Raw genomic sequence first — 72,089 nt, 5'->3', positions numbered from 1 at the left:
AAACATTCATAGTCCATGCATGAAGAACGTGCTGGACTTAAAAGGATTTTGTTACTAAACAAAAGTTCCAAGACACATATTTACATTGTACATCACTAGCCCCAGTAGTGGGACATTGGAGCCATTCCTTGCTCTTGAAAGAACTACCTGATCTCTCTAATGCCTTGTAGGAGGATCCAAGCTGTAAATTCTGTTGCTCATACAATGAGGGGGTATATATAACCAAGGGGTGATGCTTCCCTTTTGTGACTCTTTGACTACCCTCATGAATGTTCAACTTCCTATGAATTTTCAACTTACATGACTCTTCATATTCATGTGTGTGCTTTGGAATTCCACTTTACAATACATTTGATTACAATAAACATGGTCCAAGCTAGTGATGTGGCATATGATAACTCATGACATGACTTGACATGAAACTTATGACATGGAATGGATTAATGATGTGGCAATGTCAAGTCACTATTTTTCCTAAGTGCTAGATGTGTTCTTGGATATGATTTCTCTTCTCCTCTGCATAGCTTGGTGATTTATGGTCTTCAATGATATTCAGTCTTAGAAGGTGGTTGCAAACTTGTTTCCCTTTGCTTGATCTTAATAGGACCACTCGTAATTTCAGCTACAAGTGAGGCCCTGTGAGGAAAAACTACGAAATTTTGAGAGACAAAGGGGGACTAGGAAGCAGAGAGGCATGAAGGGAAAATATGTGCAGTTTATGAAGGCAATGATTTCTAGCTAAGGGAAGGGCACTAGAGGAAGCATATGCATAGTTTTGGAGGCCAAGGGAGGCTAGGCTCTCTGCACGTTATGCAGTTCCAACAGGAAAGGGAAAATATTGAAGGTTGAAGGTGTGAAGTGCACAATTCAAGGCAGACTAGGAGGTACAACTGCGTAATTCTGGGAGTCAAGGAAGGTTGTTGAACAGTGGAATTGTGTAGAACAATAGCCCTGTAAGACCATGACTATGCACTGCATAGTTATAGGAAGGAAGGTCACATCCATGAGGGTTGAGACTACGTAGTGCAAAGCTCAATCAGGGCTCAGTGAAGTTAAGTTGCCTAGTTAGGAAGATTTTCCAAAATGGCTAAGTGCGAGAAGGGAGATGGACTCGTGATGAAATTTAACTATGATCACACACTTAGCATACTTTCACGACATGACAAGATAGATCATTGAAACAAACAAACAAATATTTCCACTCTATGTGTCTGCCTCATGACAAGATGCGATGAGTGCAACACTTAAGATAAACTTTAGGATGACTGAGACGACACTTGTGTGACAATGCTATAAACATTGTGTATGAGTGCGATATATGTTTACATGGTTAGGAAAACTCATATACACAAAGACCGACCTTCAAAACCACTAGAAAAGGCCCGCAAACATTACATAACAGTCAAACATGCCAAAAGATGAAAATAATCAAACAAGCAAAATGGGTTGAAGAACTTCAAGAAAGCTCATGAATGAGCTTGAGTGTTTGCAACAATCAAGGAAAAGACCAAGGAAGGCACCGAAATTTGAGCGCAAGCCAAAATTTTGGAGGGTGTTGCAGTAGCTAAAACATAACCACATGCAATACCATGCATGCCAAAACTAGCAAGGAAATTACACATGAAGATTGATATGTACAAAGAATCCCGCTGTAGCTGCTTGATCCCGCTCTTCCTTTCTTTCTCCTTCCTTCCTCTTACCTTCTTTCCCTTTCTTGATCCAATGCTGAGAAAAATCTTAAAAACTAATCCTAAAAAGCTTTCTGATCAATAAGGCCTCTATTTTCTTTATTTTCCTTCATTTTCCTCCTCACATGCAACTTGTGACCTTTCACCTTACTTTTCTCCTAATTTCCATTATTTTCATAAATAAAATGCCAATTAATGCCTCTTTACATTTCCAAATACTTTTCCAATTTCCTTAGCCATAATAAACTGAAGTGAACACCCACCAGGTTGTTTTTCCCACCATTCAATTTGGAATACATGTCCCATGACAATGGTATTATATTTTTTACATGGATTTTTATCCAGGGCTATTACAACATCAGATCAAGGAAGGGAAAAGGATCTCATTTGCATGGCTAAAAGTAGAGGGCCATGCACTAACTTTCTAGGATAGCCACATAGAAAACTTGAGGTTGGAGGGAGAACCTCCAGTGACTAAGTGGGAGGATTTCAAAACACTCATTAAGTCAGAATTTTATCCCATTGGGTACATGGAGGACCAATGTATCTAGTGGCATTACTTTAGGGAAAAGCCAGGCCAAAGCATACAGGAGTACACCACAAAATTTAGGAAGATGAATATAATGTTGGGTGTCTCTCCAAAGAACCCAGATGTACTCCTCAAGTATTTTGGAGGTTTGCATCGCCATCTGTGTAAGTAAGTTATGTTGTTCAAGCCCAAATCAGTGGACAAGGATTTTGTATAGGCATAATACTTGGAGAACATAGGTCTGAAAAGAGCACAATCAAGTGGATCTAAGAAGAAGGAGAAACAAGAAGCTTCTAAGGAGGGGAATAGGATGCAAAAAGGGGGAAAAGATAAAAATGCTACAACCACAACACACTAGTGCAAATATCCTAGAAACCACTGCAACCACTACAACATTGATGGCCATATAGAGGAGAAGTGTTGGAAGTTGCATCTAGAGCTAAAGATGAAGAAAATGAAGAAATATAATCAAGAAGAAGAAGATCATGGTCACTGATTTAAGCAACCAAGTTGAAAGAATCTCAGACGTGGATGAGAAGATTTTTTGTATATTAGTAAGAAGGAGGTGAATATGAGTAGCCTTGAATAACATGAAAATAAATAAATGAACAAACTCTTCCATATAAAGATATAGGTTAAGAAGATAAACATTGATGCTTTGTTTGACTCAGGATCATAACCAAATCTCATTTCAGTAGAGCTGATCAAGAATTTGGGGCTAGAAGTTCATGATCATCCAAACCCATATCCATTGGGATGGGTAAAAAGGATGCAGAATTGAAGGTAACAAAACAATGTAAAATTAGATTTTCTATCAGTGCTTATTTTATTAATGGAGTGGATCTATATGTGGTTCCCTTGATGTATGCATAGTCATGTTTGGGATTCCATACGTGTGCATACATGATGTAATATTCATGAGGAGAGATAACCAGTACCGACTCATCAAGGATGTAAAATTTTTCATCATCAACGTGCACAAAGGCTAGTCAAAAATTTCACTAGTAAGTGACAACCAAGCCAAGAAAATGATTAATTCCAGCAAGAAGTATGCTTTATTATTTTTAAGAGAAAGTCAGTTTGAAGAGGAGTCAATAAGAGGCAAGGCATCCCTAGAGGGGTGTAATAAGAAAAAAAAAATATTGGAGGAGTTGTTAGAGGCATACAAAGATGTGTTTTAAGAGCCTAAAGGGTTACCTCTTAAGAGAGAAGTGGAGCATGAGATCCAACTATTGCCAGAATCCCATTCCCAAATATTAGGTTGTACAGGCAGTGTGTTATAGAAGCAAGTGAGGTAACTTTTTTTTTTGCAGTAGTTGCTGGAACAAGGTGTCATTCGACTGAATACATCACCATGTGGGCCACCCATCATCATTATGCTAAAGAAGGATGGGACTTGGAGGATGTGTATAGATTACATGGTGTTGAAAAAAATCACACTCAAGAATAGATAACCCTTGCCTAGAATAGATGATTTGTTGGATCAGTTGTAGTAAGAAAAATACTTCACCAAGTTGGAATTGAAGTCTGGATATTACCAGGTTCGATTCAAAGAAGAAGATACATGGAAGATCACCTTTAAAACCATGCAAGGTTTGTATGAGTGGTTAATTATGCCATTTTTCCTATGTAATGCACCAACTACATTTATGAGATTAATGAATCATGTACTGCACCCTTGTATAGATTCATTTGTTATTGTCTATTTGGATGATATAATGGTATATAGTTCTACTTGGAAGGAGAGTATGCCACATTTGACGTAGGTGTTGGAAACATTGAAGAAGAACCAACTATTAGCAAATCTCAAGAAGTGTGAGTTTGTGCAACAATAATTGCTGGTGTATATGGGGTATGTGATCGGTGGAGGAGAACTGAAGATAGATCCTTCCAATGTGGAGGACATCATGAAATGGATAGTGCCTACTAATGTTTATAAGGTCAGGATTTTCATTGGGGAACATAGTACTTGAGGAAATTCATATCCTTTTTTCAGTAGTAGCAACACCACTCCATGCCATAACAACAAGTGGAAAGAGTTTTCAGTGGGGAAAAGTCCAACTGAAGGATTTTGAGGAGCTAAAGAAGAAGATATGGCAAACACTAGTTCTGGAATTACAAAACTTGCAACAACCATTTGAAGTGGAGATAGATGCAAGTGGGTATGCTATGGGATTGATGCAGGGAGGAAGATCTAAATGTTACCATTTTGATCACCAAATGTTACAGTACTTGTAGGCCAAAGTAAGATACAATAGACCAGACATTACAAGTGGATGGGGTTTTTACAATAGTTTCATTTGGTGATCAAGTATAAAAAGGGAAGCACAAATAAGTTGTTTGACATGATTTCAAGGCCACCCACATCAAAGATTACAACTTTGGGGACTCTTATACACATGGAGCCATTCGCCCATGATGCATATTGAGAGGCATATTCGGAAGATGAGGACTTCAAGGAGGTGTATCAACAATTGCAGATTCAGAGTCATGTGCACAATGGTGATAACATGGTTGAATACCATATCTAGGATGGGTTACTCTATAGGATATATATAATCTATGTGTTTCTAAAGGTGAGCGATTATAACTGATGAGAGATACTCACACCTCCAAGGTTTCGGGGCACTTTGGTGTAGGGAAGACCATGACTAACTTGTAAAGGTTAGTGTGTATTGAACCAAGATGTAAGAGCATGTAGCTAGGTTCATAAGAGGAGGCATGCCTTGTTGTATAAACAAGATTAGAAACATGAAAAAGGGTCTATATTATCCATTACCTGTACCTACTCATCCTTAGGAAAGCATTCCCATGTAATTTGTGGGAGTTTTATCAACAACCAGGAAGGGACATGACTACCTATTCATGGTAGTTGATTGGTTTAGAAAGATGTGTGTTCTGATGCCTTGTAAAAATACCATTAACGGGAAAGAGAAACAAACTTGTTCTTTGGACAGGTCTGGGTACACTTTGGGATACCAAGGAGCATCATTTCAGATAGGGATACAAGATTTCTCAGTGCATTCTGGACTACACTTTGGGAGAATATGGACATAAAGTTGAAGAGATATACAACATTCCATCCATGGACATATGGGTAAACAAAAGCAATCAACAAGACTTTGGTGTAGCTTCTAAGGGGATACAACAAGAAGCATCTGAAGACCTAGGATGAAAATTTGGTATATATACAACTTTATTACAATAGAGAAATCCACACTTCTACAAGAAAATCCCCATTTGAGACTTGTTTTGGATATTTTCCACCTTCACTTTTGGATATTGCATATGGGAAGCAAGGAGGAGTGAGGGAAGATCTTATAGGAGATGATTTGGAGGCTAAAATTTTTATAGAGAAGATCAGAAAGATCCATCTATAGGTACAAGAAACACTGCAGAAGTCATAGGAGAAGTATAAGGCCATGCATGATCAACATAAAACATAAAAATATTTCAAGGTGGGAGAAAAAGTATGGCTACAGTTGAAAAAGGAGAGACTGCAGGGGCTTCGTAATAAAATCAAGGCTCTGAGGTATGGTCCCTTTGAGATACTGGAAAAAGTGGGTGAAAATGCCTATCGACTCAGTTTACGACCATATATGCACATTTACTCAATTTTGAATGTAGATAATTTGAAACTCTATGAACCTTCCATGCTAGACCAGGAAGAGGAATAGATCCTATCTTCTGTGGAGGATTTGGCACCAAATGCTTAGGCATAGTTGAAAAAATATAGGATTTTTCAGAAGAGGTCCAGAACTACAATATAGGGGCAACATGACATTTGGAACATTGGGTTGAAGGGGCAACTTCCGCGCAAAGCTAAATGGTACACTAGAGGGAAGGTGGAGGAAAAATTTCCTCACCTCATTCAATAGAAGATTTTGGGACCAAAAGCCTCCAAAAATGGAGAGGTGTGATCCAGATTGGATAATTATATTTTTTTTCATCCATATTAATGCATTCAAAGTGGAAAAAGTGGAGGAATCAACTCAAGGGACAATTTTTACCAGCGAGACCCAGTTTGGAAAAACAAGGTCTGAAACCTTCCAGGAGTGTTTTGAGGAATCAAATGACATTTTTTGGGGGGTAAATATTTTCCACTTTTGCATTGCACCATTTCATGCCATTCGACACACAAATATCTTTCCAATGATGCAAGAAGCGCATCAATCAGAGTATGTATGCAAAAGTTATGCCACTCAAAAGTTGACACACCTATAGTTCGGAGGATGTCGTGTCAACCCCCATATTCATGGAAAATGGGCTACCAACAAGTTTTTGATGTAAAAGAGTATAGAAGAGTCTATTTTGTAACTCTAGATAAGATTTTATGCAGTCAAACTTAATGACTAGTAGGCTATCAGGCTGTGTTATAACCAAGCCACTAGGAGGAAGAGGCATTTCCATTCTTTCGAGAGAATTTTGTTCCATATCTGAGCAAAGATTGCTAGGAGAAATAGGAGGTAGAGCACGCAGGGAGGATTTTTTCACTGTAGTAGAACATGGGTCACATGCATTACTTCTTTGTACCTGCATCCTTATTTCTAGGCAATGAAAGAGAGCGAAGCAGCCTCACCTTCCAGCTGGGTTTTCTTTAGAAAGGGTTTTCCAGAGAGCATATCTTGTGTCTTATATGTGTGTGAGATATTATTTTTTCGTTCTCTACTTTTCTGCATAATTTCCATTCACCTGCATGCACTAATTACAGTTAAATTTACAAATCTTAAATTTAACAAAATCGTAAGAGTGTAGAATCTCATATTTTTAATAAAATATTATTAGATTTGTTGTGACGAACTGTCCGATGGAATATCCACGAAAGTTTATGGATCGATGTATAATATATAAAAAAGATGGAGAGTTTACTTCTAATGAGTTTGATGATTACTGTAAGGAGCATGCCATAAAATTCAATTCACCATTGCAGATACTCCACAATAGAATGACACGGTTTAAAGGGCTAATAGGTTAGTACAATAATTAGCAAGAATGATGATGGATGAGAGAAATATCCAAAAAGGTTTTAGGATGAAGCTATTCATACAATAGTCATTATTTTAAATAGATATCACTTCAGTCCAAATAATGATAAGACTCCCTATGAACTGTTGTATAGAAAACCAATAACTATAAATCACTTCAAAGTCTTTACCAACAAGTGATACATTAAAAATAATGGTGAGAATATTGGAAGTTTGATGCACGAGTAGATGAAGGAATATTTATAGGATATTCAACTAAGAGAAAGGGTTATAAATGTTATAATAATACCTTAAGAAAAATAGTTAGCAACATTGATGCAAGAGTGGATGAGACTATTCATCTCAAAGAAAGCAACCAACATATATCAACCTGAATGAATAGGCCAACATTGATGACTTGTTTGAGGAAGAAGTTAATAAAGATGCATAAATCCCCCATCCAAAATATCCCTCAAGGTATGTTCAAAAGCATCATCATTCTAATCATATTGTAGATGATTTGGATGTAGGAGTCCAAACTAGAAGAAGAGTGATGAAGCTGCCTAATCAAGCACATGCTATTATTATATCTATGATTGAACCAAAAGATTTCTCTCAAGCAACCAAGATGAAAATTGCATAAATATTATGAATGAAGAACTAGATCAAATTAAGAAAATTCTGACTTATGAATTGGTTCTAATAGCAACAAAATGCCATTGGCACAAAATGAGTCTTCAGGAATAAATTAAATAAGGATGGAAAAGTGGTTAGATGTAAGGCTATATTAGTATGCAAAGTTTATGCTCAGGTTGAAGGTTTTGATTATGTTGAAATTTTTTCTCCTAGAGCTATATTACATGCTATCATAATGTCTTTAATATTTTATAGTCACAAAAATTCCAAGGTATATCAAATGGATGTGAAATCAATTTTCTTGAATGGTGAGATTAAAGAAGAGGCTTACTTTGAGCAACCTAAAGGTTTTTGGCTCTTAGAAAATTCTGATGATGTATATAGTTTGAAAAAAATATTATATGGTCTTAAACAAGAACCCATGGCATGGTACTCTATACTAGATAAATATCTACAACAATGTGGATTCAAAGGAGGAGCAATAGATAGAAACTTGTATATCAAATATGAAAATGAAAATATTTTAATTGTTGTTGTGTATGTTGATGACATAATTTTTGGTATTGATGCAAATTTACTCAGTTAAAATTTTATAGTTCATATCCAAGCTAAATTTGAAATTTCAATGCTTATAGAACTTTCATTCTTTCTTGGTTTATAGATTGTACAATCATCAAAAGAAATATTCATCTCCAAATGAAAGTACATCAAAGAAGTGTTGAATAAATTCAGAATGGAAGAATCCTCACTTGTCAGTACTCCCATGATCACTAGATGTAATCTCAACAAAGATGATGAGTCACCTAAGGTAGTTAAAAAAATGTATAGGTCAATAATAGGAAACCTATTATATTTAACAACTATAAGACCAAACATTATGCAAGTTGTTAGTGGTGTTTCTAGATATTAGTTAACCCCCAAAGGAATTCATCTCTTAGCAACCAAAATAATATTAATATATTTAATAGCTACAATGGATTATGGGTTATGGTATCCACTATGTAATTTTTTTCATTAACTACATATAAAGATGCAAATTGGGCTGGAAATGTAGATGATAAGAAAAGCACAAATGGAGGCACTTTCTTTCTTGGAGAAAGTATAGTGGCTTGGTTGAGAAAGAAGTAAAAATATATCTCTCTTTCTACTGTTGTGGAAAATTACATTCAAGCAACATCTAGTTGCACTCAAAATTTGTGGATGAAGCGACCCCACAAGATATGAAGATAACTTATGCGGAACCTACACCCATGATTTCTGACAAAACAAGTGATATCAATATATCTAAGGATCTTGTTCTACATTAAAAATGAAAAGTATGGAAACTCAGAAGGGTTTAGACCACATATGGTTCTAAAAACAAGTGCGAACTGCTGAAATTTTTATTGACACATTCAATCGATTCTATTGTTGCATTAGGGCCATCACCAAGCATGATTATTGTTGAGAAGTTGTGGCATTATTTCGAGGAATAAATGCGTAGATATGGAAGCTCAAATTACCATCGTGTTTCAACCTCACTATTGACATTGTAAAGTAAAATCACAAGTTTTGGAGGTTAAATTTACCAATTGGAAAGACTAATTTTGAAAATTAAATGTAAATGTAAAATGAAATACAAATGACATGTAAATGTGAATGCACAAGGAGTGGAAATGAAATAAAAGTGAATGTGTAATGGAGGGAAAAGTAGTTAAAGAAATTTTCAAGAAAATGTTAAATATTCCCTCCCATGCATTAGATAATTTTTAGGGTTAGGGGTTTTCTAGGAATCACTTGTTACAAGAATAATACACCCTATAGGATGGTTTGAGCACCCCAACAAAGTGAAGGGCATACACCAACAAGAAGCAAACAAATGAGCAGTCTTAACACTTAATCAACTAAAATAGGAAGAAGAGATATTACCTGAAGGTCCTACATTTGAGGTCATTACCGTAGGGTCCAAATCCTCTGCTTCCTCTAATAATTCAAAACTTGCAACTCATTCAAGAAAAGCACATATACTAGCAGTAGTTCAAATCATGTTCATGATAAATATGTTAGATCATATAAGAATATAAGATAAAACATGAGATCATACATAAGTTAGATTAAAACATGAATTAAAGCATTAAGATCATAACATCAAGAACAAGACATAGCTGCTTTATTGATGACTGCAAAATAATGTGGAAGAATACAACTCGATTCGTCCACAGCTTCGAGAGAAACCTTCCTCCGGATCCGTCCAACCCAAGTCTCAACAATCCTCTTTCAAATGCATACACTTGGATGCCATATAAAGGAGATGGACATCACAATGAGGAAACAGGGGTTTCATATAGCTGGGAGTGTAGGAGGCACATGGATAAATCAAACTTAATGAGGAACTAATTGGATATAATGTAAATATCCTATCTTTCTCTCCTCTTAGGCCTTCCCCATGAGGTGTATTTATGTCACCTCAAAATAGTTTGTTTGTTTGTTTGTTTTTTTTTTTTGTTTTTTGTTTTTTGTTTTTTGTTTTTTGTTTTTTTGTTTTTTGTTTTTTGTTTTTTGTTTTTTGTTTTTTGTTTTTTGTTTTTTTTTTTTTTTTTCAGTTGGGATATAGTTATGTCACGAGCTCCTTTAGGTTGTAACCCATAAACCCCGCCTAAAAATGAGGGATTTTATATTTTTTAATATTTCAAATTATATATGCGGGTTGGGTATAGGTGAACCTGCATTGATAGATGGGTTGGGTATAGGTGAACCTGCATGTATACATGGGTTGGGTATAGATGAACTCGTGTATGGAATTTAAAATAATGCTTTTTAGTAAAAGGACCAAGTCTAAAGGGAAAGGGCTGCCCAAGGCCATGAATTAGAGAATCAAGTATATAAGGGTGATAAATGGTGCTATAATATTTTCCCCCTAATATATGAGGTCAAAAGGGGTACATGATGGCTGATATGTATTAAGTGTACAAAAAGAATCATGCGAGGACTTGGGAGGGGATCACCAGATTCCAACCTTCCAAACCAATGGAAGAGATCAGAAAGAAAGCTCAAGTCTGAGGTGGGCATACCCATGCTCATAGATACTAAAGCATGTCCACATGTCAAGTGTAGAGAGGATCCAAAATGTATACAAGTACAAAAGAAACTGAGAGATACATAGTTGATCATCTGATCATAGCCGTAAAAGTCATATCAAGGCCTTGTCATAATATCACATATAAAATAAATAATCAATGATGCTGAAGTAGATATCTAATCACTAAAGTCACATAACTGATCCTTAAATTACCGAGTCAAAAAGTGGAATAATGGTACAACATGCAAATTAGGTGCCAACAAATAAGATGATGCTATGATGAACTACAACATATAAGTTGGATGGGGTCACTAGCAGTAAAATGGTGGGATTGACAAGTGAACCAACAAAATGCTGATGCAACCCGAGGTTTTTACTGATTGCCATGGTACATTTCTACACTATGTGAATAAATGATCTGAAGTCAACCATGTGAGAAATCATTTGATTACCTATCATTGATGTATACCATTAACAAACACGAGACAACTCACCGATAATGATGATGAGACTCAAGGTACCCCAGTAAAATCTAACAAGTGCGAATAAATGAGTTGAAGTTGAACACTTGAGAGAATATATCAATTAGGAGACATTGATGTATTCTCACTGTTGATAGCAAAGGAGTCTGCCACTAATGACTCCAAACCCTAAGGTACTGAAAAATGAATCGAAATCTTATTCCCAGAGCAATGAGTTGGAGTCAATGGGAAAATATTTGCTGGAAGGAAGGCATTAAGGCATCCTACATCAATCCAGTGCGAGTGTAACCTACAAGCCAATAATGTGGAAGGAATTAGACGAAGAAAAATGAAGTAACCATATTGAAACACGTTTCTAGTGTACACAAGATGTGGCTAACGCAAGACAGAAACCCTCTTAACCAACCAAAAATGAAAGCTGAGAAACATGCGAGGAATCCACCAATAGGTTCAAATGGAAACCAAGGTATTGCACGAATCCCAATGTGTGATAATGTAAGTTGACATCAAACACAAGGGCAACCACTCAGTCAAAGACCCATGATACTAATCGATGTTGAGCATAAGGTCACCTATCAATGATGGAAATAGGGCCAGGGTGCAGCTCTAGGACTACTCTCAAAGCAATGTGTCGAAGTCGATAACAGTAGACTCACCAACAAGAAGTCAATGGAGACCTTCTCAACCAGCGTGAGCAAAGGACCAAATAACTGATGTGATACTGAACATAACTCTGACAGACCCGGTATTGTAGACTGAAAATGAGTCAAGAGACACCGTAGAAAGGCCGACTTAGGTTTACCTCCCTTGAACAAAAGCATGACTCAAATGTGATTGTATGGAAACATATGATAACTTTGTATATGTTTGTCATGCATGAGGAATAAACAAACTCTCCATATGATTGGAAGAGATAACTAAACGGAGGAGTATTGACTCAATAAAAATGTTATGGCTCTCCTAAGTCAAACTAAATCCCATCTCGATGGAGGAAAGACTAGTTTTGAGTGCTTTGTTCAAGGGTGACACAACTGACTCTTGCTGCCATCAATTATGGAAGTAAAGTCTCGTTCCTGTTCTTTTTGGAATATATAATTTTTTTTTGTCTTTTTCATATTTGGAAATCTTGAAAAAGAATAAAAGAATGTCTTTGGTATAGTGGAAAGAACGAGTGTCCAGATACAAATGCACTAGTTCTTGGGAGGGGAACACTCCCATGCTCAATGTTTTGGGTACGAGATCCCCCAAGGGAAGTTTTGGGGCTTAAAGCCTAGATTTTGACTAAATTCGATGTAAAGACTCCACTTTTTGTCGGCGCGGAGTGCGAGATTGGAAATGAGTCATAAGGTTGTCCGCCCTCATTTTTGTAATGTAATGTCAGCTTGAGAGTTATACCCATGGTATGTGGACCATGGGATTGTATAAATAGAGTGAGGCTCTAAGTTGTAAATCACGAAATCATAGTCATGAATGAAAGATGAAGAATTGAGTCTTAGTTGAAGTGTAGAGTTGAGTCTTTGGGTCGTAGAGTAGGAGAAGGCTCTGCAGCTGAGTGCATAGAGGCCTAGTAGTCTGTAGATGAGTGCACGAACCCTTGCAGCTAAGTGCGCAGGGTGAGTCGAGTCTGTAACCTTTGGATATAAATTGAATGTATTAGATATAAATTGCATTTCTATTGTTTATATGATGCACAAAATTATATGGATGTGTTGATAAAGTGAACATAAGATAAAGTATCTATTTACGCAAATATAACTAACTGTTATAAGAAGGTAAGTAAGATACATTGTGTAACTTGGGGAATTAGCACAGATCGCTGCTAGGGCAGTGCAAAATCTCCTAAGCCCCTGGTGAGAGCTGTGCGAAGGTGATCGTAATAGATCACGAAGGTCTCACAGGTCGGGTCACTACGTGAAGTGACTTGCATGAAGCTATTCAAAGTTGGACTAAATCAACTCCTCAGAAATCTCAAGGGTGTGGAAACTTGGCTCCAACATCTCCCCATACTTCTTCGGGTGAGACCTCAGTCCATGCTAATTACAGGGATTTTTTTGGATAATTAACTCTGAACCTGGGTCAAGCCCCCTCAAGCCAACAAATGGTTCCGTTTCTGGGACCAGAATATGCATAGAGATGTTTGATGTCGTATCATTGGAATCCAACTAAGAAGGAAATTCAAGGTTGGTTGGATAGTAGAATTCGTGAATTCGCGGCGCAGGAGAACAAGAATCCGCGACTATTAAAGGAAGAGTGGTTAGACTGTTACATGTGCATAGAGATCCATGAAATCTTCTTCCCATATTTCCCTACTGAGTTGTACAAGTGGATCACGAAGCTAGCAGATAGACAAGGAAGGTGGAAGCCTGACGGTCCTATTGTGTGGACCCCAGAGTTGGTGCGCAGATTGGAAGCATTGGAGGAAAATATCGTGCGCATTGTTGATCACTTGCTCGATCAGATTATAGGGGGATTCATCACCGAATTCACGGTAGACACTTCAGTTAGCTATAGCGAGGTGGAGCATCGCTTCCTTAAAGGACCGCGAGGTAAGTACGTAAAGTCCTTGAATACTTGGATTAAATGTTGGGTGTGGAGTATGATTATCACTATAATTTAGAGGTATCTATTTCAGCCAAATGTATACCTCAAGAATATTGTACACCCCTCCATGCAGGGGGGTGCGGGGGGCCCATCCCCCTCGGCTGGGGGGTCTGGGGGCCAGCGGTCCCCTGGCGAGGGTTTCAGGGGCAGCGCCCCCGAAGCTAAAAATAGATGTAAAATTGCCTTGTAAATGTATAGTAATTTATAGTCAATCTGGGCCGTTCATTAGGCAGATGATCTAACGGTAGAATTTATGTTTTGTTTAGGGTTTTTTCCCCTAGAAGGAAACCCCTCTCTTTGTATGAGGGTATTGTATTGAGGCTGTGATATAGATGTGTATTCTTAGAGAGAGAAACTAATAGGTGAGACTATGAGAGAAAACAAAGGATATTACAACAGATCTGCTATAGGTTGTGTCTCTTCATTTTGTTGGATAATAGAAAGGAAAGACTGGCTGTTCGAGGTGGATGTAGCCCAAACTGGGTGAACCACGTATATTTGTATCTCTATGGTTTTATGTGTTTGTGTTTTTTCCGCATATTATATGTCTTGCATTTCTATGTCATATATATAATTGTTCTAACAACTAGTATCAGAGTCGAAGGTCTATTTGGATGATAAACTCGGAGGAAAGAAGGGTTCCTCGTTCGAGTGGGAGAAATGGTGGAAGATGGTAAGTTTAGGGTCGAGAAATTTAATGGCCAAAACTTCCCACTTTGGAAGATGCAGATGGAAGATTATCTGTATCAGAAAAATCTGTACCTACCATTGAGCGGAAAAGCAAAGAAGCTGACGACTATGACAGATGCAGAACAAAACATTCTCAATAGAAAGGCACTTGGAATAGTATGGTTGTGCCTTGCAGCATCGGTCACCTTCAACATTTCAAAGGAAACAATGACAGAGGGTTTGATTCAGGCATTAGCGAAACTATATGAAAAACCCTCAGCCTCAAACAAGGTATTTCTTATGAAACAACTATTTAATATGAAGATGTCGGAAGGTGGATCTGTTGCAGACAATTTAAATGATTTTAATATAGTTACAAGTCAGTTAAGTTCTGTAGCGATAAAATTTGATGATGAAGTTAGAGCTCTGTTATTCTTGTGCTCATTGCCAGAAAGTTGGAATAGTTTAGTAATGGCCATTAGTAACTCTGTTTCTGGATCTAGTACTTTAAAGTTTGATGATGTTTTTAGTGCTATCCTTAGTGAGGAAATGCAATGGAAAAGCTCTGTTGAGACATCGGGTAATGCTTGAGTGCAGAGTCTAGGGGAAGAAGAATGGAAAGAGGAAAAAGCTCAAGATATCGCAGTAAATCAAGGAAAGGTGGATTCAAGTTCAGATCAGGGATAATGTGCTGGAAATGTGGAAAGAAAGTACACCTAAAGAAAGACTGTAGATCTTGCAAGGGAAAAGAAGGAGACGCACAACAAGAAAAAAATCATGAAGAAAATGTGACAAGTGAGGTGTTACAAGATGCTTGGTTCTTTCTTTCAAAAATATTACTGATTCCTAGGTGGTAGATTTAGGGGCCTCATTCCATGCCACACTCGATAAGAAATATTTTCATGACTATGTTCAAGGAGATTTTGGACAAGTCCATTTGAGTGATGGTAAACCCTATAAAATTGTTGGAATGGGTAAGGTTCTTGTAAAACAATAGAATGGAAACCAATGGCTACTAAAGGAGGTAAGGCATGTTCCAGATCTGAAGAAAAATCTGATTTCAAAAGGGTAGTTAGGTGGTGAAGGTTGTGTGATAACTTTCACAGATAAATCTTGGAAGGTCACTAGAGGAGCCTTGGTAATAGCAAAAGGCGAAAAGGTTGGTACATTGTATTTATGCAATGGTATTTCTAACTCTGTTAATGCTTTAACTTCCAAAGGAGTAGATGTGACATTATGGCATCATAGGCTCGGACACATGAGTGAGAAGGGGATGAATATTCTTCACTCAAGGAATTTGTTGCCGGGTTTGAAGAATGTTGATTTTGACTTCTGTGAGAATTGCATTTATGGAAAACATAAGAGAGTCAGATTTCTCAAGGTTGGGAAAGAAAAGAAGAGCGAAAAATTAGAGCTTGTGCATACAGATGTATGAGGACCTGCTCAGGTATCATCTCTTGGTGGCTCTCGTTATTATGTTACTTTTATTGATGATTCAACTAGAAAAACTTGGATTTATTGTATTTAGAATAAATATGATGTATTTGATACTTTCAAGAAATGGAAAGCTTTGGTTGAGATTGAGACAGGAAATAAATTGAAGTGTCTCAGATCAGACAATGGAGGTGAATATTGCAGCAAAGAGTTTGATAGGTACTATTTAGAGCATGGAATTCGCAGAGAGAAGATAGTTCCAAGAACACCACAAGAAAATGGTGTGTCAGAAAGGATGAACATAACAATCATTGAGCGTGCAAGGTGCATGAGATTGCATGCAGGATTGCCTTTACAATTTTGGGAAGATGCTATAGATACTACTGTTTATCTAATAAATAGAGGGCCTTCAAGTTCCTTGGATGGTGGTGTTCCAGAGGAAGCATGGAAAGGTAAAAAGGTAAACTACTATTTTTTAAAGCCTTTTGGTTGTAAGGCCTTTGTCCATATTAATAAAGAAAATAGGACAAAGATTGAGGCAAAATCAAAGAAATGTACCTTTGTTGGATATGGTGTTAATGATTTTGGATATCGCTTATATGATTATGAAAATCACAAAATCATTAGGAGCAGAGATGTAATATTCAATGAAAATGTCTTGTATAATAACCAGTTGCAGGAAAAGAAACAAGAAAAAGAAAAAAAGGAATACACAGTTCTTTATGGGATCACTGTAAAAGTAAAGGTGCCTGAAAATAATAATAATCAACAACCACAACAACAACAACCACCACAACAACGACAGGCACCCCAAACACTTGAAGGTGGTGTTAGAAGATCTACTAGGATAAGTGTACCCCCTGAACAATACTCTCCTTCATTATATTATTTATTGTTGATTGATTCTGGTGAACCCGAATGTTATGAAGAAGCAATGCAGGTTGAAAGCAAGAAGAAGTGGGAGCTAGCCATGGAAGAAGAGATGGACTCCTTAATCAATAACCAGACTTGGGACTTAGTCAAGTTGCCTGTAGGTAAAAATACATTGCAGAATAAATGGGTTTACAGGCTGAAGGAAGAAGATGGAGGAAAACAGAGGTACAAAGCTAGACTTGTGGTGAAGGGGTTTGCACAGAAGAAAGGTATTGATTTTGATGAAATATTTTCTCCTATTGTTAAAATGACTTCAATCATAACTATTTTAAGTCTAGTAGTAGTTGAAGATTTTCATCTTGAGCAGTTAGATGTAAAGACAACCTTTCTCCATGAGGATTTGGAGGAAGAGATATATATGCAGCAGCCACAAGGATATGAGTTAAAAGGGAAGGAGAAACTAGTGTGCAGGTTGAAGAAGAGCTTGTATGGCTTAAAACAGGCTCCAAGGCAGTGGTATCTAAAATTTGACAAGTTTATGTTTGAACAAGGTTATACTAGATGTCACTCTAATCATTGTGTTTATCTGAAAAAGAAAAATGATGGCAACTATATTATATTGTTATTATATGTAGATGACATGCTTGTTGCAGGGTCTAACATGCAAGAAATAAATGTGCTCAAAAGAAAATTGGCAAATTCATTTGCTATGAAGGATTTGGGCTTTGCAAAACAAATCTTTGGTATGAGAATAACTAGAGACAAGAAAAATCACAAATTAACACTATCTCAGAATGAATATATACAAAAGGTGTTGAAAATATTTAATATGCACAATGAAAAACCAGTTAGCACACCTTTTGCTAGCCATTTCAAACTTAGTAAGGAGATGTGCCCAAAGGAAAAGATCGTGCACACTGTTGATCCCTAGCTCGATCGAATTATAGGAGGATTCATCATTGAATTCGCTGTAGAAACTTCAGTTAGCTATAGTGAGGTGGAGCAATGCTTCCTCAAAGGACCACGAGGTAAGTATGTAAAGTCCCTAAATACTTGGATTAAATGTTGGGTTTGGAGCATGATTATCATCGTAATTTAGAGGTATTTGTTTCAGCTGGATGTATACCTCAGGAAGATTGTGCACCCTTCCATGTGGGGGGGACTTGTCCCCCCTGCGGGGGTTCGGGGGGGCCCATCCCCCCCGGATGGGGGGTCTGGGGGCCAGTAGTCCCCAGGAGGGGGTTTCGGGGGTAGTGCCCCCGAAGCTAAAAACATATGTAAAATTTCCTTGTAAATGTATAGTAATTTCTAGTCAATCTAGGCCGTTCATTAGGCAGATGATTTGACTGTAGAATTTATGTTTAGTTTAGGGTTTTTTCCCTAGAAGGAAACCCCTCTCTTTGTAAGAGGGTATTGTATTGAGGCTGTGATATAGATGTGTATTCTCAGAGTGAGAAACTGATAGATGAGACTGTGAGAGAAAATAGAGGATATTACAACGGAACTACTGTAGGTTGCGTCTCTTCATTTTGCTGGATAATAGAAAGGAAGGATTGGTTGTTTGAGGTGGGCGTAGCCCAAACTGGGTGAACCACGTATATCTGTGTCTCTCTGGTTGTATGTTTTTGTGTTTTTTCCGCATATTATATGTCTTGCATTTCTCTATCATATATATAATTTTTCTAACATTAAAATGGTATTGTGGAAAAAGAGGATTATGTAGTTACATTGATGCTCAAGGCTACACGAAGTGGAAAAACCTATAGGAACGAAGGAAGTAACGGACTAGAGAATATCCCTTTGATCTCACCTCCACAAGGAGACGAGGAAGAGCTCACAAAGGTATCTTTGCGAAGTGTGATCCATTTGATAAGGCAGAGAATTCCACGCATACCACCCCCACCCACACCACCACTAGCTTCACCACCATCACCTCCATCTTCGCTCGTACCACCTCCACTACCACCGCGAGTTAATATGGCAAGCGCAATAAAGTTGTCTGTGTTCAAGGGATTGGGAAATGAACATCTAGACCAATTTGGGTTCGTGGTAAAAGAATTATGGGAAGCGTATAGAGTTACAGATGATAATATCAAGAAAGAAAGATTGGTTAGTGCCTTGCAGGATCATGTGCTGACCTAGTACATTAAGCACTCAAGTGATAATCCAAATGTTGGAATTGAAGTCGAAGTCAGAGGCACAGTCGATCATTGGGTTCAAAGAGATCACAATGCTACCAGGCGAGACTCCTTAGGAGCTGGATCGGAGGATAAAGTGTATGATACACCAAAGATAATATGACTTTGACGAATGAACAACGCCGCAAATGGTTTGTAGCATTGCTAACACCGCATTTGAGGAACGCACTGTCGCAACAGAGGTTAATGACTTAGGCAGAGGCCTTGGAGATCACGACGAGGCTGCATGGCACCCAAATACAAGATCCTATCTTGGGAGTTCAACGGATCCACACGCAGTTGAAAAACTTATTCCTTGAAATGCAGAGTCTGAAACAAGACAAGATAGCTCGATTAGAAGTGCACAAAGAGGTATGGTGCGTTAAAATTCTAGGGTCAGGGTCATGATAAGGACCACTGCCTGGTGTTTTCAAATTACCTCGTGGCAGGAGGACCGATGCTGTTAAGGCCGAAAACGCAAGCAGGACCTAGTGCGATGCTTACTTTGTGGTGCGTCATTTCTCAAATAGGAGGAAAGCATGCTACAGACAAATGCCATTTGTTGCAGAAGTACACACAGAATTTGCAACAGTTGTTCTGTAATTTCTGTAGATCAATTGGAAACGATGAGTGCACTTGTAGAAGGTATGAGCTGATGATGGATAGAGCTCCCACCTATAGAGTTCAGGCTGAAAAGTGACCCTTAGACCAGAGTGCAGGGATGGTGCAAACAGGATTTCACTGGCGCAGATGAGTCTAAGGTGGAGGAGGACCTGGAAGAGGTCATAGACATTTGATATGCTATAATTACGGAGGGCCATGAGATTATGCCCACGATTGTACAAATCCAATGTGTCTATCATGTCTATATTGTACCTTATTTGATCACAAGATAGAGGATTGTCCTATGCTGATATCTAGGACATGTGACAGGGGAGCGCTACCACCTCCCCCGACTCAACCTGCAGATGATGAGGTATGAGTCGCGTGAGGAAGATCCAAATGTGAAAATTGAGCTCCGAAGTTGAATTATGACAAGAGATGATAAAGGAAAACTGCTAGAAGATAGCACTTGGGTTCGTAAAGCTCTGGCGAAAGAAGCGGATTTGGATTTGGAGAACGCTTGAGAAATCTTTATGGAAGCCAAGAAGAGTTTTGCTGATGCCTCGACTTCAGGAAGCAAAGATGTACCAGAGCCAGAGATGGACCCATCCATGCTTACGACGTTCCTGGAAACATGCATGAAGCTACTGCACGACCGTAAGGTGGTAAATGGATTACTGGAACTCATTAATAGATGCGTTGGGACCGCACCCGGAGAGTCATGTGTAGTCAGGAAGATTGGAAAGCATAAGACAAAGATGGGGAGAGAAATGAGGCTAACCGCACAGATTGGAGAATATGAGATGGACTAAGTAATTCTGGATTTAGGATTGGACATGAATGTTTTGTTGAAGCAGACATGGGGGCGCATGGGGAGGCCTATGCTGTAGTGGTCTCTTATTCAGCTGTGAATGGTGAACCAACAGAAGATAATACCCTTGGGGCGATTGCAAGGAATCACCGACACTATTAAAGGAGCGAGGGCACTAGCAGAATTTGAGGTGATAGAGATTGTTGATGACAACAATCCCTACCCCGCGCTCTTAGAAATTGATTGGGCCACTGACATGAACAGGGTGATTAATCTGAAGAAGCGCAAGATGATTTTTGAGAAGAAGTATCTGCATGTAGTTATACCCTTAGAATCTATTGAATGATCGCGCTATACAAAGCCAGTGCATGACTATGAAAGTGACGATGATTTGGACTGTGTCTACAAGATAACCTCACAAGAACAAGACCGGGTAAATCCTACCGCAGATGGACGAATTTCATGGGAGCATGAAAGCTCCTATACTTCGGATTCAGATTAGGAGATGGAGTGATGGTAGAACTGGTTACACGAGGTAACCGCGCTTAATTGTAACATGATGACAAGGTCACTACCCTGTGTATCAACAAAAGAGAGAGATCTACCGATGTATGATGGATTAGGTGAGGTAGATACTTTCTTGGACAGGTTCAAAAGGGAGGTGCTAGAGAAGCAATGTTTCCAAGCCTTGAACTGGGTACTGTGCGCTACGCCCATGAGGTGGTGGGGTACACACAGAGGATGCTTTGAAGATTGGTGTGCATGTAGAAAAATGTTGCACTCACGGTTTGGGAAACATATAGTGCGATTGGCGGATAAATACAATGGACGAGATGGTCCATGCACGCATATGTCTAGGTGGGTACAGGCATATGGTAAGCAACCTACGTGGATACACATGAACTTCGCGTTGGGAAATATGGTCAATAAGCATGTGTTGGGGGGGTGTTGTGGGGAAAAATGCCTATGCAGGATGATCCTATCCACCTAAGGCGTGATAGTGCCTTAGCAACAAACGAATGCAGCTACTTCGGTTTCTTCCTTTATGAAATATGAAAGAGAGGAGATTGGTAGACTTACCGTTATCTTTCGGTTGTCCCTCGATCTAGATCCTCTCCTCTTTGGGTGTCCACAACTACTTGCCTCCTTGCTTTTGCTCCCACGAGATCACAAGAGAACAACTACCTGTGACAAGAGAACAGCTACATGCAACAAGAGAAGGACACAACACAAAGGCAAATATAAATATTCATAAATGATTCAGGATTAGAAGTAAATCAAATACACTAATGCAAATCATACAATAAACACCAGCATATAGGAAAGAACCAAGAAGCTTTATTGATTGATAAACAAGGTTCAGGAAGAGTTACAACCCATGGGGTTCCAAACCAGCATCTCCTTCCCAACAGAATGGAATTCCTTCTTCAGCCCCTTTCAAAGCATAAACACCCAATGATCCAACCACAAACCAACAACAATTCTTTGCAATTACAATCCAGCCTCCTTAGACCTCATGAGAGAGATCTATATATAGGAGTTTTGGAGAAAGGATGAGTCAGCTTGAGGCTTGCATGGAGCTAACTAGTGTCCTCTCCCACTTCAGTTCTTGAGTCCACTTGGAGGTTCTTGCTTCCACTTGGAGATTTGGAACCTCTTACTCATCACCAGTTGAATTCCCTGATCCAAGTGTCATTTTGGAAGCTTCCTGGGCATTGACACCTTGAGAAATGAGTCTGCCACTTGTCCAGTTACACTCATCACAGGTAGCCTTCTTTGCAGTTGACATTCAGCGCAGGTAGACAGTGGAGCACTTGAAATGATCTAGAATTGCCTTGTTTTTGAGTGTTTTCAGGTGGAGAACTTTTGTAAACTGCTGTGGTTTGCTGGCCTTGTTCCTCTAGGGGTAGGAAAAACATGTTTAGGGACTTTGGATCCCTTAATTATTGACATTTCATGCTCAGTGATGCAAGGCACAAAAATGTCTATAACAGGGGGAAAATGTGTGAATGGTCCCTCAAGTTGGAATGGCAGAGTGTGGAAAGAACGAGCGCGTAGAAGGTTATCCATGCGGAAGAATTTAACGAAGTGTGTGAAGCAATGAATAAGGTATGTAATGCGCAACAAAGTGATTGGGACCTATGCGTACTAGTAGTTTTATGGGCTTATAGGACAACTTGCAAGAAACTGATGGGACAGACGCCTTCTAAGCTGGCCTATGGAGCAAACACTGTAATGCCGATGGAGTATATTATGCCTAGTCTGCACATAGCAGCGCCCACGGATATGACGGATCACGGAGCCTTGGAAGAAGGGATCACGTAGTTGGATGAAGAAGAATGCTTGGGACTTGATGAAGAGATCTAATAGGGTGATCTTAGGCTTCAAGAACTCATGAATGAAAGAGTTCGGTTAAGGGAGAAAAGTGCCATGGTGGAAGAAGAAGTCAAGAAGCTTGAGGAAGGAATAAAGAAGGACTTTCTTGATAAGAAAACCGTGGTGATAAATTAGGATGTACACGATTACGTTGATGAATTTTGGGACTACCACTAGGAGTTGATTAGTTTGATGCCTTGGATTGGACTGTATGTTATTAAGGGGATCACAAATGGTGGCGCGATGTAGTTGGTAAAATGCGCAATGCAGTTGGTGAAGTCGAATGGAAAACTCTTCCCAGGAAAATTAAACGATAGATGGTTGAAGCCATATACAGGTGGCGCGACCACCTGACTAGCCATGGGAAGCACAGTCTTAGCGCTCTAGGTAGTTGAAAGGAGGTGCGTGACTATAGAATACTCTACCCGAGAGCTACACGCTGACAAGACTATGTGCAAGAGCAAAGTGTCACAAGGTCCATGATAGAGCAAGGGTGGTTGCGCTGTTGCGCGGTTTGGCTGGAAAGTGACCATTATAGTCACTATTCACAATGTGATGCTTGGTTTGAAACCAAAGGGAGTGGGCGGAAGACATTTAAGGCAAGATTTATGGGCTATATTTGGGAAAATCTACCACAAAGGGAACATTAATGAACCAGATTTGTGGGGAACGGTCGAATTCAAATTCAAAAGGCGGTATAAATTGCAAAGGGCTACCCAGAAAACAACACTTGGCCAGCTAAGAATTGAGCTATCATGTGCATAGAGCTTTCTAAACCCATACCTATTTGATCTATTGGATTTGTGTTAAAAATTACCAGAGCAGTTGAGAGATTTCTGAAAAAGCAAGATGGAAGCGTCTGAAGAAGCCAGGGATATCGGAGAAATGATCGCTGAAGAGGCCGCATGGGACATGACCATAAGAGATGCCCTTGAGAGCATCGGGATAGTCATGGAAATCCCTAATTCACCTTGCACACCGAGACCCAAGAAAGATAAACAGGCCATGGTTCCGGTGCATGTGTGCCCTCGAAATCCGCTACAAACTAAACAGACCATGGAAGAAAAGGGGAAAGCGATTAATCTAGAAACTGATGAGGAGGAGGAAGACCTTGAAGAAATCCTTGTCAAAGAGGAGGAGGATGAAGACATGGAGGTGGAAACTGAGGGTGCGGACCCTCTAACCTAGCTGCCCACGTATGTTCCTCCATGAAAGGGAAAGGCAAAGATGCCCAAGGACCTAGATAAGAGCAAGAGCTCTCTGCAGACTCCGCTGCTACCCGATGATATTATTTTTGAAGGAGCGCACTTGGGAAGGGTGATGAGTCTCAAGTTTCAAGAATAGGATCTTGTGGACCGCGAGAAGTTCCCACACTTGGAAACTGCACAACTCATGAAGCCAAAGAAAAACACTACGGCGGGAGTCCTAGAGTTGGAGCCGCACAAATGGTTGCACAGGGTAGAGAAAGCAGGGTTGTTAAACCTGCTCTAGGTGCCGCATTACCATCGTGCCCCAGTAACTATATTTGTCATCAGGAAGCTACTATGTCTAGTGCATGATGGGTGTTTGTGGCTGAAGGAGCCCATCCCCATCACATAACACCAAATTCATAGAATTACCTGACTTCCTTGCAAAGTGGAGGACCCAACGGATATTTTGGAGGGTAAGAGCAACAACTTGGCCATTGCGGAGGCCATGAAGGCAAAATTCAAGCTAGAGAAGAAGAGAGGGTACTCAATCTCCTTATCAATAATAAGGTAGTCAAATTTGCGACCCAGATATTGGATGGCAAGGTTATGCGGAAGTGTCGTGTGGATGAGGTGCCTGCGCCGGTGGTATCACTTGCCGCGTAGTGTGCAGAGGGCATCCAGTTTAACTGGTTAGAGTACCTATGTAAGGAGTTCCTGGAGAATTTCCATGAGGCACAGGAATAGGGGAAGAACTTCCACTATGCATGGCTTCTGCTGTCCATAATGCTAGTGACATGGGAGTTGTCTGAGGAAAACCAGTTCCCCACAATTGTATGGGATCTTCTGGAGGCAACGAAGTACGCTTCGTTGTGGGCCACTAAAGAAGCGCAAAGGATCTGAGATAGTAAGATATTCTGGATGTTCATGGAGATGAACATCAGAATGGGGATTAATCACAGGTCGTGGTTATATCCCACTGTCTACAATAGCCTACAAAGCTTTGCGGAGTTCAAGGTGGACTTCCATCATGTGTACATCAGGGCATGCAAGGACCCCGTGAAGAAGTGGAATGAACTACTGTACCTGACCACAGACAACGTTATATTTACTGTGCTTGAGTCATGGCCGCCAGAGTGGCACGCTCTAGCCATATCCGCGACAAAAATAGAAAAGTATGCTGCACAACGGAAGAAGGAGGAGGAAAAACTGCAGATGAAACAGTTGGCAGAGAAGAGAAGAAAAGAGGCAGCAGTAGCAAAGGCACAGAAGGCATGGGACGCTGCGAAGGCAACAACAGAACAATAGAAAGAAGTAGCTAAGTAGCAACAGGTAGGAGAGAAGGAGTGTGAGGGCCATAAGTCACCCTCGCTTGAGGAAGAGCCTGAGACAGAGGAAGGTGGCGTAGATCCAGAAACAACATCTACATAGTTGAAGTGCCAGTGCCCAAGAGAGTAGGTGGGGTCTCGAAAGAAGTCAAAAGCTTCTAAGACTTATTTCGACCCGATCACCCTCATCGAAGGAGATCTCCATGATATAGGGGAGATGGTGTGCAATGTCACCATGGAGGCCTTCTAGCAGCTCGAGGAGGAGAATCAGATTGTGTTGGGGGCCCTCTGGGCACAGATACAAGAGTTGCAGGTATGCAATCCTCAGGCTGGTACTCTCTCGACCAGCCTTGCAGTAGGAACGACTGTAGCTGAGGAAACGCTGAGCGCCTGCATGACCAACACCATAGCGTTGCCAGAGGGGGAAATGGTTACAAAGAATGAGGCCGACAGGCCTACGGTTAGTGCGTTGAAGGGAGTAGGGATCAACATGGCTACACTCCCTTGGGAGACACTCTATGTCCTGCAAGATGGAGTGACTGCAGAACTGCGAGGTAGGGAGGGTCGTGTACTACAGGTGTTAAGCGAGCATAAAATTAATATGGAACAACTGAGCATGCAGCACAATGAGGTAGTGGCACAAAATTGAAAAATGGTGCAAGTGGTTGAGGAGGCCTGCCAGATGGTCCCTGAGTTGGCCATCCCAGTAGAGGCACCACCAAAGGTACACATCCAAAGTTTAGCAACAGGGGTATGTGAGGCATGAGAAGAGATGGCTAAGGTTCAGCTAGAGCTGAACCTTTAGATAGTAGAGCTATGGTTGAAGGCACAAACTTCAACTCCTCCATAGGTGAGGGAATAATGCGCCAGCTCCATTACACCAGGGATAGAGGAGATCAACAGTGTAGTGAAGGACTGCACCAAAATGTTGGAAGAGTAATTTGAATTCCTCACCACTTTGCAGGAGGACACGAACATACAACGCTTAGAAACAGAGGCGTGCGAGGTGCAGCAATAGTATGATGATATAAAAGGGATTGCATAGATGGTGGCCCTTACACAGAGGTTCACGTAGATGCAACAGGCCAAACCACTTAAGGAGCAGGTAGACGCAGCCTGACATAAAGAAGCGGTTTTGAAGGCACGCGTCCAACCTTGGATCGATGAGGCATTCATCATTACAGACTCGATCGAAGCCAAGGTCGCGCAGATGCAAGGAACACAGGAGCACATGCAAGGAAGTAGTTCAGATACTGTGGTCTCTGAACAACATGTGTAGGAGGTACATCAGGCAGTTTCTTAGTGCATTGTCGATCTTGCAGCAGTTTGCACAGAATTGGGAGGTCTCTGTGTGAATATCTCTGCACCGATAGAGTGACTTGAGGGTGAGTCATGATGTTTATGTTGGGGGCCTGTTGGGTACGAGATCCCCCAAGGGAAGTTTTGGGGCTTAAAGCCCATATTTTGACTAAATCCGATGCAAGGACTCTGCGTTTTGTGGGTGCGGTGCATAAGATTATAAATGAGTCATAGGGTTGTCCGCCCTCATTTTTGTAATGTAATGTCAACTTGAGACTTCTACCCATGGTCCATGGACCATGGGATTGAATAAATAAGTGAGGCTCTAAGTTGTAAATCACAGAATCATAGTCATGAATGAAAGATGAAGAATTGAGTCTTAGTTGAAATGCAGAGTTGAGTCTTTGGGTCATAGAGTAGGAGAAGGATCTGTAGCTGAGTGCGTAGAGGCCTAGTATTCCGTAGTTGAGTACGCGGATCCCTGCAGCTAAGTGTGTAGGGCGAGTCGAGTCTGTAACCTTTGGATAAGTAATAAAGAGAAGTTTTACATGATTTCTATGTATCTTCTTCCTATTTTGTGCATTGAATGTATCAGATATAAATTACATTTCTATTGTTTATATGATGCGCAAACTTATATGAATGTGTTGATAAAGTGAATATAAGATAAAGTATTTGTTTACACGAAGATAACTAATTGTTATAAGAATATAAGTAAGATACATGGTGTAACTTGGGGAATTAGCGCAGATTGCTGCTAGGGCAGCGCGAAATCTCCTCAGCCCTTGGTGATGGCTGCACGAAGGCGATTGTAACAGATCGCGAAGGTCTCATAGGTCAGGTTAGTGAGTGAAGTGACCTACGCGATGCTATTCACAGTTGGAATAAATCGACCCCTCAGACATCTCAAGGGTGCGGAAACTTGGTTCTAGCATCCCCCCATATTGCTTCAGGTGAGACCTCATCCCGTGCTCTGCGGGCTGTTGCCGGAAGGGCTAGTAGTACAGGGATTTTTTTGGCTAATTAACTTTGAACCTAGGCCAGGCCCCCTCAAGCCAACACAATGCAAGGTGACGAAAGTGGTCAATGACACTCAAAGGAATGTTCTTTCCACGGGTAAAAGGTGTCAAGTTGCAGAGGCTAAGTGATTGCAAGGTTGATATTGCTAAAAGACATGGTCAAAAAGTGGCTTATACAAGAGTCCAAGTGAAGCCAACTTAAGGCCAAAAGGTACAAATAGTCAACATGCAATGCAACAGTACAACTCATCATGTGGGAACCTCTAGGGTATAAAGCTAGAAAGATATCGAAGAATAAGGAGAATGAAGGTTCATCGCAAAAAGTCATGGTGGGACTAAAGAGGACTCCCGAGCCTACTCAATATTTACAGCATGGGAAACATATGTCAACGAGGATCTAACTAGGAAGCCCATGTAAAGGAAGGCTCTACCATCATGTCATGATTTTATAAGTTGGCGAGTGAAAATGGTTTTAAGAATCATAACACAATGGGGTTGACCCTCACAATATGGAGGCTAGAATGCATAATGCAATGGAAAAAATGATCTTCCATAACCTATATGCCAGTGATGAAAATGATACCTACCATGACGGGTCAAAAGTAATGGAATCGAAGCGATAGAAAAAATCTCAAAGGCTTCAATTTAACATGAAAGACAACCTATCCCAACACTCAAAGCCAAAAGGTTACACCATTTATAAAATTTAAAAAAATACATAAACTTTGTAAAAATGGGTTTTTTTTTTTTTTTGAATTTACAAGCTATAAATAGACCTTTTGACCCAATCAAACCTCATTTTTGTTTTAAACAATTGAGAGAAAGAGCTCTAGAGCAAAGACCAACAACCACAATCCATGCTATTTCTTGGCTAGAACAATTACCAAACGTCTAGGTAATCCTCAAATTCAATATTTCAATGAATTTTTGTACATTTCAAGCATTTTTTCAAGGATTTTACCATATGAATCTTGTTTTTGTATATTTACTCTGCGCGTTCGTTGGTTTGGCATATCGAAGTCACATATCAATATGCCCTATACGTCACTGTGTATGAAGTGAACACGTGTGTGCTCAGTTAAAAAAAATTAAATTATGAATTTTAATAGATAAAAATTTCTTGATTTGCAGGATGATTATAACATGGAAGGAAAGAGAGCACAATGCAGTAGACAATGAAGTAATGAATGACCCATTGGCACTGGATTCATTGAGAGGGTGTGGATTTTTGAAAAATTTCAAAATGCCTAGTATGAAAACCAACACAAGGTTGCTGGAGATGCTTGTGAATTACCGGGAAGAGGATGCTCTTATGATTGATCAAATGCCCTTGCGAATTGAAGTAGAAGATATCTAATTCATCACTAAACTTTCCCCGAGAGGAGAGCCAGTTAACTTACAAGGGAAGGCCCAAGGAAACCTCAACGTAGATGATTATATTTGCATATATTTCCCTCAGAAAAATGAGAAGTTAGGGACATAGATACAAAGAAATAATGTGGAGAGTCTAGCCCTCATAATTCTCCTTTTTACCATTGTGAGGGTAACAGGTTCAACTTCATTGCACCAAGCATCACGTGTTACAATGATCCTAGCAGTTGATTGCCTCACCACAGTCTTTGATTGGTGTAAAAACCTCCTAATCAATTTGAAAAGCAACTCTCTTCTATCAAAAAGAGTAATGCCAAACATTTTGGGTATGGTACCATCCTTTGCACTTTCTTCTTTGAGAGGCTACCAAGGCTTCAACCCAAAGTACTCTCTACCATCAGCAGCCTAAGTCCGTGGGCTGGCTCGATGAAGAGATTGGGGGTGGCGAGGTCCCTAGAACAACATTTGATGATGAGTTTTTCCTTTGGTGGGAACAACAAGTCATTTTCATCGAGGACTACCCTTATTCAGGTATGAACTTCATAGCGGATCCAGATCTAGTGCTTCCACCTGATGCTGCATGGGGTGCCATTGATAAAATTATTTTTAAGTTTTTAAAGTTATTTGATTTTTTTTTGGATTTCAAATATTATGAATTTAAATTCTTTTTTATGAGACAAAAATTCTTACATAATTATTTGATCATGATACAGATGTGGGACCAGTAAGACTTGAGGGTCTACCCAGGCATAGGCATCATGGAAGAGACATGGAGAGTGCCGCAACTGAGACTGAGAGACTCCTTCATACTATATAGAGGAAATTGGAGAGGTTGACTCACTAGGTACATATGGAAGTGATAGAGGATCTACCAAAGGCTATCCAGAGGCGCATGGTAGGAGTGCCACGAGATTGGGTGCGGATCTTCCGACGGGTGGCTACTACCATGGTCTTCTTTCGAGATGCACATCCGGGGCTAGACCCATAGATATAGATTAGAGATGTCTAGATTTTTGATAGACATGATTGGTCTTAAACCCTAATTTGATAGGACATTTTGTCTCGATTGTGTATAATATTTTGAACATAAAACTTCTATCTATATACAGACAGTTTCATGATGTGATGATCATATATACAGATGTTGTTTGATTATTTTTTATTTTTAATGTGATGAATGATTAATATGCCAATCCAATGCTTGATTAGATATGGAACCACCAAATGAGTTTTCTGATTTTTGTATATGAATAAATATGACAAAATTAAATGATCTCTGTAATAAACGCACTCTCAAAAATTGGTGTTATAAATAAGGATCTCTCACGTGATAGATGTTGTTTAACTGAGAAACCACCAGTTGTGAATCCAAGCATACTACTAATGAATCAATACCAAGAGATATTGCTTCAGATAGTATGTTAACCACAACAATATATTCAACAACACTATCTGAAGGAGGGATGAAACATATGCCTCTTGAAACCTACAATTGACTAGATGGATAGTAAATCACCTAGGCTGCCGAAGCCAAATCCCGGGTATGTCAACTAGCACCATCGATGAACCCTAGATATACCAGATCATCCATCGATACTTGCCAAAGTAGATAAAAATATTGATATCACTAAGAAACCTATATTAGACAGATATGCACAAATATATACAATATCTACAACCAAGGAAATGCTAGGCAGAAGCCTAGGTATAATAATTTTTAAGATAGAGCCCATTTTTGGGCTCCAACAACTCGTTTCCGTCAAAATCAACCAATTCATAAGCTCCCCTTTTTAAGACCTTTTTAACGATAAAAGGATCGTACTACATGGATTTAAACTTACTTACCCCCAAGGCATCTTTGTATTGGTCATATACCAGGACAAGGTCACCTTCAGAGAAAACCCTATGATGTACAACCTTATTATATTGGACTTTCACTCTCTTTTTATGAGCTTCGTTAATTGTGACAACATCTTGATGCTGCTCATCAAGATGTTCCAAATAAACGAGGAATTCTTCAAGATTATAAGTGTTTGGAAGAAGTTATACAACTAATTTAAGAGAAGGAATTTCACATTCCACAGGGAAGATCGATTCCAAACCATAAACTAGTTGAAAAGGAGTGAAACCCATAGTGGTCTTAACCAACATCCAGTATGCCCAAAGCGTAGGATATAACATGATATTCCAATTGGATTGAGCCTTATTAATTGTCCTTTGTAGGATAAATTTCAGGGATTTATTCACGGCTTCCATCTGACCATTGGCCTATGTATAGTAAGGAGATGAATGCTCCTGCCAAAAACCCAACTTGAGAGGCAATTCAACCATCATCTTGTTCTGGAAAAGACTACCATGGTTAGTGACAATCCCCTTTGGAATACTGAAGTAAGAAATGAATTGGTTGAAAAGAAACGAGGATGCTATTTCACCATCATTCACAACAATGGGCATAACTTTTGCCCACTTAGTAAAGTAGTCCACTGCTACAATAATATAATTATGAACCTTTGCCAAAGGTTGGTTACAAGTTGTAAAATAAATGCCCACTTTGTGAACGGACCGATGGTAATAACAGGAAAGAGTGGAGCTAGATGGGAGAGCATTTTTTGAGTATAAAACTGATAAGGATGACATTTTTTGACTGCTTCAACACAATCTTTGAAAATTGAAGGCCAAAAATACCCTGCACACAAGATTTTTTGGGCTGCAGCAAGTCCAGATAGATTACCACCACAAGCTCCACTGTGGCAATCATTCAACACTGACTCAACTTCATCTAAGGTTAAGCAATGTTTAAGGATTGAATCAACCTTGTGACAATATAAAGTGTCACCGATAATAACATAACTTTTTGCTAAATGACGTAATTTTCTTCGCTCATCCTTTGAAAAAGTGAGAGGAAACTTCAAAGTATGAAGATATATTATAATATCTCCATACCAAGGATCTTGTGAAGAAATAAGAAAAAGATGCTCATCAGGGAATGATTCCTCATAAACTATTTCTTCTTCACAAGGAAACTCTAAGATTAATTTTGCAAATACTAATGATTTCTTATATTTGGCTGACAAGAACCGGAGATTGAATCCTTGTAAATAAAAATTCATCTGTTATATTTTCTCCCAATCACTCACCTACTGAGAACAAAATGAAATGGTTTGACAACTACCAAGACAAAAGTTTTTCTAAGCAGAATATAGTGTCTAAGTCATTGGAAAACATAAACAACTGCCAAAGGTAATTTATCTATAGGAGAATATCATAATTGAGGACATACCAAGCATCGACTTCCTGAACTAGAACCATACCGATGGTTGATTTTTCCGTAGTGAGATATAAGAGGAAATCCCTATTATAATCAGGTGGACTCAGTAATGGAGTAGAGATCAATGCTTTTTTCAAAGCATCGAACGAGTGTTGAGCGAAATCATCCCATAGAAATGGAAATCCTTTCTTCAACAATCGCATAAATCCCTTTATAATCTCAGCGTAATTGATGATAAATATCCTCAAGAAATTGGATTTTCCTTGGAGACTTTGAAGTTGACGGATGGTAGACCTGTGAGATTACTGAAGTATTGCCTCAATCTTGAAATGATATACATGAATCCCTTCAGTAGATACTATGAATCCCAATAATCAACCGGATGTGACAGTGAAAACGCATTTATTCAGATTCAACCAGATTTTATAAAAATGACATCGTTCAAAAACTAATCGAAGATGATGAGGATGATCAATTATCTTTCAAGAACGAGCAAGTAGGTCATCCATATAAGCCTCGATGTTATGTTTTATATCATGGAAATCGTAGGACATGACCCACTGAAAAGTAGCTCCAACATTTTTAAGGCCAAAAGGAATCTTTTTGTATGCAAAATTACCCTAGGGGCAAATAAAGGATGTCTTATGCTGATATTTAGGATAGATAGTATTTTGATTATAACTTTAGAAACCATCCATGAAGGAGAAAATCTCATTTCCGACACTTTCATCGATAATATGATCAATAAACAATGTGGGGAAATTATCTCTATGACAAGCCTTATTTAAATCCCCAAAGTCTATACATACGCATATCCTTCCTTGTTTTCTATCAACCAGGACTAGATTTGAGATGCACTCAGTCAACGAAACGAGATATATGAAAACCAACTTAAGCAGCTTCTCAACCTCGGCTTCGATAGCTGCTGCTTTCCTAGGGTTTACTCGCTGAAGATTTTTCCGTACAGGGTTTACATTCACGTAAGCCTTGATCTCATGCTGGACTATTGATGTATCAATTCCAGGAATTTCCTCATAAGACCAAGAAAACACATCACAGAACTCTTTAAAAATATTGGTATAGATTTGAATTTCTTCAGGGGAGCATTCAGATCCAATGAAGAAATTCTTGATTATATTGGGATTCCTCGAGATGTTCACTAGAATAGTTTCCGAAATGATAGACATGTTACCTTCGGCGAAAACCTATGTTGGAGCCAGAGGGTTTAAAACTGTTTGAACATCACCAATCGACGAAGGACTACACAAACTTGTTTCAACTACATGCAAGTTTGGGAGAAAATATGATAGACGATTTAAATCATCCCATGGTCTATCTATACCTGTTATTTCTTCTAGGATTGCTTCCTTAGATTGTAAAACAATATCAAGGCAGTCCATAGAAGAAGTAGAGTCAATATTCCAAGCTGTAGTCACATCTCCATCCAAATCCTCCCGTGAAGGAGGAGTAGGGTTGGAATCTACACTGTTAACTATAAATTGATAAGAAATTTCAGCTGTAGACATAGGATATGCCATTCCACCCACTTTCCTTGCTTCTAATGTGGTGGTAGAAGAGGGCAAGGGACAAGGATCTGAAAAATAATGAGTTATGAAAAACTCTCTTTGAGAATGGGCCTTGGACGATGAAATGACATTTATTCGAGCAATAGGAGAAGGAAGATCAAAAGTACCCATCAATGAGGAATACATTTTGACTCCTAAATTCTCAATAGGTTTCTTGGGATTATTTACTAAGGGAAAAAAGGCATTAGAGGATGCGTTTGATTCTTTAAGAGAATACTCCGTCTGATCAATATTAACAATTCTCCCTTCATGGGTAAGGCATAGGATGCGAAATAGTGATCATACAATGACTCCCATTTCATAAATCCAATTTCGTCCCAATATAATATTATAATCCAAATTTGCATCAACTATATCCACCTTGATATTGACCATGTTTCCCCCAACACAAATGGGAAAGGCTGGAATAATTCCATGCGACCTATGAGAATGGCCATCAAATTCAGTCAAGAGAGTATGTGAAGGAACAAATTGAGGATATCCGATAGCTTTCCAACATGCAATAGACATGTCACATGTGGAATCTCCCTCATCAACTATAATTGGAAAGATATTAATCTTTCGATATGTAGATTTAATTTGGAAAGCCATGTGATGAGGTAGTCTCTTCTTAATATTTGACATGTCAAATGTAATAATAAGAGAGTTTTTCGGATCTATGGCTCTGATCATAGTGAGAAACACACTTCTTTGTGATGGGCACGACTGGAGTACCTATAACGCAAACATGGTACAAGGGCTTTGAGCCAGATCTTCAACAATGGAGTAGTTTTGGGCAACCCTAGCATTAGGGTTAATCATCAAATGTTTTGCAGAGCCTTTTGACATCTAAGGTATAGAATCAACTGCGGGCCTATCACTATGGAGTGGCTTTGGAACATCAGGAGTGGCCTTAGCCTTAGAGGATTCTGGTTCACCATAATCATGTGATCTTATAGTAACATCAACATGAGAACTCTTCATATATACATTTGATGGATTTTCCCCTTCCTAGTTGCTTCATGTGGGGTTTCCAGTATTAGCATTCACGCCAACAAATATTTGCTGCCCTTGGGGAAAAGGGTTAGTGTTGTAGGGAAAAGTATCTGATTCGGATGACCCTATCCCACTCTAAGGGTGATAGTACCTCAGAAACAACTGTAAAGAAAACTACTTAAGGTTTACTTCTTTATGAAAGCAAAAGAGAGTGGAGAAATGCACTAACCGTAGCCTTGCGCTTAGTGTCGAATCCAAACTCTTCTCTTTGCTGCTTGCTCCCAGCTCTTTGCTCTTTTGCTGGCCTAGCTACAATGAGATCCTGCAAAATGAAAAAGAAGGAAACTACAAGAGGCATGCAATCATAACTGATTCACGGATTAGCATAAATCAAATATACAATTATCACAATACATCAGTGAAACAAGTGCATATAGAAGAACCTCAATAGCTTTTATTAATGAAGAAGTAAAGTTCTGAGAGAGTTACAACCATTGAAGGCCCAAATCCAGCAACACCTCCCAGCAGAAAGAATTTCTCCTCTTCACCTCCCTCAAGCAATCACCCAATAGCTCTATAGTGAAACCAACAGCATATCATTACTTTGCACAAAATTCCAGCCTCCTGAGCTCATGGGAGAGAGCTCAATATATAGATGAATTGAGAAAGGATGAGTCAGCTTGCAACTGATGTGTAGCTGCCTTGTGTCCTCTCTCTCTTCAGTTGATCTTCAGTTCTTGAGTCCACTTGGAGAACCTTGCTTCCACTTGGAGAAACAGAGCCTCTGACTCATCACAAGGCGAAATCCCTGATCCAAGTGTCATTTTTTGGAGCAATGACTCAGTGTGCCACTTGTCCCATCTCGCTCAGTGCAGGTGGCCTTTGTTCTACCTGCTTTGCAACGCAGGTACACCATGGAGGAGTTGAGTTTCAGCGCAGAAGCCTAGTGGAGCACCTGCTTTGATTTCAGGATTGCTTGTTTTTGAGTGTTTTCAGGTGGAGAACTGATCTGAGAGCTGTTGGTTTGCTGACCTTGTTCCTCTAGGGGTAGGAACATCATGTTTAGGGACTTTGGATCCCTTGGATTATTGACAATTCATGCCTGATGCTGTAAGGCACAAAATTGTCTATAACAGATGCCCCCTAAAGTATGAGGTCGTTTATCGGGTGAAATGCTTTATTAGGAGGATCCGAAGTTCATTCAATCTGCTGAGAAGTGTCCTGTAATAAGATACAATACAATACATTATTTTTCATACATTTTCATGATCTAGCTGAGGCGGGCATTCCCATGCTCAGCTTTATAAATACATTTTGGTACATAGAACAGACGATCGTCTGATGGTAGACTGATAATTCTCTGCTGAAATTATCATCCTTTGAGAAGGATGATCATCTGCTGCAATGATGTACATATCAAATGTCTTTATATCCTGAATATATATCGCAGCCCGGATGGATGAAACTAGATCCGGGGTCTTCAATCTCTTCCGATCTTCACTCAATGTACAAGTCGATCCATGTGAGAATTTCTTGAAGTCGAACATGGAAAGACATCGCTTGATTACCGGTCAATGATGTAAACCGTTAACAAGCACGAGAGGAATCACCGATAAGGATGATGACCCTCAAGGTACGGCAGTACAATTCACATGGTGGGAATAAAGGACTTGGCGTCGACCACCATGCAAAATCTTCTGGTCGAAGGTCATTGATGTATACCTGTCGCCGGAAGTGAGAAACTTGCCATTGAGGCATGCAAGCTTCAAAGTACTGAAGGGGTTGTTCCTAGATCAACTCCTTGGATAATGAGTTGATGTCGACAAGGAGCGATCCGTCAAAGGAGGGCCTTAATGAATCCCACATCAGTGACACGGAATGGAGCTAGTGATTGTGATGAGGTGAAAAAAAAATGTGATGTATGGTTCAGGGTGGCGGTCATGAAATGGATGAAGGACAATGTATGGCAGTGGATGGGACACGGTTGACTCTTTGCAGAACAACATCTCTTGAACATATAACGACATTGATGTGATGGATTGGTAGCATTACCCCAAATGTGGATGGTGTGGCGAGGACCATGGTGATGAGACCGGTGAATGAAACAACCCAACCCGATGTGATACGGAGGACAAAGTGTCATGTTCAAGAGCGACTTGCTACCATTAAAGCTGTGAGGTTCTCCCAATTTTTCCCCAGTCATTGCTGACCAGTACCTCTTTATTTTTGTCAAGCTTGAGGAGGATAACATATGCTTGTTCTATAACCTGCCCTTCGGGCAAGCCCATCGCTATGTTTTAACGAGCCTAGCGATAGGGAAACTCGTTCTCGTCTAAAGACAAGTTTGTCGCTATTTAATGAATTTAACGAGTCTAACGACAAGGATAACTCAGCCCTTTTCATTTTTAGAGAGTCTGAAAAGGTACATAAAGTCAACTCCAGAATTCCTTTTTCATCATCTAATCCCTTAAGTCCGAAAAAGTATAAAACAATACAGAAGGGATGAATTTTTGATTTCTTTAACGAGCCGAACAAAACAAGCGCTCGATCTTTTTGTGCAATAATCCCTCAGGTCCAAAAAGATTAAAATCTAGAGGAGGGATAGCTCTTCCGGTTGCTTTAACGAGCTGGAAGGCCAAAACTCGGCAAACTTTTCATATTTTACGAGTCAGTGAAAAGAGCTCAAAGAAGACTCGTCTTTTGAGGAACGAGTGATAAACAGGGATAGCAGCAGATTCCAGGTACATGTTGGAATTTTCCAATCACGGCAGTGTCACAAGGATGGCTAAGTGAAATCACTCTTCGCAGCTGTTCCTCAAAATGGGTAAACAAACATATGGAGATGAATGATTGGCCAAATGAATGGATGGAGGTGAGACTGCAAGAACACGACCAAGGGCTTTAATATGGCTGTCAAAGGTTACATTTACCAAGGTTATTTACTGGTTCATTTTTTCTGGGTGAGCTTGAACTCTAGGGGAAGATTGCTCACAACTTATGTTTATTTTTTAACGAGCATGAACTATTGCTAAAACTGCTCGATCTTGCGTTTATTCTTTAACGAGCATGAACTGTGTGCTAAAACTGCTCGATTTTATGCATGCCCCCAACATCATAATGACACATGTCAAAGGAGGGTGCCCCCCAAGCTTCATTGCATTCAACTTTGGTGGTTGGAATTAAGGTTTACCTTTGAATTTTGAAAAGGGGATTTGTTTCATTTTTTAATGAGGTTGAAACAATAAGAACCATCCTCGCTGCTCCTTGTTTCATTTTTTAACGAGGTTGACACGAGATGAGAACCGTCCTCGGGGCCTACTGTATTTACAGTATTTCCATTAGGGCGACGATCCATGCTGACAAAATATTTAGGAATCTTCTGAATCCGTTGGATATAGAAGATTTCATATTGTAGGTTTCCACTGTGGCTACTTCCGCCAGATTACTTGCCGGCGGTAGGGCAAAAGTACCCATTAAGGCAGGGTCTTTTAGGAGACCTACTCCGATATTTTGGAGTGATTGATTACTTTCATGGATCATTGTGTTGCTTCCCGTAACTTGAGAATTGTTGGGGAGAAATGTTTGTTGGTTGACGATTGTAACTTTTCCTTGAAAAGGAAATACAATCCTTCTGAAGTAGGTCGACACAACTGCAGCCATGGCATATATCCAAGGCCTTCCCAGTAGGATGTTGTAATCGAGGTTTCCGTCGATTACTTCCACATCAACTTCTACTGTTTTGCCCGCCAGTTCAACTTGCAAGTTACTTAAAATCCTGTATGGAGTGTATGATCGTCCATCAAATGCTTTTAACGTCGTTAACGATTTCGACAAGGGTGGTGAGCCTAAATTTTTCCAGCAACTCATCGACATAAGACATGTAGATGCCCCCTCATCAATAATTGTTCGATGAACAGTTTTGTTGAGGGCTTTCACTTTAATAAGGAAAGCTTGTTGAGCTGGTAACTTAGGGTCATATCCTTTATGATCAAAGGCCACAAGATTAGAATCCATTGGGCCAATCCCACCTATAGCTGATAATAAAGCTTGCTCTTGGGAGGTGCAATTTTGTGCTACCTCAAGTGTCGACATAGCGGACGACGATTGGGTCAGGTCCTCTATTATATTATAATCCTGTGTTATTTTTTCATGAGGATTAAAAGTAGACTTGTGTACTACTCCCTTTGGCTACTTTATCATTGGTTTAGGAACGATGGGTGGCACAACTTCGTTCAAAGTTGTTGTCGAACTACTAGGTTGTTTATCAGCCTTGTTATTCGACCGCTGTGGATTCCGGTAACCTTTATTCCTTGTCAAAGCATTATTCTGCTGCTTTGAGGTGGACAACATAAGCACTTGGGATCGGGAAGAATTTTGATTAGCAACCAGATTTTGGCTTGGATTAGGGAACGGATCAGTCAATACTGCTGGGGTTTTTGAACTCTTGAAGAGTTTCTTAACTTCAGGTATATGTGGACAATCTTTCATCCAATGATCCTCATCGCATATATGACACCCTGTCGGGGGTCTCCCTTTCCTTTTCTTTTTCTTCTTGCCCCCTGGTTGCTTCAGTTGTTTGCCCTTGTCGGTCGACATGGCATTTACTTCTGAGGCAAGAAGTTCCTCATTTGCATTTTGACTAGAAATTTTGCGTTTGCCAGTCACGCCATTACTGGCGTGAGAGTTAGTATTCGATTCAGGAGGGGGAGGAATTGAAAATTCATGTCTAGGGGCATCAGGTATTTTGTCGTAGAGCGTGCCCGACTGAGTATATACTAAGTCTAAGTATTGAGCACGAGCAATGACTTGCTCCTCTGTTACGACTCCCCCTTTGGCCACATCTTCCGTTATAGCCGGAAGTAACGACTTTATAAACCATTCAGCTAACAGCTGATCGGGAACGTAAGTTTTCACCATCCTACGACGACGTCGCCACTCATGTATATGATCAGATATGTGAGTGGCCTTTGTTTGTTTGAAGTTGGTAAGGAGTTCTGTTCCTGTTTCATACCTTATCGGTAATTGAAAATGGGTTAAGAAAGTCGTGGCTAAGGAGCTGAAATTGTCGAAAGAGGCTCTCGGCAATTCAATGTACCATTTAGCCGCTGGACCTGTCAATGTCCTCTGGAAGAGGCGAAGTCTTATCGAATCATCATTCAGGGTGTTTGATGAACACCATAGGTGGAATGTCATCACATGATTCGACGGATCTTCACTTGGATTTCCATTGAATTTAGGGATGTCTGATGGAAGCTTATGCGGAATTGCTGGCCAACAAGGGGCATAAGCAATTGGATCATTCGTCAGCCGGTTTAGATCTGGCAATTCTAGAGTTGCTACAAAGGGCAACTGTTGGCTCAGGTTAGGCGAAGCATATCCAGGGTAAGATGGTATTGCCTGAGCAATGGGTCTTTGCAGACCAGCATAATGCTGACAACTTTGACAAAGTTGATGGGTATAACCATTATAGCATGGTTGCCCATTACTTACAAAGACTTGTTGCGGAGGTCCTTGATATGATTGTTGGAATGGCGGTTGTTGAGCTTGAACCAGCTCTAGTTGTTGGACCATTTGCTGTTGACCAATACCGGATGATTGACCAAGATGAGGAGTCACAGTACTTGTTTGAGCCTGAGTCGCTCCAGATAAGGAGGCACTACCCTGAGATTGTGATTGAGCCGCTGAGCCAAGAGGTTGTTGTATTACAACAGGTAGCGCTTGTACTTGCGACGCATTCACCATAGCAGGTGTGGTGGTAATACTCGACACAGGGTGTACTGGTTGCATTGAAGATACAACTCCTGGTTGTTGGGGCAGTATTGGTACCCAACCGCTGGATGTAATTCCAGTTTGACCTGAATTTTGTTGTAAACTCCCATATGGTTGTTCTCCAGGGGGGAACAATGAAAAGGCATACTGTCCTCCATATGGTGGCAATCTAGTACTTAAAGGGTAGATTGGCCTTTGAAGACACGTTGGATTGATTTGTTGAGTTTCAACATAAGAAAAACCAGATGATAATCCGGACGAAGAAATAGGAACTAACCATGTCATCATCCCTGATGGGACTCCGGCTTGTTGTTGACAATTTGCAGGGACAGATGGTATACCAGCGAACATTTTTGGAGTAGCAGCAGGAGGCTCTGCTGCTGCTGTGTCGGACGACACAGTCCTAGATGTCGACGGTTGTTCAGACATATCTAATCTATCCAAAAGATTTCTTAGCGATTCTACAGGAACTTCCACTTGTGGTGGACTAACTTCGAAGATCAACGAGGGAAGGGTGAAGATTATTCCGCTTAAAATAAATTTTATAACGACGCTTTAGACACAACTTGCTTTTTCAGTTTTAAAGAGTCGAGAAAAAGCTAAAGATGAATCTAGTCTCTTTCGATGTTTTAACGAGCCCGAAGTGACAAATGCTTGGATGGAATTTTTCAGTTATAGAGTTTGAAAAAGGCCAAAAGAAACTGCTCTGGAGATCTAGGCAGAGGGTGTGCCAAACCTTTCGCAAAACCACAGAATACGTTTTACGGTACGGGTGGTCGATCTTCGTGAATGCTGTGTTCACTGCATTACGATCAGTAGGGCGGCCGACACGGCTTCCTATGGATAAAAGATATATGCCTATAGGGGTCTCCCAATATATACGCGACGGTACGTGGGAGCACAAGTCCGTATTAGTGCCACCGACTCTCAGGAGGAATCACCCACCTTCGTCGAGATCGACAGTCACTATGTTTAACGACGCTGGAACACGTCTCTAACTTAGACCTCTATGTGTTTGCGTTATGTTTCAAAGTGTTGTTAGGTTCATTCAATATATTTTAAGTTGATCTTTTTTAAAGTTTGCCTTTCAAGGTTCACCACGAGATGTTTGATACAAATTCCTAAATGCAGTCTAAGATGAGAAGCAAGCTTTTTCAAATCTTTTTGACTGATGAAAATCTTAACTACTGAGGGAGAAGAACGGCATATCTTTTCACACAGTTCATACAGCACAAACTAATGCACTTTCTCCTAAATCATCATGAAAACTTTTTCAAATGCAAAATGCACAATGCATGTATTTTCTTTTCCCTTTCTTAATGTTGATGTATTACAAAAAGAAAGTTGTTATTTAACTTTGATTTCGATTTAAAGCGAAAACAAACAAGCTTGTCCAAAATCAAAAGACACCTTAAGATTTACTTGTTTAATCACTGGAAATACATGAAATCAAACCATAATAACGAAAGTAAAAATACTAATCAGCTATGGACAACAAACAAGCTAACTCTTTAGACCAGCAAAAAGCCTAACACAGGTTCAGATCTAAGAGGCCAAAGCAAGACTAGTTCACTTTCGTTATGGGAAATTGTAAATGATGTAAGAAATACAAAAGAACAAGTACAATTTCGTTATATAACAGAGGTGGAATGATGGCAAGTAAGGTTGGTTTCAGAACAGGTACAAGACTGGTAACTGGCTGTAAAATCTATAGTGAAAACAGGCAAGAAAAAGGGAGGAAACCCCAAATGCACAAGACAAAATTGGGCCAACGCAGGTGCTGCATAGCCAGTCTAGCTCTCAGCGCAGGTAGCCCCTTCGGGACCTGCGTTGCAAAGCAGGTAGCCTGTGTACTACCTGCTTTGGAAAACGAAAGTTGCGTTTTCTCAGTTTCCGGGTCACAATTTTCTAAAAAATGCACAGTTTTTGCTCAAATCAGAAGCAATCAGTCAAGCACACTCAAAGGGATGACAAGGAAGGTGAAAAGCTATCACTAAGAGCTTACAAGGATCCTTGTAGATCAGCTCTTCAAATCATGAACATGCTCAGAAATGAGCTAGAGTAGCTGCCCTCTACTTCGCTTTTGATATAGTCAAAAGCTTTTCGATTTGGTACTCTTTTGTTCAGGAAATGAATAGCAAAATACCACAAAAAATCAAATAGATACGATCCCCAGTGGAGTCGCCAGTTTGTTGTAGGGAAAAGTATCCGATTCGGATGACCCTATCCCACTCTAAGGGTGATAGTACCTCAGCAACAACTGTAAAGAAAACTACTTAAGGTTTACTTATTTATGAAAGCAAAAGAGAGTGGAGAAATGCACTAATCGTAGCCTTGCGCTTAGTGTCGAATCCAAACTCTTCTCTTCGCTGCTTGCTCCCAACTCTTTGCTCTTTTGCTGGCCCAGCTACAATGAGATCCTGCAAAATGACAAAGAAGGAAACTACAAGAGGCATGCAATCATAACTGATTCACGGATTAGCATAAATCAAATATACAATTATCACAATACATCAGTGAAACAAGTGCATATAGAAGAACCTCAATAGCTTTTATTAATGAAGAAGTAAAGTTCTAAGAGAGTTACAACCATTGAAGGCCCCAATCCAGCAACACCTCCCAGCAGAAAGAATTTCTCCTCTTCACCTCCCTCAAGAAATCACCCAATAGCTCTATAGTGAAACCAACAACATATCATTACTTTGCACAAAATTCCAGCCTCCTGAGCTCATGGGAGAGAGCTCAATATATAGATGAATTGAGAAAGGATGAGTCAGCTTGCAACTGATGTGTAGCTGCCTTGTGTCCTCTCTCTCTTCAGTTGATCTTCAGTTCTTGAGTCCACTTGGAGAACCTTGCTTCCACTTGGAGAAACAGAGCCTCTGACTCATCACAAGGTGAAATCCCTGATCCAAGTGTCATTTTTTGGAGCAATGACTCAGTGTGCCACTTGTCCCATCTCACTCAGCGCAGGTGGCCTTTGTTCTACCTGCTTTGCAACGCAGGTACACCATGGAGGAGTTGAGTTTCAGCGCAGAAGCCTAGTGGAGCACCTGCTTTGATTTCAAGATTGCTTGTTTTTGAGTGTTTTCAGGTGGAGAACTGATTTGAGAGCTGTTGGTTTGCTGACCTTGTTCCTCTAGGGGTAGGAACATCATGTTTAGGGACTTTGGATCCCTTGGATTATTGACAATTCATGCCTGATGCTGTAAGGCACAAAATTGTCTATAACAGTTAGTTAGAATGGTCTGGGAGCTTGAAGAACCCTAATGTACTAACAAGCGCTGAGAATCTTGAATCTTAGGGAAAATATGAGCTAAATGGTCTCTGTTGCATTCTTTTTGGACTCTTTTTTACCCTCCCTAGTATCATTACTGGGTTTGTTCGCATTACCCTTCCCATCCTTATCTTTCTTATTACCTCATCCCTTTTTCTTCCCATCAGATTATGGATTTCCTTTGGGGTTAGAAGATTGGACAACTTTAATAGCTGAAGGTTGAGAAGGCATAGACACTGATGAAAATGCCTGAATCGAAGACGCAATTTGTAAAGACAACTGCTGCAATCGACTTAGCAGGTTAGCTGTGTTATCATCTATCGATCTGATAAACCTACCTGCATGGGGACCTGACTTTGGTTTGGCTTAATCGATATTGGATCAAGGAGCATCAGGCAAAAATATTCTCAAGAATCCCAAACTGAGAATATATAAGTTCTAATTACTGGGCTCTAAAGATAGCCTGTTCTTCAATGAATACTTTGGAGAGCGATACATCCTTTGAAATTTCTGGCTGTAAAGATTTTCAAAACCATTCAAGAAGGAATTCATTAGGAATATAGGCTTTGATGAGCCTCTTCCTTCTCCTCCATTCCTGAATATGGTTAGAAATGTGAGTTTCCTTATCTTGTTGGAAACTAGTCAATAACTTAGTTCCAACATCATATCGAACGAGCAATTGAAAATGGTTCAAAAACGTAGTATCCAATTCACCATATGAAGCAAAGGTACCCCCATTAAGCTCTATATTCCATCTAGCAACAATTCCAGTTCAGGGGTGATGAAACAATATCAACCTGATTGAATCGTCAATTAGGGAGTTAGATGAACACCATGTCATGCGGAAAGATTCAATTTTGCGGAAAAAACCGACCTCCCTAGAAGCTAAGGCTTTCTAGTGACAAACAAAACAATCAAGCACTATCTTTCCCTAAATATTCATTTAAAATAAAAGCAACCAGGTGTTTAAGGCTTACCTTTAGTCCAACGCTTGTTTGTTGTAGTCCAGCCTCTCTGATCCAGATGAGCTCCTTCTCCTTGAAGCCCGCATTCACTAACAAGCAAACGATTACATAACACCTAAATAACTCATATAATAAAACATATTCATCATAAAGACCAAGGAGTATATGAAACAAATTATATAGATCAACTTGTTGAGAAAAATGAACTTAATTGTATTAATTGGAAACAAAAGAAACCATTACAAACAGTGCCTTGGTGTTGTGCAGGTCCCTCCCAGGGTCCAACAAGAGTTCTCCTTTAGTTTGATCAGCTCACCCACTTCCAAATGAAGCTAGGAAAGGATTGGAATCTCTCCTCTCAAGCTCTATAAGGGAGTCCTAATTTCACAGCATCTACCCTTAGGAATGTTCAGCTTTCAACCTCCCCTCCCTCCGGCCCAATGGCTATATTTATAGTGCTTTGGAGGAAGTTAATCAGGTTCACCATGAATGGGATAAGCCCCTCTTTCAATGGGATAGCTCCCCTCTTCATGGGATAAGTTCCTCTTTCATTGGGATGCATGAACCATCTGGAGGCGCTCAATCCACGTCAAACCATCTTCTAGAATGCTCTAGAATCGACCACAAGTAACTTTTTTGAAGTGAAACTTGTGACTTTTGACCTTTACAGGAGTACACACCGACCCCTTTACAGACAGAGCGTACAAGTACGCAGGTTTTATGAACTTGAGGTGCGTACACGCAGGTAAGGCTAAGAGCAAACTGCGTAACCAGAGTTATATTGACTTTTAAGGACTTTCTCTCTTTCTTGGAGTTTTACATGAGGAGCAGAGGTATAAGACTTGACAAGGAGGACAATATGACTACTAACGGAGCCATACTGACTGCAAATAGTCATGGTGGCAAATTTTAGTGTAACACACCATAAATGGAATGTCATTATATGGTTAGCTGGATTCTCCCCAGACTTTGCTTTGGATTTTGGAATATCCGATGAAAGTTTCATAGGAATCGGAGGCCAAGATGGATTATATTGGATTGGATCATTCATCAATTTTGAGAGATCTGGAAAATTTAGGGTTGTTAGGAATGGTAAGCGCGAAGGAGCTTGATAATTCCATCCACTATGAGATGGATTCCAAATATTTGAAAATAATATCTTGGATTTGTAGAGGCACCAGGTTGCCAAGGATTACTTGTAGAAGAAACTAAACCATAACGAAAACCTTGTGGTCTAGAAAAATTCAGAGTTTGACCAACTCTTTCCGAAAAGTTACCATAACCATGCATATCCCCCCACAAGTGAAGTATTAAAGGAGAGGATAACCTTTGGTAAGGGTTCCATGGATTAGTGAAGGGAGAAAAATCTTGAAAGGAACTTGCAGAGAAGTAAGGCACATTCCCCTATTGACCAAAATAAAATTGATTCCCAGTTCCTAAACAACTAAAAGAATGGTTATTCCATCCTTGAAAATGATTATAACTTTGGAAGTGGTCATATACCTCATTCTAGTTCTAAAGAAGGACTAGAATGAGGTATATGACCACTTCCAAAAGGAAAACCATGAAAAGAGGCTGAACCATTAGCCATAGAAGTCATAGTTGTAGAAACAATGGATGGGATGGATAGTGTTACCAAGGGAATTGCAAGATAAGGCATCCCATAAGGGAAGGAACCAGTGTGGGAAGAAAAAGCTTGGGTGTCCCCACTCAATGATGGAATGGAGGTAGAGCCAAATATTGTAGTACTAGGAGTGATAATAGATATAGCAATAATACCTCCTCCTTAAATTGAAATAGGAGTATGCTCACTAGCAACACTCATAGTCTGATTCGTGCTACCATCAGTGGCCATCAAAGGAAAAGGACAATAAAAACTAGGGCTTTTTGACCTTTGAGTTGGGGTACCAAGGTATAATAGAACGCCAGGATAATTAGGAGGAAGAGGTGAAAAAGGAGTCACATTGGGACTCAAGAATCCCTTTAACCTCAACTTCATCATCCAACTGGAAGAGCACCCTAGAAAGGACAAGAGTATCCCTATCCAAATCATGACTTGCACTAATTCTACCTTATGAAACTATAAGCTGACTCAGAGTATCAATCTCTGATGCATTCGCTACTACTGATTGAAAATCACCAACATAATTGCTCCTACACCTTCTAGAAGAAGGCTCAACACTTGTAGGTGAGAGCCCACGAAGCCTCTTGGACCACCGAATTGGTCGATCAACCACTTTTAATTATTATGAGAACTCATAAAGACTCAAAAAATCATAAAGCTATGGAAATCTAGGAGAAAAGAGCACTCACTGAAATGTCCCTAAAGATACAATCATTCAAGTTACTTTCAGGTATTTCTGCTCTGGGTGATTATGACCAGACACCAAAATACAAGAAAGCCAAATAAAGGACCTTCAAAAGATAGTTTGGCAAAGATACAACCCAAGCCTAGTAGTGAAGATAACAAAAACAGTTACACTAACCTCCAATCAAAATCCTTTGCCAGTGCAAGTACCCAAGCTTCACAAGGGCACCCTCCAGAAGTACTATTGAGATTGATACAACATCTGCCTCAGGTATTGTTGGGACGAGAAAAAGGTATGATTTATCTTCAATTAATGCTTCATTTATCGAACATCCTTATAATATTATCTTTTTTATAGAATAAAATGAGAAGAATATCATTCAAAGTTGGAAGAAACTAGTCGGTGATAGAATAGGTGAATTTAGTATGAAAATCTTCATATGCAGAGATACGATTGGGCAAAAGCTGTTAAGTTTGCAAGACAACACGATGCCATAAAAGGGGAAAAACCACGACGTCTGGGGTAGACAAGGAGGTAGAAGTTTAGATCGAGTACTCCTATTTTATGATATAATCAGATTTTATATTGCAAAATCCTTAGGATCTCTTGATCCTGAGGATTTGCTGTTATCCAAGTTTCCCTTTTATGTTATATAAGGCCGAAAGGAAACTAGATGAAATTTCATAATTTTGATATGTAATTATTCTCTTTGAAGTGAAAACACTGTTAATTCAGTGACTCTATCAATTTTTACTTTGAAGTTAATGAAAGAAGGTTATGCTTGATACATTTTTGTATTCTAAGTTTTTATTAAGCAAAGGCTTCTGGTGACTCTGGGCGCAGTCACACGAAGTTCCACTACTCCTTTGTGTTATAGTTTACATTCAATCCTTGTATTTGATTTAATGTTTAGTTCTTTTTCCTATCTTGAAGATTGGTGACATTGATCTATATTGTTGTTCACTTAGCTTTATACTGAAATTGTGAGATAGACTTAAGTAAGTGCTTTGATTGGAATGAGTGAAGATATGGTTGATTGCTTTTCAGATTGAATGAACATTATTATAGATCTTGAGAAACAAGATTGAGTAACTTCTGTAGATTGCAATATAGAATGTTTATCATTTAGGAATCTTCTATAGCTATTGCTATTCACTTACTGATTGCTATTCAGTTGCTGATTGTTGTTTCTATTTAATAATGCAGATCGATTTGAGTGTTAGTGTCATTCGTTAATCATAGTTGATTTACTTGGCTAAAGTGTGATTAGTATCAAGCTTATTTGAGTAATTCTCCATGTAATTCTCATTTGCATTCAAGTTACAATTGGTTTCGAAACAAGTTGTATAGAATTACATAGGGTGTTGTGAGCATTCCTTTCATAGATAGTTTCTTTGTAGAGTTGTGTGAATTGGATTGAAGAATTGGACTTTAATGATTGCAATGATTCACCATTAGATAACCTCTAACTTCACTGCACATACTGTGTTGACACTCTTGAAATAGAAAGACTTACCTCAGGTTGATAACTAATGTAGGGATTAAGATTGCCTGTAAAAAGACATCTTAGTGAGCCAACATTTTTTCTCCGTTGCTGGGGAGAGTGTCCAAAGTGATTAATTATATTCCTTTGTTAATTCTATTCCTTTGCTGTAAGAGAATTGGGTTTTAAAAATAGAAGGTAAGAACCTGCGTACCTAGCAAGTAAAGTGCTTGTTTACATGCCCGTTTTAAAACAAAATTTTAGAGGTTAAATAGGAATTTGTTTTACGAATGACTAGAAATAAAAAGATAGAGAAAGAACATAAACCTCTACCAAAATCCACAAAACCCAAAGGATCAATGAACCTTGGGAGAATGACCTTTATAGATGAAATCATAAGAAGAGCATAATCTCAAGCATCATTAGGATTCCAGGCTATACATGGAAAAAGTTCTACTGCCATCCCTTAAGCAGTAGGCTCACCATCTGCAGCTCATGCTGAGATTCGAAGCCAAGTAGGAGGATTGGAATAAAGTTTTCAAGCTACAATAAGCCTACCCTCTGATCCTCTACAGGAGGGAAAATCCTGTAATTTACAAGAAGGAAAAGGAGAAACTAGTGGGGCTGCTAAAGTAGAACCACAACTGTCTGAACAAGGATCTCCTGAGATTCTAGACCTAGGGAGTGCTGTAAAACTGTCCCTGGTTGCTAACTCTTTGTTTATTACGGAAGCACCCCTTGAAATCCCTAAAGACTATTGGAATATCTTTGATCAAATGGCAGAACAACCACCCCAAGGTTAAACCTCGACATTAGAATACCCCATAGTTGACCAGGTGGCCAATTCCCCTATGAAGGCTATTCCTCTGTAGAACAGCCCAACCTTTCATGGGATGATCACAGAGGATCCTGATGCTTTCCTGTTTAAGTTTGATGTCCTTTGTAGAGGGTACGACTATACCACCAACCCCCAAAAACTAAAATTATTCCCTTCCACTTTGAAAGGGGTAGATTTAAGATGGTTTATGGGTCTAGGTGGGCGAACCATCAATTCTTGGGACGAGATGAAAACCTCCTTCCTTAAAAGATACTAGGACTTTTGTAAAACTAGGGAACTGAAAGATGAGATTTTCAAGATGACTGCAAAAGATAACTAAACAATAGAAGAATATGTAGAACGATTTAATCATAATTTGCAGAGATCTCCACACACTACCCTACCAAAAGAAGTCCTAAGAGATATATTGATTAAAGGAATGAAAAAATAATGGATAGAAAATCTAAACTCAATGGGAAAAGGGGATATTTCTCAGGAAGAATATGATGAAATCATTCGTTTGTGTATTAGGTGTTCGCGAGGAAGTACACGTACAGGAGCAACTAGCCGAGATCCAATTAGCAGAGGAAGAAAAGCACATAATGGAGTATAACACAGATGGAGATTGGAAACCTCCTAGAAGATTTTAAGATGGATATCCTAGGCACTCTTATAACACAACGGGACATTCTACAAGCAAAAAAAAAAAAAGCTTTAACAGAACAAAATTTGGCCATCTTCTTCCCATGTTGTCGAAAGAAGCACAGCCAACGGGAATGCCCATTGGACATGGTTCAAATGTGTGCCATTTTTACTAAAGATCATGATACTTAACATTGTCCACCATTACCCGGGCTGAAAGTGGTATTCAAAGAAGCAGATAAGGAAACAAAACTGGTATATTTGATGAACCAACGTCGACAAACCTATAGGTATGTCGCAAGACGCATCCTAATTTTTTCCTTCATCATAGTTTAACCAACAACAGAACCTTGGGGCAGCCTGGAAAGGCCAATCACCCTACCCAAACTAGTAGAGTCCACCATTCCCTATGAAATCCTGGCCAGCACAATATTTTCCGGGAAATGGCTGGCCGAATTCTCCTTTTACCCCTGTCTGGCAAGGCAATCCCTATCAATCCCAGTGGCTTGCCTCCACCTCTAAAAACCTGAATTGGTCTACAAACTGGTAGCGACCTCTAGGGATATCCAATATAACTATGGGAATAGGCCCCCAACCTCAAATTGCATTGTCAGCTCCTTATACATTACAATAGAATTCTCAACCTCTTCTACGACCACAATTACCAGCTCAACCAAACCCGAATCCTAATAATAGTCCCGTCCAGTTGGTACAGGTTATTGAAAATCCAGAATATGAGATTGAACAGAAAGAATGTAATGAGCTCAGATTGAGGTTAGGTTGGGTCATAACCCGTGAGGAAAACAGGGACTAGCCTTCAATTGAAATTGTAACTCCACCTATACATATTATATCATCTGTACATGTTCCACCACTTGTAAATAATACTGAATCAAAGCAAGGGGAAGAAACAGATCAGCATGATGACCCTGAAAAACTTATGGTCACTTCTCCTTCATTCCCCGAAAGGTTAGTGATACCTAACATTCCAGGCTATTCAAGACATTCCCATCTATGCCAAAACCATCAAAGAATTATGTGTAAAAAGGCCTATGTGGAAAGTAAAAACCTCACCCACTATTCATGTCGTAGGAACCTTATCTGATTTACTCTTGGGAGAGGAAACTCCTATAAAATACGAAGACCCTAGAAACCCCATAATAACAGTCTAGATATATGGGCACTCTTTTCCAAACACACTAGTTGATCTAGGAGTTGCCATTAACATATTAACAACAGAAACTTGTCAAGCACTTGGTATTAAAACCTTAGAACCAACCACCACGTTATTAGAGTTTGTTGATTGGTTGGTGGTAATACTAAAAGGGACTTTACAAGATATTATAGTTTCTGTTGATTCATGGGAATATCTAGTAGACTTCTTGGTTATAAACCCAAGGAGTAGATTGGATGGGCATCCTTTGATTCTGGGATGACCTTAGCTGGCAACAACTGACACATATATTGGCTGCTAAGAAGGCAACATGACTATCACAAAGGGAGATGCTGTAAAAAATTTGGTGTTATATCCTCTTGCTAGGCCAAGTTTGCCCATTGTAAAAATATGTAAGCAGACACCAACGTACCTAGAAGAGAGCATCCGTTCACCACTCATAGTAGTGGAAGCGCTAGAATTTAAAAATCAAACTAAAAGTAATTCTTGATAACGAAGCCATGGAAGATCCCCTGAAGGACACAGACGACCAGCATATTCAGACAAATGTTGTTCAAAACAACAAACTAGTTGAGATCGAACTAGGCAAAGTTCTAAATATCAATGCTAATTTGGAGAGCAAACAATAGAAAAAGCTTATCCAGGTATTGTAGAAAAATAAAGGGGATTTTTCCTGGGATTATCCTGATATGAAAGGGATAGATCCGCAGTTATGTACACACCACATTTATACAGAGAAGGATGCACGACCCATTTGAAAACCTCAACAGAGGTTGAACCCGCACCTCAAAGATATCATGAAAGAGGAATCACAGAAGCTACTAGATGTAAAATTTATTTATCCTATCTCAAAGAGTAAATGGGTCTCCCCTTTGGTGGTCATCCCCAAGAAAAATGGGAAATGGTGTATTTGTGTAGACTATCGAGAACTAAATAAGGCAACACAGAAAGACCATTTTCCCCTCCCATTCATTGATCAAGTCCTTGATACATTGGTAGGGAAGCAGTTCTCCTCCTTTATAGATGGCTTCAGTGGGTACAATCAAATTCAGATTGCCCCTGAAGACCAGGAAAAAATGACCTTCACCTGTCCCTGGGGGACATTCACATACAGAGTATTACCATTTGGCTTGTGCAATGCCTCGACCATGTTTCAGATAGCTATACTAAGAATCTTTGTTGATCTAATAAATGGAGGACTAGAGGTATATATGGATGATTTTACTCCATATGGGGATGTTTTTGATTAAGCATTATGAACGCTAGAAAAAGTCTTAGAACGATGCATCGCTACCAGGTTATGCTTAAGCCATGTTAAGTGTCACATGATGATGCCCGAGGGAATGATCCTGGGGCATTACATCTCTGTACCAGGAATACAGGTAGACCCAACGAAAAATATAGGTAATTCTTTTACTGCCTACTCCCTGCAGCTAAACAGAGGTACGTAGTTTCCTAGGATATGCAGGTTATTATCGCAGATTTATCAAGATTTTTTCACAAATTGTGGCACCCTTATATGCTCTAACTGGAAACATTGATTGCAGTTGGTCTGACAAATGTGACATAGCTTTTGCAGGATTAAAGAAACTAGTCTCAACAACACCAGTACTACGTGGACCAAATTGGAAGCTGCCTTTTCATATTTCCACGGACGCATCAGATGTAGCCATAGGTGTTGTCCTCGGCTAGGAGGAGGACAAGAAACCTTATGCTATATATTACATTAACAAAAATCTCACCCCAGTAGAACTCAATTACATAGTGACGGAAAAATAATTCTTAGTAGTTATTTATGCAATAAACAAATATAGACATTATATAACTGGCTACCAAGTCTTTGTGTACACTGATCACTTTGCCATTAGATATCTAGCTAATAAACCTATCACAAATGGTTGAGTAACACAAAGGTTATTGCTTTTGCAGGAGTTCGACATTACCATTAAAGATTATCCAGGAAAGGAGAATAATGTTGCTGATTTTCTATCTCGAATTTCGAAGGTTAATGATCCACTGGTAGTAGATGACCAATTCCTGGATGAGCACCTGTTTGCTACGACGGTTAAGATGACATGGTACACAGACGTGGCAAATTTTTTGGCAGTAGGGAAGCTACCCAAACATTTAACAATAAGGGAAAGACGCCATGGTATGCAAACATGGCAAATTATCTGGAAGTGGGAAGCTACCCAAACATTTAACAATAATGGAAAGAAAATTGATTGTTGAGTGTGGCACCCGGTTCTCTTAGATAGGTGGATATCTTTTTCATACAAGGGCTGACATGTGTATATGTATATTTATTTGAGAGGATGAGATCCATGACATCCCGAAGGCTTACCATGACGAACCCTGTGGGGGACATTTCGTAGACCGAAGGATATGACATAAGGTATTACAAATGGGCTATTCCTGGCCCACTATTTTCAAGGATGCTAAAAATATACCTAGGCCTGCGACAATTTCCAAATGATGGACCGACCTGGTTAATCTGATGAAATGCCTCTGCGGCCACAATTTGTCATAGAACCCTTCGAGCGTTAGGCATTAGAATTCGTAGGTCCATTCCATGCACCTTCCAATCAGAAGGCCTACATACTGGTAGCCACAGATTATGTGACAAAATGGGTGGAAATGGTAGATTTACTAAGAGCCACAGAGGAAGAAGTGATTAACTTCCTTTTTGGGCTATTTGTGCGGTATGGATTACCAAGAGAAGTGGTCACAGATGGGGGAAAGCAATTCACATGTAACAATATTACTGCCACCCTCAGAAACCATCATATCACGCACAGGATCACTTATCTGTATCACCCACGGGCGAATGGGTGGGTAGAAAGCACCAACAAGGTTATAGAAGTAATTATGACTAAAACAGTCTCAACACACCGACAAGATTGGACTGCTAGACTGCTAGAGACCTTGTAGGCCTATCATACGACTTGGAGGAATACTATTGGATACTCTCCCTACCAGATTATGTTTGGTAAAGAACCAATTTTTCCAATCGAATTCGAAATAAATACTCTAAGGATGGGCTAGGAAGTGGGTCTGGATTTAACAGAAGCTCAAACCAAGCATATTCAGCAGATTAATGAACTAGATGAAGCTTGATTGCTTGTTTTGCAATGAGCTACAATAATATATCAGCAAAGGGAAAAATGAAATGACAACCTTATCAAGAAGAAAACATTTCAAAAAGGAGATTGGGCACTTCTTTACGATTCCAGGTTCTAGGACTTCCCAGGCAAGTTGGAAACAAGATGGCTCGACCCTTATGAGATTTAAGAAGTGCATAACAATGGTTATCTTACCTTGACTACCATAGACGAATCTAACCATTCCTTTAAGGTAAACGGATATTGAGTGCGCCTCTATCATCAACCACTTACCAAAGAATCTTTCTGCAAACAGGTATGCGAGGACCCCTCCATGCAAATTCTAGCTGTAGGGAATGATACCCAACAACTTTAAAAATTTGAAATTGCTTAAAAAAATTGTAAATAATGTACATACCTTTGTAGGAATTACCATGTAAATATGGATTTTTTTGTTTTTGCTGTTAAAATAATTGAACGCCCGTCGGTCAATTGATTAAAAAACATTTTTCATTTTTTTTTTTTAATTTTTTTTTTTATTTTTAATTTATTATTTTATTTTATTTTTTTAATTAATTAATTTTTTTATTTAATTTTTTTATTTTTTTAATTAATTAATTAATTATTATTATTATTATTTTTTTTTCTGTGACTCACTGTTCAATTGTTCGAACAATGCAGCTTTTATTTGACGTATTTTGCTGTTCAAACAATTGAACGTTTGTCGTTCAATTGATTGAACAACACATCTTTGTTTGTTTTCGTTGTTCAAACAATTGGACTTTTGTTGTTCTATTGATTGAACAACACATTTTTTTCTTTCTTCGCTATTCAGATAAGAGAATGTTTGCCGTTCACTTGATTGAAAAACACTTTTTTGTTTATTTTCGTTGTTCAAACAAGCGAACGCTTGTTGTTCAATTGATTGAACAACACATTTTTGTTTTTTTGTTTTCCACTATTCAAACAATTGGATGCTTTCCATTCAATTGATTGAACAACACATCTTTGTTTGTTTTCTTTGTTCAAACAATTGGATGTTTGCTGTTCAATTGATTGAACAACATATTTCTTTTGATTTTTGCTTGTCGAACAAGCAAATACTTGCCCTTCAATTGATTGAACAACACATTTTTGTTTTTGATTTTTGCTGTTCAAATAAGCGAACGCTTATCGTTCAATTGATTGAACAACACATTTTTGTTTTTGATTTTTTCCATTCAAACAAGTGAAAACTTTCCATTCAATTGATCGAACAACACATTTTTGTTTTTGATTTTTGCTGTTCCAACAAGCGAACGCTTGCCATTCAATTGATTGAACAACACATTTTTTTTGTTTTCGTTATGAAAACTAGCAGACTCTTGCTATTCACTTGGTTGAACAACACTGTTTTCACTGTTCAAACAATTGGATGACTACCATTCAATTAATTAAACAACAAGTTTTTCTTTGTATTCTCATGACTGCCTTCAATTGATTAAACGACACATTTTCTGTTCATTAGTTTTCGCTGTTCAAGTTATTGAACAATTTCCATTCACTTGATTGAACGACACTATTTTTCTTATTTGTTTTTGCTGTTCAAACTATTGAACACCTGCCATTCAATTGATTGAACAACACATTTCTCCTTATTTATTTATTTTCATTTTCTCTGTTTTTTTTATAGATTTTACAGAGTGAACCATAAGCGAAAGGTTGAATTTTTCTCATTTTTTTTCTTAATCATTATACCATGATCTTCTTCTTTCATATTGCAAATAAGCGCCATGTGCATTCACACTTCTTCTAAAAATATATGGTAATAAAAATGTCATTATAACTCCTAAAATCCTTTTGTTGGTTATCTTTATTCATCAAGCTAATATGGCGTATCTTTATAATGGCTGTCTGAACATCTTTTCTTTTGGGACACATCAGGAAATGAGTCATTACCTTTAATCCATGCTGGCTTATGTTTATACTTCCAAATGGATAAAACTCATCGATATAATGTTAATGGATATGAGTATAATACTCCCATTGGAATCTTCTTACTTCTTACACCATCCCTAACTCTTAAGGAGCAAATGAGCCTCCCTTTTTATAAGAAAAATTGCAAAAATAAAATAAAAATAGCAAAATTCTTGTTACACTAAAAAATGTCACCATGACTATTTGCAGTTAGTATGGCTCCATCAACTGTCATACTATCCTCCTTGGCAAGTCTCATGCCTCTGCTTTCCATGTCAAACTCCAAGAAAGAGGGAAAAGTCATTTAAAGTCAATTATCTCTGGGTACGCGGTTTCTCTCAGCCTTTCCTGCATGTACGCAACCCAAGTTCACAATACCTGCGTACTTGTACGCTCTGTCTGTAAAGCAATGGGTGCGTACTCCTGTAAAGGTCAAAAGGCGCAAGTTTCACTCAAAAAAAGTTACTTGTGGTCATTTCTAGAGTATTCTAGAAGCTTGTTTGACGTGTATGGAGCGCCTCCAGATGGTTCATGTATCCCTATGGAAGAGGAACTTATCCCATCAAGAGGGGAGCTAACCCACCCAAAGAGGGGCTTATCCCATTGATGGTGGACCTGATTAACTTCCTCTACAACACTATAAATACATGCATTGGGCCAGAGGGAGGGGAGGTTGAAAGCTGAAAATTCCTAAGGGTAGATGCTGCTAAGATTAGGACTTCCTTGTAGAAGCTTGTGAGGAGAGATTGTCATCCTTTCTTGTTTCATTTGGAAGTGGGTGAGCTGGTCAAAGTAAAGGAAAACTCTTGCTGGACCCTGGGAGGAACTTGCACAACACCAAGGCTCAGGTTGTAATGGTTTCTTTTGTTTCCTATTAATACAAATAAGTCCATTCTTCTCAACAATTTGTTATTTATGAGTTGTTTCATATACTCCTTGGTCTGTATGTTAAATATGTTTTATTTTATGAGATATTCAGGTGCTATTTAATCGTTTGATTGTTAGTGAATGCAGGTTTCAAAGAGAAGGAGGAGCTCATCCGGATCGACGAGGCTGGACTACTACAATAGTGTTGGACTACAGGTAGGATCTAAACACTTGATTTCTTATATGGTAAATGCATATTTAGAAAAGGATTGTTCTCAATTGTCTTTTTTGTCACTAGAAAGCCTTGAGCTTCTAGGGAGGTTGGTTTTGTCCGCAAAATTGACTCTTTCCGCATGACAAAATGGCGACTCCGCTGGGGAAATCCGTTGATGTGAATGTTTTTTCCTTTGTTTGAAACTTTGATCTGAGAAAAGTATTTTTCTTTCTGGTTTTTGGTTGTCTGACTGTGTGTTTGGGTGGGCTAGCTTAGGGTTAAATTAGATTTTAGTTTTTCTTAGTTTTGCTAGAAGTACGCAGCCTCTGAGTTCAGCACAGTGCGTACTTGTACGCATTGCGACTGTGTGCACAGAGCGTACCCGCACCTGTGTAAACAGGTTGCCTGCGTACCCTGTCAAAATTGAGAAAATTTCAATTTTCTCCTTTTTGCCTCTTAGATTTTGCTTTTAATTTGTTTTTTCCACCCAGATCCACTGGTTACCTACCAGAGATCTTCATCTGAACTTGTTTCTTCAGTGTCAAGTGTTTTAGTGGAATTCATAGAGATTTTGCCTTAGGGTTTGATTTTTGCATTGATCCTGTAGTGATTTTGGCTTTAGAAGTCGTAAAACCTTGGATCTCCCTGGTATTTGCAGTCTTCTTAGGAGTCAGACCTTTCATAGAATCTACTCTAGTGAGACATTTACCTTTGTTTTGTCTCTTTGCCGAATCTCGAAAGAGTTTGTTGATTGAACTGTGAATTTCATTTTACAAAAAAGAACAAAAGATTTTATGTTTGTTTTTGACTAGTTTTTTATTCTGCATTGACTAGTCCTTAGTTAAATCGCGACTGAGTAAAACATCCTGGGATCATACTTTGTAAGTTTTGGCCTCATTAGATTTGCTTATTAGGTGAATTTCTTTTGATTTGCTTTTAAGTAGCTTTGATTTCATAGATTTGTAAAGGTTTGTTTTTTGATTTTTAAATGCTTTGTTAAGTAGGGAAAAATCCAAAAATCTCCTTTGAAAGAAAAGTTTGCTTAGTGGCATTTGAGTCTTTGAATGAAAAGGGAATTTTCGCAAAATAATTAGTGGTCATGTGTTGCATGTTTTGAAAAAGCTAAAGAGCTTGTTTCTTTGATTTTCATTGCCAAGAAAGTTGTTTTTATATAAATTTTTCATTCTCCAACTCTCTTAGCTAAGGAATTCATTGAAAAAGAAAATTAGTATAAATCATCCTAAGTGCATATTTGTAGTGGTTTGAGTCGGGTCTACACACCATTAGTTTCATCTCCGCTACCTTTTGTCTTAAAGAAAAGCCATAAAATTGACGCTTAAAGTAAAAACAGCTTAGTAACTTTTTATTTACTAGGGCTCTGAAACACCAATATAGATCAGGCTAGTGTCTTGGAGTAGGAGAGTAATTAACTCTCCAAGGCAGCAAAACCAAACAAGTAGCTTATCTTGTGGTAGGATAAATCCAACTGTTTCATTTGTACTTTGGGAAAGCTCCTCTTAAAGGAGAAGCACGAGACTGTGTCCGAACCAATGAGGGGATCAATCCTCCTTCATTGGGAAAGACGCTAGATACGCACGTATTACAAACGGTAAACCTCGGATTATTGTCGAGGAGCCTGGGGTCACTTGTCGGTAAACCTTGAATTATTGTCAAGGAGCCGGCAAGGGGATTGAGCTTGTTACTCTGCCCTTGCGTGCTATCGGGTCGTAGAATATTCCCCCAGGTATATTTGTTGCTGTTGGTAACCTTAGTGACCATTATCTTTAGGATTCTACCCGAGGTGACGGTGGAGGGAAGATCCCACTGTACCTAGAGCAGACGTCGGCTAGACTCACTTGAATTTTCCGGGGGGTTCACTTCACTCGAGACGGTTAAAGTGGAGGAACTTGTGCCGGTCTATTCATTAAGCAGGTTGCCGGGGTAACTGTTCCACCCACCACTTCTGTACTGAATTCGGCGAAGTTGGGCTTCATCACCAACTAGTGTTTTCGGTCTGGAAGGCTACTGTTTGTGCATGGTTTAACGCCCTAGATTCTTTAGGCATGTGATTCAAATTTGTTTGGTTCTTTAGAGACTTTAGGTGTTTTGTTTTGAGATTTTTACTTTGTTTGCGTGTGCAGTAGTTAAAAATTTTAACTGTGGCGGAATTACCGAGACAGTCCCGTAGACTTCGGGGCCAGTCTCCTGAGATTGTTACCGTGGCCGATTTGTTGAGGAAGTCCCGTAGACTTTGGGGTGATCCTCCTGAAGACGTCCCGGGTCATTACGAAGGTTTGAAAGTCCTTGTAACTCCTCCTAGTGGCAGTAAAGTAGGTTCACCTGAAGAAGGAGAATCTTCGTTGGTAGTCCATCCAGATTACCAAGGTCTAGAAACAGGTTATAATCCTGAAGCTGTTGTAGTTTCTGAGCTTGCTGGTAGTTTTTCATCTACTAGTGATATAGGCAAAGAACCTGAAATATCTGAACCTGTTACTCCAACTTCTAGAAGAGTCATCACCGAAAATCTTCCTTCTGGTTTGATAACTATTGAAGAACTTGCTCCAGAAGAAGAAGTAGGCCCTATTCTTGAAGATCAACCTACTATTGATCTAAGAGAGCGTGAATCTATCTTTTACAGTCCACCTAGAAGTACTACTTGGTATCTTTCGTTAACTAATTACTTAGACAACTCAGGGATAAGTTTTTCTCCACCTCGTACTCCTTATCCACCTGGAGGTATTTATACTCCTGTAAATATGTCTAGTCAGTCGTCCATGTTTAGTCAACCCCCTGAATCTTTCTTGTATGGTGGTCCTTCTGTTCCTGCTGGGTATCAGTCACTTTCTGGCACTTTTGCAGGAGCATCTCCTCAACCCATTGGACATGGGTCATTAGCTGGAAACAATGGTAATAAACCGTTGGGTGTAGGAGACATTTATATGATGTCAGGTTCAATTCCCGGTTCTCAACCTCAAGGTGGTCAATTACCGCCTGGGGGGCAGCCTCAATTAACATCTGGGGGGCAACCTCAAGGTACACAACTTGCGTCTGGGGGGCAACCTCAAGGACAGTATGTACCCATGGTACAGTACATTCCTCAAGGTCAACCACAGCCTCAATATGTACCCCAGGGTCAACCTCAGTACCAATATATGCCTCAAGGTCAACCCCAGTATCAATACTTACCTCAAGGGTATCTACCCCAAGGTCAGTACTCGAGTCAAGGTTATCAACCACCTCAAGGTCAATCTTATGTTCAAGGTACGGGAAATGTACCTTTCAATTATCAATCCTACCCTCAATCCGGTTATGGATCTCAATATCCTCAACCTGTCATGGGTCAATACCCCGGAATGAATGTAGTGTGGGATCCATCGCAAGTTCAACAAGTGTTGCAACCAAGCGTACAATTGTCATCCCAAACTGGACAACCTGTGGTTTCTGGTCAACCCCAGCAACCAGTCCAGTCTAATGTTCAAACTTCTGTACCTTCGGTAGTTACTCAGTCGCCAATTGCACCTAGTACTCCATCTCAAACGACTGCTACAACTACTGCAACATCTGTTCCTTCCACCACACCTACTTCTGGAGTATCGACAGCTCCGGTTTCTACTATCTCTGCCACTACTCCGCAGACATCTTTACCATTGTCTGGATCCACGATTCAAACTACGGTTCAGATGCCTGTGGGGCAGCCAGGTTTAAGTACGGTTGTTACTTCTCAACCACAATTTGTTTATCAACCATACCAGGGACAGTACCAATACGGGCCTGTTGTCCAACAACCGGTTTACCAGTATCAACCGTATCCTGGGTACACTTATCAACAACCACAACAAGCCCAGTACGGTCCGGTTAATCCTGGTTTTCCGGGAGGATACAATATCCCGAATGCGATTCCTGTTCCAAGTTATCCTGGATATCCTCCTCCTGGGACTGGTCTTGTGACTCAGAGTTTTAGGGATCCTAATCGGCAATTGCTGTTTATCGCAACTTTGGATTTACCAGACTTGACGCACCTAACGAACGATCCAATAAATTATCTTCCGTTCTGGCCGCCAATGCAAAATAAGTTGCCCAGTGACATACCCAAGTTCGAAGGTAAGTCTGGAGAGGATCCATCAAATCACGTGATGACTTACCACCTCTGGTGTGCTTCAAATTCTATCTCGGATGATTCGATCCGTTTACGTCTTTTTCAGCGTACGCTCATTAGTCTCGCGGCCAAGTGGTACATTGAGTTACCACGGGCCTCTTTTTATAATTTTAGTCAGTTAGCTACCTCGTTCTTAACACATTTTCAGTTGCCGGTCAGATATGATAATGGCACCGAGTTATTAACTTCATTGAAACAGTCGACGTCTACTTATATTTCCGACCATATTCATGAATGGAGACGTTGAAGGCGTTTAGTGAAAGTTTTTATCCCGGACCAAATCTTAGCTGAATGGTTTGTTAAATCATTATTACCGAAGATTACAGAAGACGTAGCTAAGGCCGGCATAGTTACTGAAGAGCAAGTCATTGCTCAAGCACAGTACCTTGACTTGGTTTATACTCAGTCGGGTACGTTACACGAAAAGATCCCAGATCTTCCAAAGTCGAATCAAATCGCTGCTGCTCCTTCGGGATCTCATGCTGCTGATGGCATGATTGGTACGGTGAATACTAAAAGCAAGAAGAAGTATTCAAAGAATTCTTCGCCCATTATCAACTTACTCGACTCCCCGACAGGAAAGTCTTCTGCTGAAGTTTCCGCTGATATACACGCTGTAGAGACATCTACGGCCAAATCAAAAAACGGCGGGAAGAAGAAAGGCAAGAAGAAGAACAAAGCAGACAAAACTCCAAAGGAGAAAACAGAAAAGTCGGAAACCAATGACGAAAAACGCAAGCCCTGTTATCCTTGTCTTATTTGTGAAGAAGATCATTTTACAAGAGATTGCCCTCATCGGGCCGAGGTTACAAAACTAGTCAAATGTTCCCAAATTCCTGCTGTCTTGAAGGATCCATTTCCGAAAGATAGCAAAATGATAGGTTCTTCCTCGAGTGTCATCGAAGAACCCATATTAATGATGTCTCATGTAAGGATTGCGACTCAGTCACACGATTATGGTAGTAAAGTCCTGTTGATGGATCGAAAGAAGCAGAATCTTCTCAGTCAAATCCATCAACCTCAGCTCCTGGTTTCGATCCACTACAGATCGAGAAACCTAACCCTGACTTAGTAATTAAACCGCCTGCCAAGGGTGTACTTCGAAGGTCTGCTTTCAATCCACATGCGAGAGCAGCCCAAAATTACAACATTGTTGAGGATTTAGCTGTTTCACCCTCAATAATGTCGGCTTTAGAAGTGCTGCAATCATGCCCAGCACAACGAAAATTACTTTTGTCGGCTATAGGAGCTGTTGATGTTCAGGACCCGAACCTAATAATATTTGATCTAGAAAATAGTACACCGCGTTTACCTCATCATATGGCTTTCCAGATTCCAGTGATAGTCAAAAACAGGCCTATTCATCGGACTGTAATTGATGAGGGAGCTTCCACGTGTATTATGTCGATTCAGTGTTGGAGATCGCTTGGTTCTCCTTCACTTAACCAATCCCCGACAATTCTTAAGGCCTTTGATGGCCATGGGTTCCATCCATTTGGCATTCTACAGGATTTGCCTATAGGGGTTGAAGGAAAAACTGTTAGTCTGGATGTGGAGGTGGTCTTACGCTATGACAACGGTCGTCTCATCGGTCTTCAGAGTAATAAAATTTCCACATAATGGCAAGATCATGACCATAGACCAGCTGGCTTATTTTTCATCCGACCCAGCCTCTTCCGAGAGTATCCAGCATGTCGGTAAAACGACTATCCCTTATAAGGATGTTGGTGTAGGATTAGTTAAAGATGCCGGTTTACTGGGAACTTTTCCTTTTCCTCCAATCAACGCCATGTCTTCGTTCGCATCCATTCATATGATTACTTCAGATACCATTGTTTACGATGATCCTTGGATCGTTCCTTCCGAATCTGAAATAAACTCATTTGGTGATGTTATGCCTTTGAGTCCGTATGAAATTGCTTACGAAGCCGTGCAGTCTTTTACCGACTCGCGTTCAACCAAAATTGACCAAATTAATGTGGTCCGTGAGGAATCACTTTTCATTTCAACCTCGGAGTTAATAGTGTTTCCCGAAGTTGTGTCATCTGACGAACAACTTTGTGAAGTCCTGTGTGTAGACGATTTACCATGGGAAGATCTCCATCATAGATCTTTGTTTTTACCTGAGGATGATCGCTTTGAAAATGATTTCTCATCAGTTTTTACAGCTGAATATGTCAAAGATGCTCAGATTCCAATGAAACATCCTGATTCAGAGTTGAATTTGGGAAACATCTCTCGTACTGTTCCCATTGACATTTCAGTCAAGCCCGGAATCATTGAAAACATTCATATAGGTGCCTCGTGTTCCGATGACGAGATTCAAACATACAAGGCCCTATTTCAAGAATTCCGTGACGTGTTTGCCTGGTCCTATGAGGAAATGCCAAGAATTGATCCCGCAATTGTTGTCCATGAGATTAAGACTTACCCAGATGCTAAACCCCTTCGGCAACGTTTGCGTTAGATTCACCCTCGAAAAGCGGCTGCAATTAAAGTAGAAGTCGAAAAGCTGTTGAAAGTAGGTTTCATTTATCCGATCCCCTTAACGGATTGGGTATCGAATATTGTTTCGGTTAACAAAAAACAAGGAACAATAAGAATATGTATCGACTATAGGGATATTAATCGTGCTTGTCCCAAAGACAACTATCCAACGCCCTATATCGATCAAATAATCGATGATTGTGCTGGCAGTGAAATATTTTCCTTTATGGACAGTTTTTCCGGTTACAATCAAATCAATATTCTACCTGCCGATCAACCAAAAATGGCTTTCATTTGTCCATGGGGTACATTTGCTTATTGAAAATTACCTTTTGGGCTTAAGAATGCCAGAGCCACTTTTCAAAGGGCGATGTCTTATGCATTTCATGACATCAAACACATTGTGCAACTGTATCTCGATGATTTTCCTGCTCATTCATTACATCGAGCTGAACACATTGTCCATTTACGAGCAATTTTCATGAGGTGTAGGCATTATCGTATACGTTTGAACCCACACAAATGTGTCTTTTGTATAGAAGTGGGACGATTGCTGGGTTTCGTAGTTTCAAAAGCCGGCATTCGCGTCGATCCCTCGAAGGTAGAAGCTATCATCAAATTGCCTCCCCCTTCGAGTCTTCGCCAACTCCAAAGTTTGCAAGGGAAATCAAACTTTCTACGCCGACTCATTCCTAACTATGCCGAGATTACAAAAGGTTTTACACGGTTGTTGAAACAGAACGCTCAATTCTCTTGGGATGAGATAGCTCAACAATCTTTTGATGCACTTAAACACGCGTTGACCCATGCACCGTTGTTGCATCCTCCCAACTACAACCAAGACTACCTTTTGTACCTCGTTGCCTCTCATTCCACGATTGGGATGGTATTAGTTCAGGAAGACGAATTCGCAACGGAACATGTGATATATTATCTTAGTAGGACGTTAAATCCCACTGAGCTAAAATATTCGCATGTGGAGAAATTGGCCCTGGCAGCCGTTCAGGCTGTCCAACGTTTTCGTCATTACATTCTTCTCCGTAAAACTATAGTCATTTCAGATTGCAACCCTATGATCTACATTTTGACTAAACAATTGCTAGGGGGCAAGTACTCTAAATGGATCATTATCCTGCAAGAGTTCGACTTAGAGTTTGAAAAGTCTAAGTCTAAGAAATCTTTAGTCTTTGCAGAGTTGATGTGTGACTTCCCGCGTGCTGACATGGAAACTGTGGCAGAAGAGCCCATTGCGGACGAATCTTTGTTTCTCATCAGCACTTTAGATCCGTGGTACGGGGATATAATCATCTATCTCCAAGCCCAATCCTTTCGGCCCGAAGCTTCTAAGACGGAGCGTCGGAGAATTCGATTCCATTCCCAACAGTACAAAATTATTGGAGATACTCTTTATCACCGTGGGGCGGACTTGGTTTTCCTACGTTGCTTAACTCACGAAGAGGAAGAAAGGGTTTTGAATGACTGTCACTCTGGAGCATGTGGCGGTCATATGTCTGGGTATGCCACAGATCAGAAGGTGTTGCGTGATGGCTATTTCTGGCCGTCCATGTTTAAAGATTGTATCATTGCGGTCCGAAAATGCCACAACTGTCAAGTGTTTGATCACAAGATGCACACACCACTAGCTCCTCTCCACCCTATAATTGCCGTTGGTCCTTTTTCCAAATGGGGTATCGACTTTATTACATGTAACCTTCACTCGGTTGGGGGGCATGCGTATATCATCCTTGTGGTTGATTATTTTACTAAGTGGGCCGAGGCGATGCCTACATTCGAGGCAGACGGCAAGACCGCTACAATTTTCGTATTCAATCACATTATTGCTAGGTTTGGTGTCCCACAAGCGATAATCACTGACCATGGGCACCATTTTCGAAACATTATGATGACAGAACTTACAGGCCAACTTGGTTTGCGCCACGATAGCTCAACTCCTTATTATCCACAAGCCAACGGTCTGGTTGAGTCCATCAACAAAGTTTTGGTCATCATGATCCGACGAATCATTGGCATTCATCGGTCGAATTGGCACAACATGTTATTTTCCGCACTTTGGGCATATCGAACTTCGGTGAAAACGTCAACAGGGTTCACTCCTTTCCAACTAGTTTATGGTTTGGAAGCCGTGCTACCCATTGAATGCGAAATCCCATCACTTCAAATGGCTGTCGAATTACTTCTAGCTACTTCCGAAGAGGAGAAGCGTTTATTGTATTTAGCTCAATTATATGAGACTCAACGTGATGCTGCACTGGCAATCGAGACTCATGAAAAACAAATGAAAGATCAGTATGATCTAAATGTGACCCCTCAAAATTTTTCGGAAGGAGACCTCGTGCTATTGTATGATCAAGCTAACGATAAATTAGGTGCTGGAAAATTCGTTCCTATGTGGCATGGACCCTACATTGTTAAGTGAAAGCTAGAAAAAGGGGCCTATGAGCTGGTTGACTTTGATGGGGACTCTTTGGGTAAACCCAGAAATGGACTTTACCTAAAGAGGTACTATGCTTAAATGGTGGGTGTGAAGATTTTCGTTAGGATAGTTAGGCTAATTTTATCTTTCTAGCTAGTGTGTTTGTTAGAATAGACAGTGGGCTTAGTTTAGAAAGTGTGTTTTTCGTTGTTATTCTGCTTATCTTGGTTTTACCCTTGATGTTTGCAGATGTCGATGCCTCTCCAAACGTACATTGGATTTGCTGATGGTGCTTGTCGTAGTACATAGAATATCTCTTCCGCAGCTTGGGTTATCTATTCGCCCTCTGACGAGTTAGTTTCTATGCATGGGGTGAGCCTCGGTCAAACAACAAACAACATTGCAAAATACAGTGCAGTGATTGAATTATTATCTGAATCCATTTCATTTGGGATTCGGAGTTTGATAGTGAGGTTAGATTCTGAACTCGTTGTATTACAGCTTAATAGAGTTTATGCCATTAGAAATCCAGTGTTATTAAGGTTATTTTTGAGAGTGCGTATTTTGGAGCGTGAATTTGATTACATCGAATATCAACATATTCCAAGGTCAATTAATACATTAGTAGATGCAATTGCTTCTCGAATTTTAGACAGACATTTGCGATAATCATACATGTAAATTTAAAAACATTAACATTTAATCACACATGTTTAACAAGATAAGCCGGTAATAATGATATATATAAATAGGAGTGTGTCAAAAATACATCGTCTTCGATCATAGGTTGTAAAACACCTTATGATCGGAAAAAATGATAAGTACAAAAAACCAAAATGTCACATGTGTCTACAAAGTGACCGTCCAATCACTGGTGGTGCTCCCTATACGACACCACTGCACGGGCTACCCTACATAAAAACCTCCTAAAAGTTCCTGGGATTGCGACTACATAGCGCTGAAGTCTGATAGGAATATCATCTATAGTAGTCTCTGGTATATCCGCCGTCAGACGCTCTAGATCCTGCTCCAACTCAGCTAAGGTCTCTACAGCCGCATCCTGTGGGACCGGTGCCGGTGCAACTGGTTGTCTCCTCTCGAAAGGCCGGAGATTGGCTGGACGCCGTGGACCCACATCTGCATTTTGAAAATTTTTACTGTCAGTTTTGAGACGTGTTGATGCCCCGAAAATCGTTGCAACAACATTGGGGAAACCACCTGGTCCGGACCTTAGTGCAGCTCCTTTTCCGTTTGGAATAGTGGTTCCGACTGGGGATAATGGGACCAGTTTCCCAAGAATTATAAGTAAACGGGATGGATGAGTGACTTATGACATAAGATGGTAATAAGAGGACAACTAAACTATAAGCGAAATGTAATAACTATAATTTAATCCCGGGACTTATCACTTGTTAAAGCGTAGCGTTTGATGATCTGTGCTTTAAGGCAGGCATATAGATGACTCTAACACTTTAAGCATAGATGTTTAAACCATTTAAAATTGCTCTGCATAATTAGTTATGCAGAGCGATTAGAGCGAATTACTACACTTAATCATTCATATCATTGATACATGCATGGGTGAAAGAGATAACAAATCATCAAAACATTCAATAGTGAAACGAAATGAAGATTCGCTGTTATATCGCATACATGCATTCAACAATAGCAAAGATAATAACACAGTAATTCATATAATAAGAGAGAATACAGATACAGATAATAGTACCATGTAAGCTGCTCGATCAATCCAGTATATTAATCACTATGTCACAGTCCTTCCTTCAAATCAGAAAAGCATTCCAAACAACAGACAGTCGTGTGCAATTGTGTAAAACAGCCTTCTGATCAAAATTAAGAACCGTTGGTCGAGTTTCACAAAAAGAATATAGACTGAAGCACAATAGTGCAAACTTCAGCCTTTAAGTCTATTACAAACTTTTACGACCCTTTCCAAAACAATGAAAGGGTCTATAAATACTATAGTAATCTAAATATCTAAACAACTGAAAAGCTATTAAATTGGCATCAATAAATGTTTTTTCCATCTTTCTTGGCGATCTGGCAGTTGGCGGCAATGCTTCATTCGGTGGGTTCTTTGCCTTTACTCCCTAGCTGACATATCGCCAGCATTGACTCTACTTCTGGTGGAGTGTTGAGACGCGAAGTTAGCTGGGCGTCATATGTAGCATCTTGAATGTCGGGGATCAGGCATCCGAGGGCATCTGTTAAACACTTGAGAGCAGACATTTGAGTATGTGGCTTGACTAGAAAGAGCCAATATGCTTCAGAGGTTAAAGTATTTACTCCGGTAATTAACTTCCTCTGTTCCTCCAAGCCATGATAACTTTCTTGTTCAAGCATATCCGCTGTTGTTATGCTTCCAGGTGTGCACTTGGAGATCATGTTTGCCAAATAAAGTGTATCATTGACTAAGTCGATCATATTGCTGGCAATTATTTTACACCTGGAAGCCGCCCTTTCTGCTTTCATTACCTGAGTATTCCATTCCGTGAAGAGTATGTCCTTGTATGTTTCATGGATTCGGGACAAATTCGCCGCTTTCCCTTCTTCAGTGTCTTGCCACTCAATATATTCGGATATGGCATCTTCGGCCTGATCTAGCTCATTTCTGGCCTTCTCTATTTGCTCACACACTGTTGTAGATATTTCGCATAATGGCTCAGCCTTAGCAAGTTGTTGACATAGAAGTCTGATCTGAGACAGTAATGCACCATTTATTTGAGTTGCCTCTGCTCTGAAATTTTTCACATTCTGTGTGCTCTTGATACCTTCGAGCTGTGTTGATAGTTGAGCTATTCGCTCATCTTTCGATTTCATCATCAACTCATTTGATGCTTTCAACTGTGACAATGCCTCCGACAATTCTTTTGCCTTCTGCATTTCACTTTGGTTTATCCTTTGTCTTTCAATTTGCAGTTGCTGGGTTAAAAAATTGTTTTCCTGCTGTTGAGCCAGTAACTGCTCTTCCACCTGTGCTGCTTTGTTTTTCGCTTCAATTACCTCTGCCTGTAATGCATATATTTCATGATCTTTAGTCTTCAACAGAAGACTTACCTCCGATGCTTTGTCGATAGTTGCTGCAGAATAAGCTCCCGCGAATTGAGACAATTTTGTTAGATCATCAGAGGGATCCAAATCCTCCTTCCAGACCATATTGCCCGTGACTGTTTGCTCAGGCAAGATAGAAGGTTGATCAAGCCTTCGTCTTTTCTTAGAGCGCTTAATAACGGCTCTATGCTTTGGGCTGTAAAAAATATCCAGGGGAGGAATTTCTTCCACCTGGAGAACAATTTGATCGGAAGGGTCCTTATTGATTATCTCGACATCCTGTGAAATGGGTGGGCCGCTGGTTCCTCCAAGAACCTGAGAAGAAGTGGTATCGGGTGCATTGCTTGTTTTAGAGGCGTCTGTGTCTTTGGAGCCTTCTTTACCACTGATAATGGAATCGAATTGGTTCCATTGTTTAATCAATTCAGGATCGATGGAGGTTTGCTTATGTTGTTCTGTATGGGTTTTGCTCCGTTCTTTTTCTTGTTCTAACTTCTGCTGTTCTTCAAGTGCTTTTCGCTGCTGCTCCTCCTGCGTTTTCCGCTGCTGCTCCTCCAATTCCTTTTTCTGCCTATCTGCTAGTTCTTTCTTTAGTTTCTCTTCTTCCTTCTGTGCCTTTTGCTGCCTTTCTATCTGCTCCTTTTTCGGCCTCTCTGCTTTCTCTTTTCTCTGCTTCTCAGCCTGCAGCTTCTTCTGCCTTTCCTCCTGTTGTTTATCTCGTTCTTTAGTTGTAACAGGAGGTGAATGTATCTGTTTCCGACCAGGCTCGCTTGAGGAAGACGCTGGGGTTGTGGATAATAACTCTAGGGGCAGAGTTTTCAACCTCTGCTCCCTAAGTTTATTAAACTCTGTCAACGCCTCATCATTGTATTTCATTATGGCAAGCTGTTTGGCTTGGCTTATTGTCTCGGCACCTACGAACAGGTCATCAAACATATCCTCTTGATGATCAACTTTTGTTAATTTTGCTTGTTCTAGGGCAATGTAGGCAGTTTGCTTTGGATCATAGAGTCTGCTTGGGATAGTTGCCAGGGATAAAGTTTGGAGTTTTGTCGCTTCTTTTTCTGCATGCTTGTAATTAAGCAGCGTAAAAACCCCAATTCTTAAAGGAAAAGAGGGCCAACCTTTCTTCTTCTCCTCTTTGAGAGTTTGTGTGACACTCTCGGCCATAATCTGGTAGCAGATTTCCCGGGCTAACAGCTTGTCTGGGATATATAAAGGGAGGACATGTGGCCTAGCCTTGCTCCCAAAAACTCTGATATAGGTGAAATACTCTTCCCCGAACCAACTTGCTACGGCTGGTAAGTCAAAAGAAGCTTCATAGGAAATTCTGGAAATGGGTTTGTCATAAATAGAATAGTAAATGGGTACCATGAAACCATTACAAATTTGGTACAAATGGTCCTTGTAAGAGGACTTCCACAATTTCTGATGGTATAAATGAATGGGTGTTGGATCTTGGGTGGTCCATCTCCAACCGAGGACAGGAAACTCAGAATTAAGACACAGGGTATCCATAATGTAAGCAGAATAATAAAATGGCGGGATTTTCCTTTCGGTGACTATAGTTTTGGCTCTAAATTCACGAACAGCTACGACCAACTTATCAGAAAGAATAGTGGCCCAATCCATGATTATACTATTGATAGCCGCTTCCATTAGGGGAACCATGTCAATATTGATATTAACAGAGTCATGTAATCCCCACAATCTACACATCATAATCCCCGCATAGCAATAGGGAGAAGCCAAAGAAACGTTGGAGTACTTACCCGAACTTTCATGCTTGTGCTTGGCTGGGTTCTGCCTCCAATCTCGGAGGGGTTCGGATGGTGATTCATTTTCTTTTGCGAATTTCTCCACGAAGGCTCTGTTGTAGACTAGCTCCGGTTCAGGCAGATGATACATTCGCCTCAGGTCATCAGGCTTGAATGACCCGAAAATCCTTCCGTCCCTTGTATGAAAATTTCTATCAGTGATGGGGATTTATTCAATTGCCCAGCGTACCACATCTGTATAAGGGAGAACCTGCTCTCTGGCCGCTATTCTGTGTAAAAAGGAGTCGGCTAAGTCTTTGAGAGTTGCATCAGACTTCCTTAGTACATCTACACTAGTTGTTCTCACTGTCACTTTTGGTTGCTCGGCCTCCAACAGATTATATGTGCCCTGCCATGTGGTCCTAGCAAGACCAGTGCACGTAGTGTCCGAGATTAGGCCTTTCTTCGAAATTGAAGCAGCTTGACCTGCAACAGGTGTTGTAGTAGAACCAGAACTCTTATTTTTCTTCCCCATCATGTTCAGGCTTTTCTCAACAAACGAACTCTACACAAGTGCAAGAGAAATCGTAACACGAGAAATAATGAAGACAAAGCATAAAGGGAAAGATATATATCACTTGAAGCGTGGCGATATTAATTTTCAAAAAGTGGCTG

General features: G+C 39.8%; 1 non-coding gene across 1 annotated transcript; it reads left to right on the top strand.

Annotated features, from left to right (window-relative positions):
* Positions 1-30,269: 30,269 nt before the first annotated feature.
* Positions 30,270-30,361, top strand: LOC149217791 (small nucleolar RNA snoR31). Its single transcript, XR_016251325.1, has one exon. It is a non-coding gene; the product is annotated as a small nucleolar RNA snoR31 (small nucleolar RNA).
* The last annotated feature ends 41,728 nt before the right edge of the window (positions 30,362-72,089 follow it).

Source organism: Pinus tabuliformis, chromosome 1_1 (assembly GCF_031772625.1).
Source record: "Pinus tabuliformis cultivar Carrire ecotype Pingquan chromosome 1_1, CPIR1, whole genome shotgun sequence".
NCBI classification, from domain to species: Eukaryota; Viridiplantae; Streptophyta; class Pinopsida; order Pinales; family Pinaceae; genus Pinus; species Pinus tabuliformis.
Note: the sequence above shows the minus strand (reverse complement) of the source record. Positions and strands in the feature narration are given on the sequence as shown.